The sequence below is a fragment of the Cololabis saira genome, chromosome 11 (genome assembly GCF_033807715.1).
Source record: "Cololabis saira isolate AMF1-May2022 chromosome 11, fColSai1.1, whole genome shotgun sequence".
Classification (NCBI taxonomy): domain Eukaryota; kingdom Metazoa; phylum Chordata; class Actinopteri; order Beloniformes; family Belonidae; genus Cololabis; species Cololabis saira.
The window spans coordinates 9,696,441-9,757,388 of NC_084597.1; the positions used below are offsets into that span (position 1 = coordinate 9,696,441).

Consider the following 60,948-nt stretch of genomic DNA (forward strand, 5'->3'; position numbering starts at 1 on the left):
CTTCGTGAAAGGTAGATCCATTCACAACAATATTCGCTTAATCCTTGATCTTCTAGATTATAATAATTTAATAGAAGATGATGGTTTTATTTTGTTTCTTGATTTCTATAAAGCGTTTGATTCGATTGAGCATCCATTCATTTTTCAGTGTTTAAAATTAATTGGTTTTGGTGATAAATTCAGAAACATCTTTGAATCCCTTTACGAAAATTCAAATAGCTGTATATCCTTACCAGAAGGAACATCACCTCGATTCACAATTAAACGAGGAGTAAAACAAGGTTGTCCCATTTCTCCATTTTTCTTCATAATAGCTACAGAAATGCTCTCTATCCTCATCAAAAATTCCAATATTGCACCTTTAGAGGTTCTTGGAATACCTGTAATCATTAGCCAGTTAGCAGATGACACTACCATCTTCATGAAACAATTATCTGAAACCCCTAAAATTTTGCATATTATTGATATTTTCTCCAAAGCCTCAGGGCTGAAATTAAATTTAAACAAATGTGAGCTAATGCCAATCCACCATAGTCACTTATCAGAGGCATACAACATCCCTATAAAATCCGCTGTCAAATATCTTGGCATTTTTATCTCTAAAGATTCAGCAGAAAGTGAAAATAAAAATGTCTGGAGGGTAATTAATGAATCCCAAACCAAGCTCAACTCCTGGTTATTAAGAGACATAAGTTTACTGGGTCGTATCTTCTTGACAAAAATGGAAAGCCTCTCCAGATGTATTTACCCGGCTTACTCACTATCTATTCCCAATAGTGTAATTAAAAAGATTAACCAGGTTAACTTTAACTATATCTGGAAAAAGAAAATTCATTACATCAGGAAAACCGAACTAACCAAAGAATTCAAAGATGGAGGCCTGCAAGCTATTGATTTTGATTTTATTAATGGCACTCTAAAAATGAACTGGTTGAAATCTTTTCTAAACAATAAGAGCTTTTGGTTTCATATCCCCAGAGTAATTTTTAATAAACTGGGAGGCATTGAACTGTTACTAAGATGCGACTTCGCCATTCAAAAACTTCCAATCAGATTATCCAGTTTTCACCAGCAGGTACTTTTGTATTGGAAACTATTGTATAATCATAACTTTACCCCCCACAATAGTCTAATATGGAACAATCGCTATATCACAGTCAGAAACAAGTCGTTGTACAACAAGAACTGGATGGAAAAGGATATTTGGTCTGTCCTTCACTTAGTTGACAGTGGTGGGGATTTGTTATCATATGAGAACTTTTGCCTTAAATATGACCTAGACTGCAACCGTACGACATTTAAATCTATTACCAAGGCCATCCCCAAATCTATTTTGATTTTAATAAAGGGTATTGTAACTAACCCTGCTCCTATTAGCCCTCTTTTTCCACAACTTTTGGTTGGTGGCTGTGACTTTAACGACGGTAAAATTCCAAACAAATCAATTAGAAATATGTTTAATTTCATTTCATACCCTTTGGTATCCTATAGAAACTCAATCTTACAATTTTACCCCAAACATATCATCACCATGTTACGAACAAAATATTTAAAATTTCCAATCACTCCCAAAGCAAAAGAACTCCATTTTAAAACCTTAAATGGTGTATATCCATCCAGTGATCTGTTGCGACAACGATTTGGTATTGATACTAATAACTGTATGTTCTGTGAAGGATGTGAAACTACTGATCATTTATTTTTTCATTGTATGTATTCTAAAACCCTTTGGCAGGATATACATGACTGGCTTCACCCAAAGGTTTTTGACCTGCAAGACTTTTCACGTGAAGCTATTATTTTTGGACTTTCAATGAACAATAACATCGATGATTTCCTTATCAATAATATTATAATTCTGGGTAAATTCCACATCCACAAATCTAAGTATATGAAGGTGAAACCTCGTTTTTGTATATTCCACAACGAATTCCTCCATTTTTTTAAAGCCCTTAAACTCATGACAAAAAGAAATGCAGTACAACTTTTGAACACAATTGAAGAATATAATTTATTGGATAAGCCCTAGCCCCTTAAGTTATTTTCCTTTTTTTATTTTATTTCTTTTCCTTCTGTTCTCTCTTTATGCACCTTTTCCCTGATACATGTTGAAAAAAAAAGTTATGCCTTGTTGTTTGTATATGAATATATTTTCAATAAAAAAAAAAAAAAAAAAAAAAAAAAAAAAAAAAAAATGAAAAAAAAAAAAAAAAAAAAAAAAAAAAAAAAAAAAAAAAAAAGTCCGAAGCACCGGATGTTTACAAGGTCTCGGCGAGACGCCTTCAAAATAAAAGCACTAAATATAGGTCTCCTTAATAAATAAAATAAAAGCCTGGCTTTAAATAACGTTAATGCGACATAAAAACGTAAAAACACATTTATAAAAACACTCATATTAAAGGTAATTTACAATTTCCATTATTTTATTTTATTTTTTCGAAAATCATTATTATTATTACTATAGAGAAAATACCAGTTTTTAATGCTGATCTTGTCATTTTATTTCGTTTTTATCAACTACACCTTTAGATTGGGCCATGAAAATATGGTCAGACATTAAACCGGTCCGCGGTTCAGAAAAGGTTGGGGACCACTGACTTAGAGGACAGTTTTAGGCTGACATGTAATTACATAGGTACACTGGTACCTATGTACTGGTACCTGTCAGGTGGTGTAAATAATCAGTAGTGACTTGGATTTGGGTAAAAAACTTGTATCACTGCATCTATGTTTATGTGTTTACTAGCACATCTTAACAGATGTAATGCTTTGAACCCTAAAAATGCGGATCATATGTCTTAGCATGACAATTTAGGCCTTGGTTTATTTTTCCTCTGTTTACTGCTGCTGTTGTGGCCAGGCTAGGTCTGCCTTGATGTACAGTCATGACAGGTGGAGGCAGCAGGACATAACTGTTGTCGGTTCTTTGTCTGGTTTCATGAGCAGTCAGCAAAAACTGAAGACATCTAAACAAGGACTCTAATGTATTGACTGCTTCTCTGTTTCTTGAATCTTCAACAAATCTTGACATTGACAGAAATCCAGATAAGGTTTGAAAGTGGTCACGAAGTTCTCCATACAGCCTCTCACGAACAAAAGAATCTGTAGCTTCTCTTTGCAGTCGTTCAATACATTGTAAGACGTTATTAAAAAAATTGCGAATGTCATTCTCATTGGTACTTACTCCTGAAATGCAAAACTGCACTAGATACGAAAACACAATGACTTTTATTAGCATGATTGCTATGCATGATGCTATTTAGCATCAGGTTAGGATAAGATGAGCAAGTCTTGCGCGTATTTCCTGGAATAAGAGTGACTTCCTGCTTAAGGAGGAGCTTCCTGTATCAGGGTTAGGGTGTAAATATATGTGAGAGTGAAAAGACATGTATGTGTTGAAAAGTAAAGTATATGTGTGGGTTGAACTGCTTGAACAGCTTGAACAGTGCCATGATATCTACCTATAAAACTATAGCCTAGAGGCTTTTAAATACAAAATTGTCATAGACAGAAATTTCAGACACAAGTATGCAAAAAATAAACTTAATAAGAAAACTCAAACTCTACTTTTCACTGTGTTTTCTAGTAGTTCTTCTAGTTTTCTATTGTTACTTTTAAGTTCACTGTTCCCTTTGTGGTTTGACTGGTTGTAAAGTATGTAGCTTTAATTATCATGCATGTAGCTAAAATTATCACCCAATTCTGTTTCACCTTGTTAGTCAACTTCACTCCAACTCATTACCACCAATTTTACACTTATTTTTGGAATGTATAGTCAATAGACCTCATTTATATAAAATTATACCTTTTCATTTTTGAATAAAGATAAGCAGAAATTCTGCTTAAATATGTGAAAATGAAAGGAAATCATTTCAAATGTTTGGACCACCACCCAGCAACAGCCAGTGGTTGGTGGGTCAAATTGAATATCACAGGAGGGGAGAAATTGAATAAAATATCCATAATTCAATGCAAGTAGTGATCATCAATTTTATTTGAAATGAGTGTAACAGCGGTAGTTATATGGAAGAAAATCATATTTTTGATATAAAAGAAAAAGTGAACACGGGTCAATTTGACCAAAAGGGTCAGTGTATCTTTTGGTCATTGGATTTTTCCATCATGAGTGGGAATCAAAAAACAAAAAACGATTGGTTTATTTGATTTTCCTTTTAAAACAAAAAACAAATATTGAATTACACTGCATTTTTTCTTTTTTTGTGTTAATATGATTTAACAAAGTTTCAAAATACGCTTTTATTTTCGTTTTCTATTTCATATAAGAAAAATTAAATCACTAGTCAACAGGAACGAAAAAACGAACCAAAAACAACCGTTTATTCATATTCGTGCACCGGAAGCTGGCATTTACAACCGAGTGAACTTAGTTCTGGATATTTGACAGGCATTCCTGTGACAATTCTCTCCAGGGGAAGTTGTTCTGTACCACCCCGTCCCACTCGAGCCAGCCACTCTAGGCTACTATCCCCCCCCCCCCCCCCTGTGTTTTCTGCGGTGCATTCACACTATACGCGAGGCATGTATTTTACTCGTATTTACTGACATTACGCCCCCAGATGTAGCTACAGTTGTCATAGCAACAGTAAACACCAGGTCAAAGCAGCAACGGGACTGTGGTCATTTGTTGTGGGGATAATGGGCTGACGTCAGTTCTAGAGCTTGTTAAAAGATAGAAAAATGTTCTTTACCACAGGCTGCTGCATGTTAGCATCTCAATATCATGTGAAAGTTCACTCTTCTGATGGATTTGAACTACATGCATTTGCAGCTACAACAATGTCAAGACGGTCATTCATGATTTCCACTGCAGCCTCCATGTTTCTACCGGGAGAAGGGTCGTGAAAAGCATGGAAAAATAATAATAAAAAAAAAAAAAACTAGAATAGGCTACAATATGCCGACAGTCCATTATGCCGAAGGTCGTGCTATAATTGTTACAACATTTGGGTAGGCTGTGACCTTCATCAGGTTAACTGTCAGACAGCAGAAGAGGACAGTTCATGTAGGTGGAAAAACACGTCACTCATTGTGTCATTCAATCTTCATTCATAAATTCTGGCTCAGGTCTGACACTGAGTGGCCTAAATAGTAAATGGTCACGCAGCGCGCATCAATTTCCACTTGAAACAAGAAACACACAGGAAAAACGCCGAGATAAATATCTATCCATACAAAATAAAGAACAACAGCAACAACAATAATAATACATCTATTAGACCAAAAGGTAAAATAAAATTAACTTAGGCTTTTTTACCCACAAAATGACAAGATGGTGATAAAATGAAAATAATAAACTCTATTGTCATAGAACTTTTCTAAGTTTGCAAGGCACTTCAAAAACAGATTTTTAAAAAAGCACAGATAAAAACAACACAGACAACGAAATATACAGGCCCTAATAGCTTATAAGATAATATAATAGGCTATATTAGGCTATGAATAATTTTATAAATGCACAACGACGTCTGAGTTAAGGAAGTCTGAGAGAGAGAGAGAGAGAGAGAGAGAGAGAGAGAGAGAGAAGGAGAGAGAGAGAGAGAGAGAGAGAGAGAGAGAGAGAGAGAATTAGCAGAGCCTACAGACGTTTAAAAGTCCAAACAAAAGTATTTACTCACAAGAAGTGATTGTAATCAATTACATAATTTAAAGTAGATTTTTACTAAATATGATAATACATCTAGGCCTATGCGTGGTCTAATGATCAGCTCTCAACGTAAGACTATATTAAATTCTCTGTGGATTAATGCTCCACCTGCATCAATTGGATCATCGTCAAAAGGACATGTCATGTTCGTAGCCTAATAGTAGTGAAAAGAAAAGTTGTAACACTGATTTTTTTTTTCTAATCAATGAAAGACGGCATAACTGCCTCAACTGCACACTGACAGAAAAGAGGAGGGAAGGAAAAACGCAGGTGTAATCCACAATTAGTGCACTGAAATGTCAGGAGACATACGCATCTGGATTAGCCTGTGTCATACAAATATGTGATTAGAATGCAGACAAAAGATCAAAACAAATATGAAACAGAAAAATAATGCAGTTTAATTAATCAAATAAAACATCAAAATTATTGTCCTCCATCTGTAACTTCCGGTGCACGAATATGAATAAACGGTTGTTTTTGGTTCGTTTTTCGTTCCTGTTGACTAGTGATTTAATTTTTCTTATATGAAATAGAAAACGAAAATAAAAGCGTATTTTGAAACTTTGTTAAATCATATTAACACAAAAAAAGAAAAAATGCAGTGTAATTCAATATTTGTTTTTTGTTTTAAAAGGAAAATCAAATAAACCAATCGTTTTTTGTTTTTTGATTCCCACTCATGATGGAAAAATCCAATGACCAAAAGATACACTGACCCAAAAGACCACAGAAGGGTTAACTTTTAACATTTGAACATGAAGAAAATCATATTTGTGTTATCCACCTTATTCCTGGAGCCTCTAATGTAGAAACTGCTGTGGGAGTAACTTCCGGTTAGCCGCCGGAAGTTCCGTAACGCCATTGACTAACCATGGCAGCTGAGCATGAACAGCGGTTTATTTTAAAGCAATTTGCTTTCAATCTAGCAGAGAAGTTACGGTTTTGTTTTCTGACATTTAATGTTTAACATGTTTATCAACCGTAGCATTTACTAAAATGTCCTTGCGGAGCTCGGGTACGTCGTTTTGTGGAGGAAAACCTGCATCATACTTTGTGGCTCGGATCCGACAGACTGCCGGAGGAGAGACGGGAATCCTCAGAGGATTGACAGGAATATCATGAGAATATCAGGTATGATTTCAGGTTAATGTCATGAGAATATCAGGTGTGATTTCAGGTTAATGTCATGAGAATATCAGTTATGATTTCAGGTGTATGGAGGACACAGCATTGTAGTATTTGTCCGGTAATGACAACCTTTAGTATTATTTATTATTATTTTCTGTGCAGTTAAAATACAAAGTGTGTTTATGGCACGGACTGCAGGACAGCATTAGAATAAAAATACAATAGTTTCACTACAGACATGTTGATAAGAAAAAAGTTTTTTGTTAATTAAATTTTAAATCTTAGCTGTGATCAGTACTCGAGTTGTAAAAAAGAAATCAGGGGGGATGGTGGATTTTATCATATGGGGATAGATAATTTTTGCTGATTACAAATAATATAATATATTACAAACAATAGCACTGACCAAAAAACCTGCAGAAATACTGCAGGAATGACATAGCAGCAGTTAAATGCAGCCTTCTGTAAGCTTTAAATATCCACTGGGCTTACATCAAATACATCAAAACACAACAATAAAAAACTGTTTTCTGAACTTATCAATATGACTCTGTCCTTCACAGGATAAGTAAAATGGATCACTGCAAAAACTCACAATCTTAACAAGAATATTTGTCTTATTTCTAGTTAAAATGTCTCATTTTAGTAAAAAAATCTCATTACACTTAAAACAAGACTCATCCCTGGAAAAAACATCAATTTTCACCTGTTTCAAGTAGATTTTCACTTAAAATAAGTAAAAAAAATCTGCCAGTGCAACAAGACTTTTTTTGCTTGTAATAAGAAGATAAATCTTGTCCCACTGGCAGATTTTCTTACTTATTTCAAGTGAAAATTTACCTGAAACAGGTGAAAATTGTCACATTTTTGTGGTGATGACTCTAACCAGAATGTTAAATGTAAATGTTGAAATAGCAGTAAAACCACTTTCATTGATGAACTGACATAAGGGATGTAAAGGGGGGATGGCAGTTTTACAGGGGGGATGATTTGGACCGTTTTTATTTCAGGGTGGGGATGCCATCCCCCCTCATCCCCCATCAACTCCAGTACTGGCTGTGATAATGTACCAGTATTTTCCTAAACTTCTGGAGGGCTTAGGTGATGTGGTTGCAGGTGGGGGGTTGTGGGTCTTCCCCCAGGTACATTTGATGAGGGGGCTGGGGGTGTTATAATGGTAGGGAAAACCCTAATGTATCATATCTTATCTTAATAATTGTGTACTGTATTGCTCCCTCAGATGAGCCTGACCAGATGGATCAGAAGGAGCTGTGATCAACACCAAAGCTTCCTGTGATGCCCAAACACAGTGGTCAGATCCAGGGATGGAGGACCACACCTATTCTATTATTTACGTGCTGGAGATGAGGTGATGGGTGACCGTGGTTTCAGTTAGAGACTTGCTGGAGGAGCGTAGGGTGAAGCTAATCATTCCAGCATTCACACGCAAAGGATGCCAGCTGACCAGTGAGGAGGTCACTCACACACGCCACATTGCTCATGCCCGCATTCATGTTGAAAATGGCACCTGAAGGTGTACAAGATTCTTTCTCAAACAGGACCAAATTAACTTTGTGCCCAAAATTGACAAAATGCTCAAGATTTGTGCTGGTTTAGTGAATTAAAGAGCTGAGTTTATTTCAAGTGAAAAGTGAGAAGACATTTAATATTGCACTTAAACATACTTACATATTTCATTCATTTAACATTTTCTGAAAACAATTTAGGTACCGTTACACTTACAGTATCTTTAACACACAACTCTCAACAGGTTAAGTGCTGTATGTAGTTTGTAGAGCTGCACTTACATATTTCATTCATTTAACATTTTCTGAAAACAACTGAGGTCCAGCTGCAATTGTTGTTTTTTTGAGGAGATAAAAGTCTAAATATTGTGATTTCAGTTAGTCAGGTGTGAATATTTTCTGGTTTCTTAAGTCCTCCGACAGTAAACTGAATCTCTCTCACTTAAGACACAAATGTAATGTGCTTTTGTTAAACAATATTTTTGTGTTAAAATGTTTTGATTCATGTCCCAATATTGTATGTCCTAATATGTCAGGAGGGATCTTTCAGGTTCTGTTTTTAATAAAACTGAAAACAAAAATGAAGTCTGTTGTACTGTTTTCCCCCTAGCTTTATAAAGAGGGGCAGAGCTGAATCTTCTTTGTACCAAATTCATCTACAAATGTTTGTGTGAAGTATGTGTGAAAAGTTCTGGAGGTGTTTCATGTGTGTATCTGAAGTCTTTGTCAAATGAAATTTGGAACTACAGGTGCTCAGTTGGTGTCCAGATAAGCAGCTCTGCAGCCCCAGGTACATCACTGCCAGCTGGACCTGAAAGAATAAATATAAAAGATGGCTTACAGTTTGTCTTAATGTAGGTTCACAAGTAGCCTACCTGTCACATTAGTTCATGGATTATAAGCAAAAATCAGGTGGTGGATTTTATCATATGGGGACAGATAATTTGTGCTGATTACAAATAATATAATATATTACAAACAATAGCACTGACCAAAAACACCTGCAGAAATACTGCAGGAATGACATAGCAGCAGTTAAATGCAGCCTTCTGTAAGCTTTAAATATCCACTGGGCTTACATCAAATACATCAAAACACAACAATAAAAAACAGTTTTCTGAACTTATCAATATGACTCTGTCCTTCACAGGATAAGTAAAATGGATCACTGCAAAAACTCAAAATCTTAACAAGAATATTTGTCTTATTTCTATTTAAAATGTCTCATTTTAGTAAAAAAAATCTCATTACACTTAAAACAAGACTCATCACTGGAAAAAAGAACAATTTTCACCTGTTTCAAGTAGATTTTCACTTAAAATAAGTAGAAAAATCTGCCAGTGGAACAAGATTTTTTTGCTTGTAATAAGAAGATAAATCTTGTCCCACTGGCAGATTTTCCTACTGATTTCAGGTGAAAATTTACTTGAAACAGGTGAAAATTGCCAAATGTTATTTTCTGGTGATGACTCTAAATGTTGAAATAGCAGTAAAACCACATTCATTAATGAAATTACATAAGGGATGGAAAGGGGGGATGATTTGGACCGTTTTTATTTCTCATCTCGAGTACTGATAAGTAACAATATTTACCCACCTGGAGGTAGTATCCACTTTGCCCATTGGGAAGAATGAGATACTTCTCATCTGCTAAGCATTTCTTCACTTCTTCAGGTCGTCCTCCCATCCCTCAACAGCAGGAGGCAGAGGTGAGATGATATTGTCCCGTCTGAGCTGTGACAGGTGGTGTTTCCACATGTTTTATATCCCCAACGCTCGGAGAAAGAGGGTTAACGCGTTCACTCAGCATGTAAACAAACGCCGGTTGGGGCAGCACCGGAAGTAGCTCCCACAATTCGCGCAAAGCCTCATGGGCCGTAGGAATAAGGTGGATAAAAGAAAAGTGACCACACCGAACACCGACTCCTGGCCGGCTGTTCACGAGCTGTTGACAACCAGATGAGTGACAGTGGGGACGGCCAATCACACATTAGCAGGAAACGGCAGAGCCAACCGATGAGCTCGTGGGCGGTCTGAAGGGAAACAGGCTTCTGCTTGAGCGGCCGTTTTCCGCTTGGTCCTAGTGCTTGACCTGTCTCCATTTAATATAGCGTAACATTTTTTTTTGACTGTAAAAACTGCAGGGGACCAAAACTGCCTTTTGAAAAAGTGCAGGGGACATGCCACCCCTGCCCCCCCCCCCCCCCCCCCGCAAATTACGTCCGAGTTTGTCATTGTTCTTGTTAAATAAAGTTAAAACAAAAAACGTTTCTACGTCACCGTCATTGTTTGGCTGGGTTTCGCTTTAAGTGTTGCATTGTGGGAAGTTGCCCTCAACAAACATGGCGGACGCTTTTGGAGACGGTTTGTTCAGCGTGTTTGACGAAGAGCAACAAAGTGCTGCGATCAAGAAGGCGCCCGCAGGAGTCGACACAGAAACGAGGTACGTTAATGAAGCGGTGGATTAGGATACACATGTTTAAGTGAGTATGTGTTTTTTGTCTCAGTAGCCAGAACGTGGTAACCGGTAGTGGCAACGTGGGCTCGCACACCTGGCCAATGAGCTAGCTGGGTACTATTACTACTGATTAATTCACTTAAAACTATCCGCTTTCAGCGTGACTGTGGGACTTTTAACTGGTGGTACATCGGTACACCGGATTCCTGGCTGTCAATGAATCGGTTTCAGTAAATCAGCCTAGTGTTGGTTCATAAAGCACTTGAGTGGTTCAGGGCCAAATACTTTCAGACCTTTTGGTTGGTTTTAAAACAGCCAGATCCCTCAGGTGGTCAGGATCAGGTCTGTTTTAGGCAGAGGTGTCAAAAGTATTCACATTCATTACTCAGGTAGAAGTATAGATACTAGAGTTTAAAAATACTCCTGTAGAAGTTGAAGTATCAACTCAAGTTTTTTACTCAAGTAAAAGTATAAAAGTACTAGTTTCAAAACTACTTAAAGTATAAAAGTAAAAGTAATGTAAGGGGGGAAAAGCCATTAAGGACAAAAGCCATTGAAAATGAATGTATCTTAGTATAATGCAAATATATTAAAGAACCATATATGTGTACTATTGAGCATTAACATGTGTTTCAGAGAGCAGGAGATATGATGACTAGTTGCCTATAAGTATTGTAATGGTGCAAAAAGTCAAACTTCAGAGGCATGTTATCATTTATCCTAACCTTTATTGGAATGTACATCCAAGTTTAGTTGCAGGAATCTGAGGGAACGGATGTAAGAACAAAACTGGACAAGAACATCTGAAACAACCACAACCAAATTCACTCTATCCAGATGGAGCAATTTAACTGGGTAGTTTTTATTTAAAGGCCGAAATGAAATAGAGTAACAAGGCTGTTTTTAAAATGTAAGGAGTAAAAAGTACAGATAATTGCGTGAAAATGTAAGGAGTAAAAGTAAAAAGTCGTCTGAAAAATAATTACTCCAGTGAAGTATAGATAACCAAAATTTCTACTTAAGTAAGGTAACGAAGTATTTGTACTTGGTTACTTGACACCTCTGGTTTTAGGTATTTTAAACCTGCGTGCTCGTTGATGTGAGAAAGAAGACACTGAGTTAGAAATAAAGACAAACAACTTCTTTCAGTTTCAGTTTTTCTTTATTGGAGATTCAAAGTAAATTTACACACGGACCTTTTTTGTTCGGCAGAAAACACAGACTCATAGTTTTCTACTGACAAAAATGCAAAAATTAGATAAATTAATACAATATCATCAGCTAATATTTTAAATTCAGTATTTTAAACCTGCGTTTAGCTTAAGGTTTTTCTCCCACTAGGGGAGTTTTTCCCCTGCCATTGTTTATGTAATAATTGATTGTGGATTTATGTTCTGGGTCTCTGGAAAGATCCTAGAGACAACTTCTGTTGTAATAAACGCTATATAGATAAAACTGATACCTCCATATCATGCAGGCTTTGCCTGCGTAAGGGTGTGAGCCAGGCCATAACACCCAAATGACTTTTGAGCCTTTTTAATCTATCTCCCAGTTCTCTGCAACTCCTGCAGAGGCTAAAATAAATGTATTCCTAATACTAAGGTTCCATGTCTTTGCTCTCTTTTTTTCTAACTATTTATACCCTACCTGTCCTGTGACCCCAAAACGAAGATGAATTGTATCCCTAAGATTCAAGTCAGCAAAAAATAAAACACCTTTAATTGCAGTTGAGCCGGCTTTTCAGGAACTGTCATTACCTGAGCAGGAAATAGAAAGTAGATATTTCATTATATGAGAACCTGTGGCTGTTTTTGACATCATAAACTATACTTCTGCTATGTACTGATTTTTGCCAAAATGTAGTATGCCATATGCAAACGACAACAATTTCACAATCTTTAGTCTATGAAAAGTACGGAGATGGTGTGCTGCTTCATGGAAAATATTGAGTATGCAACTGATCGGTCTAACTTGTTTATTATATACCTTCAAAACAATACAAAGTGCAAGAAACTGGTGTAAAAACAACAAAGCTTTTGGTTTCAGTGGTGTCTCCGAAATGAAGAGCATGGCCAACAAGCTAACTTCACAACCATGATTGACGAGCAAGATAAATATTCCTTCTCCCACTTCCACACGATGCAGAATTATTTGAGGTGTTATAATATAGTACCCCCTAGGGCTGGGCGATATATCGAGATTTTAATATATATCGATATATTTTCAAACGCGATATGGTACGAGACAATATCGTTTATATCGAGGGGACTTTTTTTTAAATTTTTTTTTATGATTTTGATATAGCTTATTTTGGGACAAATTTACTTGAATGTTTTATTTGAGATTTGCACAAATGTTTTGTCATTTGCACAACTGTCAACCTCAGTGGAAAAGTCTGCCTGTTACTGTCTACATTGTATAAATTGCACAGGGTATTTTAATTTAATTGTTATGCAGGAAAGGGATATTTATTTTATTCAAGAAGCATTTTTATTCTATATATGCAGGCAGTTTATTTTTATTTCATTTGTTTTATACATTTTGATATTGTGCAGACCTCTGTTAATAAAGGTACCTGTGTGACATTTGGCACGAGGCTTTGTATTAAAACTGACTGTTTTTTTAAGGGTTTGCCTCAGAAAAAATGAAGCTAACAGAGATGCTATGCTATAATGCTTTGGGGGAAACCCCAATTATGTCACAGAAAAAATATCGATATATATCGAGTATCGCCATTCAGCTAGAAAATATCAAGATATGACTTTTGGTCCATATCGCCCAGCCCTAGTTTCAGTGGTGTCTCCGAAATGAAGAGCATGGCCAACAAGCTAACTTCACAACCATGATTGACGAGCAAGATAAATATTCCTTCTTCCACACGATGCAAAATGATTTGAGTTGTTATAATATAGTCCCCCCCCTCCCCCCCCCCCCAAAAAAAAAAGGGTTGGTAATTCAAATGTTAATTAAAAAGCTGAATGAAATCTTCCTCCTCCTGTTCTGCTCTCTGCAGCTCGCGTAGACCTGCAATGACATCTTCTGAATATTTTTTTATGATAAGTTCACTTGACTGAGACTCCACATTTCAAAACAAAGATGTTGCATCATTGACTAGGGCTGGTACACACTCTCCTATAATTTTTTACAGTTGCTATAGCTGCTTGCAACACTTTCAGTTAAATGTTGTTCATATGCTGTGATTTTCTGTCTTGAAGGAAAGTCGCTGGTAAAAATGACAAGAATGCAGAGTCACCTGTCCAAGTCAAGAGGGAGGCAGGTGGCGATGAAGAAGAGGTGGTTTTTCCAAAGAAACGTCGACATGAGACCCCCGCTACTGATCTAAAGTAAGACAAACTACATATTTGTGTTGCCTGAGGAGTAAATGATTCATACCCTTGTAATCTTGATTTTTATATATATTTGGCAGTTTACTGAGTACACTAGTTTAATTTAATTTCTGTTTCATGCTGCTTCACTGTCCTTCACAATGTGTTTAAACTCTTAATTTATTATTTAATTGTAGAGGTTTGTTTATTTGTTATTGTGACATTTTTTGAACCACAACAAATGGGAAATACCAAACTGCACTTTTACTGCTAATTGCACTATCCAAAATATGCAACCTATTGTGTAATAAATCAAACAGGAAAACTTATTCAGTTTTAAATTTTGATTATGAGTAATAAGAAGAACTAAATTTTAGAACTAAAATTTCTTCATAAAACAGTCTGTAAAAGTAATCTGTAATATAACTAGACTCCTCTGAAGTATATCATGTAGTCTAAACAGCTTTTTATTTTTCTACAGTTTGCTAATTTGTGTGTTTTTGTTGTGACCAAAGTATAAGAAAAATTTTTTGGGGGTATTTTAAGTTTAAAAAAGGTATTGAAAAGTGTCATTTCACATTTTCCCACAGCCCAAAGTGATATAACTGAATGTTCAAAAGCCAAATATATTCTCTCCAATTTTCTGAAAACATAATTTACATCAGATTTCAAGCCAATTTAGATGCTAATTTATGTTTTTCCTTTTGTATCTGCAGTCTTTCAGAATTTATACCCCAAGTGAGAGTGGAGCAGGTGGACACTGTGGAGGGATGCTCCCATGAGGTAAACTGAACAAACTTGATGTATTTGATGCAAAATTGTTCCTTATTTGAGCTCTTTGATGAAGCATTATATATTACAAATCATGTCTTTCTCTAACAGGTCGCTCTGCCTGCTGGTGAGGAGTTTAAACCGCTGAAGCCAAGAGTTGGGAAAGCAGCTAAGGTATAACGCACTGTTGATTTGAACTTTCCTCTTTTATAGCCAAGTAGTTTGTCTACTACAAAACTGACACATGGGTTTTAAAGTATTGAATTTTAATTTAATTATCAAGTGTTGGCAATAATGCATTTTTGTACAGTTTTTTTTTTTTTCAAGTACAGCATATTCATATGTCTTACTTTTCTTGCAGGACTACCCTTTTGTACTTGATCCTTTCCAGCGTGAGGCCATCTTATGCATTGAAAACAACCAATCTGTTCTTGTGTCTGCACACACCTCTGCTGGCAAGACTGTTTGTGCTGAGTAAGTATACTCAATAAAACAGGGGTGGTTACAGGAATCTGTTTTACTTGATTCCTACTCTTGTTTACCACTTGGACCTCCTTTACATCATTCAGTCTTTCACAACACACTTATACAGTCTTAGTGTACACACTTTTTAAGCATATGCACTCCTTTTTTTGTATAATACACATAGGGCCTGATTTACTAAAGGTTTGCGTGCATAAAAACGTGTGCAAACTTGACATCACCCGCAAACCAATGTGCAAGCTGATCTACTAACAGCGTGCAAAGAGGACTGCGCCTCTCAAATGAGCAAAACAGCACACGCTGTTCATTTAGTACTTTTGCCCTGATGAATAATCAATATGGGGCGTACCCGCCAGAAAGCGCTAAATACTGGGAGGGGAAAATGCAAATAGGTTCATTTACCACACGCAATGAGATTTACCAAGCCTGAAAGTTTTTGCGGGGATTGTGATTGCGTCTGTATTTAATACGTTCGAAAGGAAGGTGCTAATCTGCCCAGCATTACGCAGGGATGGCTGCTGTTATTGTGACAAGGAGGCGACATCGCCAAAATCAAAGAATACGCAGAGAGAGAGTCTTTATTCTGCTGTATGCTATTTTAAAAATGGTTGCACAAGTTTTATTAAAGGCTACTTTTTCTTTGGTTCTTCGCCTTATATCTTGCCACCTTCTTTTAACCTCATCTGCCGTTCTTTTTGTCTTACCAACTGCATTTATTCTATCGCAGGTTTTCTCCCATATTGCGTTTCTTTTGGTAATGTTTAAATTTCTTTGCTGTAGTTCATGAATGTGTTTATTTGCCTCTTCCACTAATATCTCTAACTCCAACTCGTCAAATTCCATTTTGCGCCTGCAACTATCCTGTTTCCATCCAGACTCTCCATGGCGCAAACCGTAAGACACGCAACACCTCATTTAAATACTGAGGTTTGCACCTGTTATCAATTGCGCACGCAATCTTAGTTGATCACCCGCAAAACACACAACAACAGCACGTGCAAACTCTTTCAGTGCACACGCAATTTAGTACTCTTTATTTAGGATCTTAGTAAATCAGGCCCATAGAATAGAACTACATTGTCATGCAGGGGATACTTTATCATATGTACTGGGGAATCAATGGATTAAACCTCTTAACTTAGTGAACTGAAGATGAAAGCTCTACCTCCTCATTCTTAGACTTGCCCCGTTTTGCTTTTCTTCTAGGTATGCTATAGCACTGGCTCTCAGAGAGAAGCAGAGAGTCATCTTCACCAGCCCCATCAAGGCCCTCTCCAACCAGAAGTACAGAGAGATGTATGAAGAGTTCCAGGATGTGGGACTGATGACTGGGGACGTCACCATCAACCCCACTGCCTCTTGCCTCGTCATGACAACAGAGGTGGGAGAGAGATCTATGTGGAGTAGCATTATCAAAGATGGTTTTGTGAAGTGTGTGGAGCTGGTTTGATTTGATTACCTTCCCCCCCACCCCCAGATCCTGAGAAGTATGCTGTACCGAGGCTCAGAAATCATGAGGGAAGTGGCGTGGGTCGTCTTTGATGAGATCCATTACATGAGAGATTCAGGTGAGTCTACAATAATGATAATAACATCAGACAGCTTGTTGTGTAACTCGTATCGAGTGTGGTTTGACCATTGAGTTAATGTAAGAATTGGCCCTATTTTTCTTTTTGAAGAGGTAGTTTGGTCTCATTAAAGTGTAGTTTTAAGAACTGCTTTAAATCTGGTGGTGGAACATTTGTGCATGAACATTTCAACTGTTTTTGTTTAAAAAAAGAAGAAAAAAAATCAGATTTCTATGTTTTTCAGAGCGAGGTGTGGTTTGGGAGGAGACCATCATTCTCCTTCCCGACAACGTTCATTACGTATTCCTTTCTGCCACCATCCCCAACGCCAAACAGTTTGCCGAGTGGATCTGTCATCTACATAAGCAGGTGGGATGTTTTTCATGAGCCATGTTTTTAAGGAGTTGGGAAACATGTTGGCATTTCCTTTTTTTCAATCGGTATTATTATTAAGTTATTTATTAATAATAAATTATTATTTACCCGGTTCCGGATAAGCGGTGGAAAATGGATGGATTATTAATAAAGTATGTTTGTCTGCAGCCATGCCATGTGGTCTACACAGAGTACCGTCCCACTCCGCTGCAACACTACATTTTTCCAGCAGGGGGCGATGGACTCCACTTGGTGGTTGATGAGAATGTAAGATTTGTCACCTTTACTCACTAGAAACTGTCAGAATTGATAAATGACATTGGTACAAACCCTGTTTTTAATGATAATTCTGTTTTTTTTTGGTAAAGATTAGCCAAAATTACTTTTTTTTTTTTTCTCTTTCTTAGTGGATCATCTTGAGTTAGTGGTTACACAATTCAAATGTTGTATTGTATATGGGTGTCTGTTGCTTTTCTCAGGGTGACTTCAGGGAAGACAATTTCAACACAGCCATGCAAGTGCTGCGAGATGTTAAGGATAGTGGCGGCAGCAGCCAGGGCGGCAGGTGGGACCCGAGGGGACGAAAAGGAGGCACTAGAGGTCTGTGTGCAACATCTTTTTTTTTTTTTTTTTTAAATCTGTTGATTTCTTTGAAAATCAGTAATTCATTGTAATGTTCATTTTGGTGTGTTTCTGATAGGTCCATCCAGTGTTTTCAAGATAGTGAAGATGATAATGGAGAGGAACTTCCAGCCTGTTATCATTTTCAGCTTTAGCAAAAAGGAGTGTGAGGCCTACGCACTGCAGGTGGCCAAACTGGACTTCCACGGTGGTATGGACTTTTATAGAAATTCTGCTTGCAGTTGTATTTTTCTGATCTGTTCTCTTGTAACATATTCTTGGCCCGTTGCTATTCTGACATAGGCGACTGGATATAAAGCAAATCTGGTCATCTAAGTATCTGTTTGATCATCCTAGGGCTGGGCGATATGGACCAAAAGTCATATCTCGATATTTTCTAGCTGAATGGCGATACTCGATATATATCGATATTTTTTCTGTGCCATAATTGGGGTTTCCCCCAAAGCATTATAGCATAGCATCTCTGTTAGCTTCATTTTTTTCTGAGGCAAACCCTTAAAAAACCATCAGTTTTAATACAAAGCCTCGTACCAAATGTCACACAGGTTCCTTTATTAACAGAGGTCTGCACAATATCAAAATGTATAAAACAAATGAAATAAAAATAAACTGCCTGCATATATAGAATAAAAATGCTTCTTGAATAAAATAAAACAAATATCCCTTTCCTGCATAACAATTAAATTAAAATACCCTGTGCAATTAATACAATGTAGACAGTAACAGGCAGACTTTTCCACTGAGGTTGACAGTTGTGCAAATAACAAAACATTTGTGCAAATCTCAAATAAAACATTCAAGTCAATTTGTCACAAAATAAGCTATATCAAAATCCTAAAAAAAAAAATAAAATAAAATGTATATATTTTTTTTAATAATCAATAAAAACGATATTGTCTCGTACCATATCGCGTTTGAAAATATATCGATATATATTAAAATCTCGATATATCGCCCAGCCCTAGATCATCCTGTAAACAACCGTTTGATTTGAATGGGTACATGTTATATTATTGGTTGGTTTAAGGCGGTGCACATATAGTAAATGGTTTATGTTCGACCCGTAAGCCAGTACCTGAAATGATGAGTGACATATATTTGGAATGAGAAGACTTATTTTTCTTTTTCTGGTAAGTTAGACTCTCTAAAACCTAGCATTGCCAGATTCAGAATAAACCAGATCACTGGCATTTGTGTTCTGCAATGCTTAAATGATTGTTGTGGAGTTGAATCAACCATCTATTACTAGACGATAATGCGTGAAAACATTGATTAGGGACTAAAACAACATGGATCAAAGGAGTTTTGAGTAACAACAAAATATATACATTTGCAGTGTAATGGGCATTACTAAAATCTATTTTAGCCCAACAAGATTTAAAAATGTCATTCCAATGAGTGATTTTAATAGGGTCCCTTCAGACAAACTGAGGTAATTTTAACTTTGTATGTACAAAAAAGTGTACAGTTGAGTTTACCATCAAGTACCGTAATAGACCTCATATTGATGTAACTTGGGAATATTCCTTTACAATTGTATCAGTGTAAAAACACAGAATTTAAATAGTTTTTAAACCTTTGATTCTTCACATCATTGGGGTTTTGTAACCTCTCAGTTCAGATGGCAAGTTTTCTTGCTGCCACATAGTAGTGATGGATTATGTAATAAGTGACTTCTTATTTGCTGAAATTGAATCACCTTTATTTGAGAAATCTTCTAATTGGGTGTAGTTATCACACTGTTCAACATTAAAAAGCAGCAGCAGGGTTCCAGTTTGTGAGCAGAGTATCTGGCTCAGAGATTTAATTACCTCAATTCTTTGTGACAAATTGCGGATACAATCAGTTTCGAAATTGAACTCCAACTTAAATGCTAAATTGTTGGCAGGCTGAGCAATGAAATGGTTTGTGTCTGTACAGTTGGACCTGTTTGGCCCAGTTAAGTGGAGGAGTTGCTTCATAAAGATGTGTTCTGGTTGGCGATGATATTGGCTCTTAGACACTTGTTTCTGGCTTTTATCAGTGAAGTAAAACATAGTCATGAATTCCTATTAAGAAACATTTTCCTTCCTCATCTTGCTTTGTTTTTCCTGGATGGATGACATAATGATGAATGAGGTTTATTTTAATTCTGATATCTTCCAGCACTAAAACGTATCACTATTGCCAAAAAAGACTCACGAAAGAATTCTGCCAAAGTTAATTCTCATTTCCAAGAATTTCCTGTTTTCTGAGAATATTCCTGTCATTTGTAAATGTTGTCAAACCACCCTATTAACATGAGTGTTGTCAAGAAAGAATGAGCTTTCATTGCTGCATGAAAAAATGGATGAAATTGGCATTTAAAAAATGATGCAGACCAAAATTAACTGTTTATACACTTATTGTAACCAGTTTGTGTCGTGGAGCCATGTGGCTCCCTGGGTTTATTTTATTTATTTTTTGCCTGACCAGCTGCTCTCAACCCCCCTACTTCTCCTCTGTGTTTGTACTCTTCTATTTACATATACATAATCTTTTTCCATCGCTTTGAATGCTCAAAACGCTACACTTCCCTGATGACACATACTTTCTGGGCAGTGTCAATGGAATGACAGGGTTGTGCCAGAGTCAGGGGACCAGTTGGTGCCAAAAACCAAACTTATTGACCGTATCAGACAAGTTGCAGAGGCATTTTATATGAAGACAGAGGTATGGACATGAATCTGACCTGTGATGCTGCAGCATTCAAGGAGATATCTTTTGGCAGCATTACAGATGCGTTTGGGGGGGGTTTCCTGCTGCTGGCTGCGTCTGAGGTAGATGAAGTGTGTTAGTTTAACAGAATCCTCCAATATCAAATATTTCAGCAGTTGATAACCAGATCCAAAGAGGATGGATCTCCTTGATTTTGTTATTTTTTTCTGGTCGTTCATTCACAGCTGGGTATTTGTGTAACTGGTGGAAGTGAAAATTGGTAATACAGTATAGGGCTGGGTATCGATTCAAATGTCAAAATCCGATTCTTAATATTCAGAATCGATTATAATGATCCGATTCGATATTGATTTGGCTTAGTGTTATTTAAAATGTTTTTTGAGCTGTTGCCTGAATTATATGACTGTAAAATAACTAGTGAAATACTAATTTCACAATAATTATTGTGAAATAAATAACTCAAACAGGCCTTTCAATATCCATTTAAAGTGCAAAAAAGAAAGAAATTGCAACAGTTCATGCAGTAAACAAATCATTTTAGCTTATCTAATTCATTCTGTCACCACGCACACATATTGCCATGAAGCACCTGGCATTTTTCAGAAGTGTCATGACAAACTGTGTGTCCGACTACTGGGATTAAAGTTAACCTGGCGAAAATTATGAAAAAAAAAAAAATCGATCTTTAGACATAAGAATCGATTTTTAGGAATTAATATGAGAATCGATTTAGAATCGGAAAATCGTTTTTCACATTTCACGCCCCATTCACACAGTCGGTACCTTTTTCTCGATATAACCTTTTCTCCACCCCGCTTTACTGGAAATGGATAGGTGTAACGTTTTGTTCTGTGTCTTCGCTGCTTTGGGAGGTAGTAACAGTACCATAATGAGAATGAATTGAGTGAGTAGGTTTTCCAGAAAGGCGTAACGGTGTGAGGATGCCTGCAAAGCGGATGAAATCAGTCTTACCACAGGTTCAGGTCAAACCATGGCAGTCCAACCGTGGTCTTGAGGCAAAAAAAAACAAAACACTGGATGGGTTTTCAACTCTGGTGATTGGAGAGACAGAAGGCAGCTGTACAGGCTGTGAGTTTGTCACTAAATTTTGGGCACTGGCCACTAAGGGACCGCTTCTGCCATGCTTGGAAATCAGCTGAAGCCAAACGAGCATCCCTCTTCCAGCTGTGTAATGTTGCAAACTTTAGCAGCAGTGGGGAAGCTGAGGTTAACACAGCTGTTTGTGTTTTTTTGTTTTTTTTCTTCTCTTTTCTAATGCCGTGTTTTATTCAGCATTGACTGAATAAAGCAGTCAGTGACCAGATGCAACAGAGACTTGTTGCTGACTCTGGATGCAAAGTAGAGGAAAGGCACTGTCTTTAGATTGCAGAGCGTCATACTTTTCTGTGAAAGCAGACTCTGGGGAAGAAATGTAATTATTATTATTGCGCCTTACTGAGCTTACTGTGAATGCACAACGGGAGACGGTACTTGATTAAACGATAGAATAATCGGCCAAAATATTCGATAGCTGCAGCTAGGGATGGCGATATGGACCAAAAGTCATATCTCGATATTTTCTAGCCAAATGGCGATATTCGATATATATCGATATTTTTTTTTGCCATAATTGGGGTTTCCCCCAAAGCAATATAGCATAGCATCTCTGTTAGCTTCATTTTTTTCTGAGGCAAATCCTTAAAAAAACAGACAAATGTCACACAGGTGCCTTTTATTAACAGAGGTTTGCACAATATCAAAATGTATAAAACAAATGAAATAAAAATAAACTGCCTGCATATACAGAATAAAAATGCTTCTTGAATAAAATAAAACAAATATCCCTTTCCTGCATAACAATTAAATTAAAATACACTTTGTAATTAATACAATGTAGACAGTAACAGGCAGACTTTTCCACTGAGGTTGACAGTTGTGCAAATAACAAAACATTTGTGCAAATCTCAAATAAAACATTCAAGTAAATTTTTCACAAAATAAGCTATATCAAAATCATAAAAAAAAAAAAAATATATATATATATATATATATTTTTTTTTTTAAATCGATATAAACTATATTGTCTCCTACCATATCGCGTTTGTAATAAAATCATGAACAAAATCAAAATTCTATGTTGAACAATACTGATTTATTTATTTTTTTTCCCCAGAGTATTATGGTTAGAAAATCAGAAAAAAGATCTATGGACAACAAACTTTCCGAACTCATTTGCAGTCCAAGTTCCCCTGCAGGGAAAACCACCGTTAGTTCCACATGAAAAACATGCCAAGTGAAATTGAATTGACATTTAGAAATTACGCAAAATTTGACAAGGATGAGGATGTCAAAAGAAATACCTGCGTGCTAATATTTGGAGAGTTGTCTGAGCAGCCATCGAAGGATGTTAATAAATCCACAACCTGTTTTGTTCCAGAGGAAGAGAAACGTCTGGTGGAAGAGGTTTTCAACAATGCAGTGGACTGTCTTTCAGATGAGGACAAGAAGCTGCCTCAGGTGAACAGGACTTGAGTGCACCACATGCTCCAGTGTCATTTTTATCACAAGCCGTGTTTTCTTTTTTTCCTCTTTAACCTCCTAGTTTTTAAATTCAATGTTTTGCACCCTGTAAAAGCTCAAAAATAGTTTGCTCCATTCAATTTTCCTACCGTATCCAACACTTGTCCACTACAAGTTGCAGTTACACTCGATACTTCTCCAGTTTGACGGACTGTGATCATGTTAGAAAAACTGTTTGGATTCAAAGCATCACTAAGTCATTTAACAGTGATTATTGTGTGATGTCTTGCAGGTTGAGCATGTGCTGCCACTGTTGAAGAGGGGAATTGGAATCCATCATGGAGGCCTCCTGCCCATCCTGAAAGAGACTATGGAGATCCTTTTCTCTGAAGGCCTGATCAAGGTACGTTCAACTCCGCAACGTGTTGCTCTTCTAAAAGCACTGGATAAAAAGTTGGTCTATCTCAGCAGGACTTTGTCCATTTTATGAAAAAAATTAATAAAAATTGAGACACAGGATGACTTTAATGATGGGGAACTTTTGTGTATTCACTTACAGTGACACAAGCACCTTAGTTGCTTGTCAGTCATAATAACCTTTTTTAGGGTGATTAATTAAATACCGTATTTTCTGGACTATAAGCTGCTACTTTTTTCATAGGTTTTGAACCATGCGGCTTATACAAAGGTGCAGCTATTATGTGGATTTTTCTTCCAACGCTCTGGGCGCTCTAACCGGAATTAGAACCAAAACTAAGACAAATTAAATGCGAAAAAGAATACGCTACTTCTTTAGCAGATAGAAGTAGGTAGAAGCAGATTTCAAATAGATAAATAGATAAATAAATACCGGTTATTTTATCTTGGTTCTGTCGCGTTTTAATCAGCAAAGTTGCTGCCGTGTTAAAAGACACTGTTAGGAAGGATCTATTTAGGTACAAACATGTACCGGTACATCATTTACAGTTCGAAATGGTTCTGTACATGTAGTAAATATCTAATCTAACATAAATATCTGTGGCTTGCATATCTTTTTAAATAGAGCAGATGCGGCTTGTGTATCTTTTTTAATTATTTTTTTAAAATAGAGCGGATGCGGCTTATAGTCCAGAAAATATGGTACTTAAAGTTTGAACATAAGTGGAGAATATTATAGGACCCTTTTTACTTTGTAACTTTTATTTTTTTTAATTTTCATAGTATGTATGTGTACTGAAGTTACCAAAGATGGTTACTTGTCCAGTAAAGGGTTAACAAGTTATGTAACAAAGAAGTTTTATTTCAGGTACAGTTCTTTGCTACTATAAGACAAAGTCAATTGTCACCCAAAAAAATCAACTGAGCTGTGCGTTGAAACATCTTGAATGCCATTCAAATGCTAATTTAATGTCAAGGATACACATAATGTGTTTTCGTGAGAGACCAAATGTTTATTTTGGTTCAAGGAGAGAACTCTACAGGGCAGCTTTGAAAGTAATTAGAAAATTACTCTGTCCGCGTATTGACATAAGATTTTGCTCATGCCTTTTCTTGTCATTGTAGGCCTTGTTTGCCACCGAGACATTTGCCATGGGGATCAACATGCCAGCTCGCACCGTGCTCTTCACCAGTGCACGCAAGTTTGATGGGAAGAGTCACCGCTTTGTAAGAAAACTCACAGCTAAACTCACTTTATTGTTGCACATTGCCCTGTCGAGAAGACATTTGCTGATCTGCAGTTGCAGGAAGATGTGTTGTCACGGTGTAGCTTATGTAAACCAGGTTTTCCTCTTTTGAAAATTTAAACATCCAGGAAAAAAAAGGTTAGTTTCTGCACTATCAATAAGAAGTAGGTAAATAGTGAATATTTGCATAAACTCTCCTATAAACGCCACACTAAACTCTGTTTAGTGTGGAATTGGAGAGCTGCTCTGACGCCTTAATATGGTTTTCCAAGCACTGCAGCTCGCATCGCCACATAAACAGCCACGTATTGTTTATAAGAGCTGTGTGTGAAGCTGCCGTCACGCACACATTAAGGATTGAGGAGAATGAGAGGGAGAGGAAAACAGCTCTCCAAGAAGTTCATCAGAAACATCTGGAACCTCCGATGGTGCCAAAGCTCCACGCAGGCACTTGCACATCAAAACACTCTACTCCCATTCCTCAAGCGCTCTGTGTTTCAAATCAAGATCTGGTGCCATGACATATCTGAAATGAATATCAAGTTATGTCAACACAAAATTATCTTATCTACTTCTCTGTTCAGAAAAAGAAAAATCTGAGTTTTGTTTTTGGGGATGCGGTGCGTGGATGAATAGTTGCTGTTGCTCCAGATATTTGAGTCATTATTGTCTTTGGTTTATTGGTTGTGAAACAGTTATGTCTTTGGCAAGCAAACAAATACACTTTCCTCACCATCTAGATCACATCAGGTGAGTACATTCAGATGTCTGGGCGTGCTGGAAGAAGAGGAATGGATGAGCGGGGAATTGTTATTTTCATGGTGGATGAGAAGATGAATCCAGCTGTGGGCAAAGAGCTACTGAAGGTAGTTTGAGTGACTGCTACAATGTGTCAATCTCTCTCTGTAAACGTCTTCACCGTGGTGTACTCTGTGCTGCAAAAGCTTTCATATGTGTTGCTAGTTCTCTGTATTCTTGCTGAGGATCAATCAGGCCATTTAATGCCCTGATTAGGAAAAAATGTTTTTCAAACTTTTAAGTTGGGGAAAATTACATCAACTAGGGCTGGGCGATATGGACCAAAAGTCATAGCTCGATATTTTCTAGCTAAATGGCGATACTCGATATATATCGATATTTTTTCTGTGCCATAATTGGGGTTTCCCCCAAAGCATTATAGCATAGCATCTCTGTTAGCTTCATTTTTTCTGAGGCAAACCCTTAAAAAAACAGTCAGTTTTAATACAAAGCCTCGTGCCAAATGTCACACAGGAACCTTTATTAACAGAGGTCTGCGCAATATCAAAATGTATAAAACAAATGAAATAAAAATAAACTGCCTGCATATATAGAATAAAAATGCTTCTTGAATAAAATAAAACAAATATCCCTTTCCTGCATAACAATTAAATTAAAATACACTGTGCAATTAATACAATGTAGACAGTAACAGGCAGACTTTTCCACTGAGGTTGACAGTTGTGCAAATCTCAAATAAAACATTCAAGTCAATTTGTCACAAAATAAGCTATATCAAAATCATAAAAAAATAAAAAAAAAATCTTTCAAAAACAATAAATCTTTAAAAAAAAAAATCGATATAAACAATATTGTCTCGTACCATATCGCGTTTGAAAATATATCGATATATATTAAAATCTCGATATATCGCCCAGCCCTAACATCAACCTATATTAATTGAGAGATCATACATTCTTGCCACTTTTTGTAAAATGTTAATTTAAAAGCATATGATTAATAACTGCTGTATTTGTTTTGTAATTGTTGCACTGTGCAGGGCACAGCAGACCCTTTGAACAGTGCTTTCCATCTGACCTACAACATGGTGCTCAATCTGCTGCGTGTGGAGGAGATCAATCCAGAATACATGCTGGAGAAATCCTTCTACCAGTTCCAGCACTACAGGGCGTTACCCGGTGTAGTAGAGAGTAAGCACTTGTATTCATTACTTCTGCGCATGCCTGGCATGGTTATTTTAGATGTTGTGAATTCTTAGGTTGAAATTAAATGAAATTGTTGATTATTTTGTGCAGAAATTAAGAAATATGAGGAGCAGTACCAGACCATTGAAATTCCTAATGAGGAGAGCGCGATCACTTACTTTAAGATCAGGCAGCAGTTGGCCAAACTGGGTAAAGAGATACAAGAGTTCATCCACAAACCCAAATACTGCCTGCCCTTCCTGCAGCCGGGGCGACTTGTCCAGGTACGTCATTTGTGACTCAGTCTGTGGAACATTTTAAATATTTACATGTTGCCTAATGACAAAACTGTTTGTTTTGACGCTGCAGGTGAAAAATGAAGATACTGACTTTGGCTGGGGAGTTGTTATAAACTTTTTCAAGAAAACTAATGTGAAGGTAAGATAATGTAATCTCGTTAAGTGTACACAAACAGACACACTGTCCCTGTGATTAATTAGCTTTTCCCTGCTTAGGCCACCACAGAGTCAGAGCCACTGTATGTGGTGGATGTTTTGCTCTGTTGTAGTAAAGACAGCCTAAAACACTCTGCAACTGAAGCTGCAAAACCTGCTGGACCAGGGGAGACCGGAGAAATGCAGGTTGGTGGAACCAAAGCAAAATATGTGCTTTATGGCCATAAGATTGTTTAACAGAAATCAAACTATAATCACCATGATTGTGGTTAGGGCTGTTCGATTTTGCCCAAAAATAAAATCTCGATTTTTATTTTTCTCTCAAAATCCGATTTACAATTATTATGTGAATTGACAAAAGGCAAAGAAATGATTTCAAATATGCTGTTTTTTTATTGAACATTTGCCCCATTGGGCTTTAAGTGCAAACTTTGCTCTTATTAAACCAAAAATGAATGAATAAAGTGCAAAACTCTGTAAAATAAGTTGAAAAAAAGTTTTAAAAAATATAATAAAATATAAAGTTTTATCTCTGAAAAAAAAAATCAGCAAATCAGCACTTGCGAACATACAGTAAGTTATATTTCCAATTAAATTAAAACAAGACATTTTCTAATTAAACTAAACTGGGTCTTTGCATGCTAAATAATAATGCAACCCATGAAGGAGGTAGAGGTGTGTAATGTCAGTCATTACATTTGCCGATGGGGCACTTGTCGCAGGTATTGAGAGGTATTTCCATCAATCATTAATATGTATGCAGACAAGGTAAAAAAAAAAGTGAAAAATCGATTTGACGAGTTTCACGTTTTAACATTGTTCTAATTACATAATCGCGATTACGATTTAAAATCGATTAATCGAACAGCCCTAATTGTGGTCTTTTTTCTGTCCAGGTGGTTCCAGTGATGCTCCATCTTCTCACCTCCATGAGCTCAGTTCGTCTTTACATCCCTAAAGACCTGAGAACGTTTGATAACAGACAGCTCATGCTCAAGTCTATACAGGTACGAAGAGAAGCCTGCTAGACACAAAGATGTTAAAACTCTAAATACAAATCCTCAGAAAAAGAAATGTCTCTGCCCCCCCGCCCCCCAGGAGGTGCAGAAGCGTTTTCCAGATGGCGTTCCTTTACTTGACCCAATAGATGACATGGGCATCAAAGACCCTGCTCTGAAGAAGGTCATTCAGAAGGTGGAGGCCTTTGAGCATCGCATGTACACCCACACCCTGCACAGTGACCCCAACCTGGAATCCGTCTATTCTCTTTGCGAGAAGAAAGCAACTGTGAGTAACCTTATGTTTTGTCCCGTTTGTTAGTAATTTGTCAAAGCTTGGCAACCTGTTAAATGTCAGTCCTTTCTCTTAATTGTGTGTTTATTATTACAGTTGGCTGTTTTAATAGTTTAATCCTTCCTCTTTCCTTTCATATGAGGAAGTTTTGTTAGGGAACAATAAGTGGTCCTGTACAAGTAAAAACACAGGAACAAAGAAAATATGCTCTGTGGATCTGCAGTCATGGATCAAGTTAGGGCTGGGCAATTTTGGACAAAAATAAAATCCTGATTTTTTTTTTTTTTTTTTTTTTTTTTTTTTTTTTTTTTTCCCTCTGAAAACCCGATTTTCGATTTCGATTTTTTTTGGTAAAACTACAAAAGACAATGGAATAAATTGTTTCAAACATTTTATCTTTATTTTTAAAGAAAAATAGCAAACAAATTTCCCTATTGGGAATGAAGTGCAATTGAAAGATACTGTAAATCCTCCTTGAGTTTAGTAAAGTGACAACATTTACAATTTTCTTGACCAAACAAAGATGATTAGACGAGCTCTGTCTGTAATGCAGCCAGCTGCAAAAAAGGAAAATCGATTTTCCTTTTTTTAACATTGATTGTGAGTAATAAATCCGATTTTAGATTTAAAATCGATTAATTGCACAGCCCTAGATCAAATAGCAGAAAATGACCTTGTTGGATGACAAACTGAGCATCTTTTATTTCATTTTTTTTTTTAAAGGAACCATTTTGTAATTCATCATTTCACACTCGCGAGGGATGTTACATCAGTGAGTCAGCTCAGAGGAAAATGATCCAGCCTCTCTTATCGCATTTATTATACTGTGGAAGTGTATAGCACAAAGCTGTAACAAAGGGACACTTTTTAACTGACCATCATGAAAAGACGTTTCAAGCTATGATGGAAAAGTGCGTTTATGTACTGTAAACGTGCGGTATTTTGGTCAAAACATTGTTGTTGGCACTTCATGAAGACCTCGGGTATTGGATGTGTGGTGTAGGACAACAGATAAATGATGCACACGCTGTGATAGACACTAATCCTGTAGTAACCAGAAGCCGCTCCCTGCCTGGTGTTGAGAAATGCATATTCACTGGGTCTGCTATCAGATGTTTTCTCACACATACGCAGCATTTCTACTACATGCGTGCTTCGAAGAACTGTCTGCGGTTCTGACAGGTCCAGCTGTGCATGGAGCTCAATGATCAGTAGCTTCAGACAAGCTGTTTACACTTTTGTACTTGAGCTTCGAAGCACCAACACAAAATTTATGCTCACCACTTAAACTCACTTGAACACTACGCATTCCTACGTTTTCCATCTCAACTGCATTGCATAATTATACATGCAATTTACAGAAATGGCAATTTTGAGGGATCTAGCTATGGGATTTCTGTATTAAGAAAAATGTGTAAAATTAAAAGATTTACATTTTTCTGGCAGTTATTTGCACTTTCCAGCTATTTAGTTAGTATGGACTTGTAACGTACAGATTATTAAAGATTTGCTTATATGGGTTTTGTTGCATAGCATGCAATACAAATACTCAATAAAATGTCAATATAGCATGCAAAAAATGTAAAAATATGCTTAGGTGCACTTGTTCTATGGTAGGTAATAAAGGGTTAAGCAAAGAAAATCACCTGGATTAAGGTTTTTTTGTCTTCTTTCATTGTATCCATTCTTTAAAAAGCAGTTTAGTGTTTCTTTAAATTCTCTATAATTTTTCATTTGAACACTTTCGTTGGAAATCCACCCATCAATTTAACAACTCTTAAACAGGACAAATGCTGTCATAGTTCTTATGTTTATTTTCTTTACTTACGTGACCCATGAAAATGGTAAAAGATAACTTTCTAATCCTTGTTGCATGTTACTGCCCTTTACTATGGCAACAGTGACTACGTTTTACATGCAGTCAAAATTCGGGTTATTGCTAATATTCCGGTTACTGAAACAATCGGAATAATCTGTTTCCATGCGTGAGCAAACAGGGTTATCCCTGTATACATGGTGATTAATCATTCGGGATATCGGGATCAAACCAGCGATGCGCGGAGAACGTGATGACGCAATTAGCGTCATTTCCGCTTCTTCTTCCTGTATCCAAATTCAAAACAAATGCTGCTTCGGGCAACTTTTCGCTCACTTTCTTGTAAATCTCGCTATTCCGGTACTTTCTACCGTCTACAAATGCCAAAATGTTCATATCCTTCATTACATTTATGAAGTGATTAGTCTCCTCCTCACTCCAAAAGTGTGGCGTGGTCTTGTGTTTCTCCATGTTTATAAGAACTTCCTGGACTCAAAAGACCAGGATTCCTTGCGAACAGAGCATGAGCAGAAAACAAATTCCTGTTCCGTTTGATCGGGATATCCTGTTTGACGTTTACATGACTGAATATTGGGGTTTTAAAAGGAGTAACCCAGGGATCATATTCGGGTTTTAAAAAACCGGATTATGAGCAAATTTCGGGTTATTCAAAGGGGTTATTGGTGTTTACATGGCCGTGCAAATCCGGGTTATTGCCAATATTTGGGTTTTAAAAGTGTTATTGAGTGAATGTAAACACAGTCAGTGTTGCAGTGTAGTTACAGGAGGATCCACATCGTCTCTTGTAGGGTTGTTGCATCAGATATACATTCTCAATCACAAACTGACCTACAAGCTCGTACAGAGCACCGCTTGCTCCCTTCAAGGTATACGATTAAAATCAGACCCAGACCCAGGACATGTTGGAATGATTGTGTCCTGGCTGGGCTAGGAACGCCTCAGTGTCGTCCTGGAGCAGCTGAAGGAGGTAGCGGGGAGAGTGAGGTCTGGGCTTCTCTGCCGCCATGACCCGAGCCCAGATAAACAGAAGAGAAATGGACGGATGGATGTGTTGTAAAGTACACCTCCTGAGTTCAGTGTGGCAATAAGAGCATCAGTGTTACTGATGCATAACATCCTGGTTACGTTTTCCTGGTGGCCTCAAATATTTATATCTTTCTGAGGTTTTTGTGAAATGCTGGAGTAAAATGGCCCTTAATGTGTTTTGATTTGTTGAACCAGAGTTAGGCTGCCTTTCTTTAAAAAGCCCACAGCAAGTAATCATCAGTTTCTATTCTGGCTGGAATATCACCCTTCCTAAACACATTCACATCTGAAGCTAAAGGTCGTCATCAGCTTGTTATTTCCCTTTTTATACTTTGGATGCTGAAAATGTCTTTCAAGAAACCCTGCTAGAGTTTTACCAAACTGTACTAACAATTAAAATGTTCTTTTGTGTTTTAGATTGCTGCAGAAGTTCGAACAGCTAAACAGGAGCTGAAGAAAGCTCGGACTGTCCTGCAGATGGATGAGCTGAAATGCAGGAAGAGAGTTCTGCGAAGACTTGGCTTCGCCAGTCCCTCTGACGTTATTGAGATGAAAGGGCGGGTCGCCTGTGAAATCAGCAGGTAGTGAAAATAAGGGATTTTTGAAGCGTTGAGGTTTGTTTTTTTTAAGGTTTTTGTGGCACTAGTGGCTTTTATTGACAAAGTAGGTAGACGGGAAACAGGCGGAGAGAGGGGGGAAACGTTGCAGTAAAGACCAGCAGACCGGGACTTGAACCTGCGCTGCGGCATGTGAATATTAACCACTACTGGAACAATTGGAGGACAGAAATTTAACCTTTTGCCTTGAAGTTTCAGAAGAATTGTATTATTGTAAACCCATTTAACCTGGCAATTCTAATCACTGCATTCACCAAAACGGCACAAACTACGCTGTGTGGAAGCTGGGTAACCAGATTTTTGTGTTGATTCTCTGTGTTTTGGCCTGGTGTTGGCGCACTGTGTAGGTCAGGGGTGTCAAATGTGCAACCCGTTTCCAACGCAAAAAACGAAATGTTAATTTACTAAAAAGGAAGGCATAAAGAATGAATCGCAGCATATCCGATAATATATTTCTTCTACAAATCCATCGTTATTCCACAAAGAGAGCAGTTTTCAACATTTTTTTTAGTTTTCTAGAATGCATTTGCCGATTTTATTTCTTTGTAGACGGTCGTTTTATTTTTATTAACTGACTACTATTATATATTTTCGCTGGAAAAATATCACTGCTAAAAAAGATGATAGAAGATATTTATTCGGAGAATTTCAGTTTTGAATACGAGGATAGTGACAAAGTAAAACTGTTAAAAAAGAAGTGCTGACTTTTTCGGCACACTGGCGTAAATATTTGCGCCAATTTAAAAAATAAATACACTTAATTGTACTGGAAAAATCCCTAAATCACAAAGAAATACTCTCGGATGTAATAAGAAAGATTTAGCTTTTAATTAAATTTCCTAATAAAAAAGAGAACTTGTTTCTGTTTATCTTTGTAAAATGATATTAAAAGTATCTTACATAATTTGAAAAAAAAAGAGAAATTTCAAGAAAAGATCCTGAAGAAATATATTTTACATAATTACAGTGTAAACAAAGTAGATATTTCCTTTAAAATTAACTAAACTGATATTTGATTAGATAACAATAGTAAAAAAAGAATTAGAAAAAAAAAAATTCGCACCGTTTTTGTTATTTTGACCGTGCGGCCTGCGAGAAAAAAATTGGTCAAATCCGGCCCGCCAAGCAAAATGAGTTTGACACCCCTGGTGTAGGTAGTTATAAAAAATATGGGAAAAAAGAGTAGCTTGGCTTTGGGCCACTGGGTGGTGCAGTGGTTAAAGCAAGCGGCCCATGTACTGAGGCTACAGTCCTGCAGAGGCTGCAGGTCCGAGTCCCAGCCTGCAGCCCTTTGCTGCATGTCGTCCCCATTCTCCCTCTCTACCCCCTTCATGTCTGCAACTTGAATAAAGGCCACTAGAGCTACAAAATCTTCAAAAAAAAAAAGAAGAAATACCTTTTGCTTTGACTGAAATGTTAAACTTATTTTCCAAGTGTGGTTTCATCTTGGAAATGCCAACTAACCTCTAACATAATCTGAGGTTAAAGTAAATATGCTGTATGTGTGACATCACCATGTCCTCACTTACTCCAATACTCACACCACACTTTCTTAGCTTTAATAGATGAATGAGTTCTTGTACCAGATCCTGTTTAGCAGAGTAATAATGTTGTACATAAATGTTTTCCAGTGGTGATGAGCTCCTGTTAACGGAGATGATGTTTAACGGCCTCTTTAACGACCTGTCAGCGGAGCAAGCCACCTCCCTGCTGTCCTGCTTCGTCTTCCAGGAGAACGTAAGTACAAACACACACACCTTAATTCCTGTAGTTCTCCATACGAACGGTCCAGAGCACTGGCAATGTAAACAATTTATTCCCATTCCCCCACATTCAAACTTGAGTCCTGTGCACTGCAAGCAAAAAGAGAAATTTGCATTTGATGCAAGTTTGTGTTCTCTCAGACAACAACTCAGCATCTCATGTGAGCAGAACCTGCCTCTAGCTTCAAAGTCTTCTGAACAGATCAAAGTCTCAATCCCATCTCCCACTGCCTGTTCATTTTTTTTTCATTTTATTTAATTATTTATTCAAATTTGTTCTCCTCAAATGCTCCGTCAGTGAGGGAATCATGATGAGCAGCTGTCACATTTGCAATACAGGACGTGTTTGTGTGTATGCAGCTGTCATTAAAGACCACCTGCTGCTCGTTTATCTTGACATCATGGCACCACATCCAGGCGTGTTTGTCTAATAATCTGATATAGTCTCAAAATACCAAGATGAGCTCATACAGCTCCATATTACTTATTCCACGGTGGGACTGGAGTTTTTTTTGTTCTTTCTTTGCATCAACTCATGCCTTCTTCTGTGTTGATGCTTGTGAAATGAATGGAAATGTGCCCTGCATGTATCAGTTCTTGGAGTATACATTTTTTCTTTTAATATTTAAATTAGATGGATGCATATTTCGACTTGTATCTACTCCTTTTAATATGAGAATATGGATTTTTTTAAAAAAAATGTATTTTTACCTTTTTAATCAGCTAAATTACTTCTAGTTGCAGTTTTCTAATTCTGATCATTAGAGCTGGGTATCGATTCAAATGTCAAGAATCGAATCGATTTGATTCCGATTCTTAAGATTCAGAATCGATTATCACCATTTGATTCGATATTGATTTGGGTTAGTGTTGCCTGGATTATATGACTGTAAAATAACTATTGAAATAATAATTTCACAATAATTATTGTGAAATAACTAAGAAATAAATAACTCAAATAGGCATTTCAATATCCATTTAAAGTGCAAAAAAACGCTGCTCAACAGTATTTTGATTAAAAGAAATTTGATCTTTAGACCTACAAATCGATTTTTAGGAATTAATATGAGAATCGATTTAGAATCAGAAAATCGATTATTTTTTTTATTTTTTTCCCCCAACACAGGCCTACTGATAATTATGTTCCTCTGAATAGGAATATTTTAATAATCTAAGAAAAACGTTTTTATTGTACCAAGACAGTTCTCAGAAAATAAATCTTAAAAGCTGTTGATGTTGTGAACTTGGTCTAAATGGGTTCAGATCTTATAATGAAATTGCTGCAAGTAAATCTGGGTCTGTGAAGTATATTTTGTATGTCAAACGTATAGAAGGATTTGGTTTTGTTGTTTGATCATTAATAAAAACTCTTTACTCTCCAGGCCAGTGAGATGCCAAAGCTAACTGAGCAACTGGCTGCGCCGCTCAGACAAATGCAGGTGAGTCCAATGAAGCACCAGCTGTTCAGTAGTTTGTTTTTAATGATGCTGGAAACATGAACTCTGCTGCTGCTGCTGTTGCATTCAGGAGTGTGCGAAGCGTATTGCTAAAGTATCTACAGACGCCAAGCTGGAGTTGGACGAGGAGATGTACCTAAACCAGTTCAAACCTCACCTGATGGATGTGGTTTTCGCCTGGGCCAACGGGGCCACCTTTGCACAGATCTGCAAGATGACGGATGTCTTTGAAGGTTTGTTATTGATGCTAATAATCAACAGACATTTATAACCTGTGTGGTTATTTTTCTTGGAACATTCTCAACCATCGGTGTCATTTATTACAACCAGAGTATGATCACTTTTTTCCAACACTTCAAGGGTGCAGCAGCCTTGAGTTCATTTCAGTGTTTCTTCACTGTTTTATTTTCTGCCGCCAGTTGGAGACTGGTGGTGATTTGGTTTGATTATGTAAAGTTTAGTTGCCACTAGGGCTGGGCGATATATCGAGATTTTAATATATATCAATATATTTTCAAACGCGATATGGTACGAGACAATATCGTTTATATCGATTTTACATTTTTTTTTTTTTTTTTTAAATGATTTTGATATAGCTTATTTTGTGACAAATTGACTTGAATGTTTTATTTGAGATTTGCACAAATTTACAATACAATTTAATACAACATTTTTGTATTAAAACTGACTGTTTTTTTTTAAGGGTTTGCCTCAGAAAAAAATGAAGCTAACAGAGATGCTATGCTATAATGCTTTGGGGGAAACCCCAATTATGGCACAGAAAAAATATCGATATATATCGAGTATCGCCATTCAGCTGGAAAATATCGAGATATGACTTTTGGTCCATATCGCCCAGCCCTAGTTGCCACCTATCATGTTCTAAATAGTTTCTATCAACACTGACCTCATCTATTTAATGTAAAAACAAGGAAATGCATTATTGAGAAATGTTAGGTGCTGTTTAAGGTTGTGTTAATTTCATCAACCTTTCTGTTGTGCTAACTTGACTTGTAAATGACCCCGTCTTGTGTAGGAAGCATCATCCGCTGCTTTCGGCGTCTGGAGGAATTGCTGCGACAAATGTGTTCTGCAGCCAAAGCCATCGGCAACACTGAACTGGAGAACAAGTTTGCAGAAGGTAAGAAGCACATAGTTGGAACTGGCATGAAAAAGTACAATTTTTATTTTTTTCTAAGGTTAAATGTAATGTTTTCAGTAAAAAGGATAACTAAATATATAAAGTGCACATATATAATCACCAGCCACTTTACTGGCTACATATGCACTTTATAAACTGAGTGATTTGTGCAAATTATATATAAAATATAATTTTAATTAAAAAATGTAGGTTTAAACATAAGCAGTTTTCACAAATATAAACTTCAGAGTAAAATAGATTACATTACTTTGGCTATGTGCACTTTAAAGATGAACTTACATGTTATTTGAAGCTTGATAGTGTTTAATCATGGAGTACAAAAAAAAACTTCTTCAAGGTGATGCATCAATACCCAAACATGCAAAAATAAATTAAGTCAGATTTGAGCATTTTAACTTAGAAGCCTGAAATGCAGGTAATCATAACTGTTTTTCACCAATTCAGTCTGCTAAAACTAACATAGTTTGGAAATTAACTTCTCATGTGATACAGTAACAGCAAGATATGGATCTTTTACTAATTCTCTTGTTACATTTGTCTCTGCAGGAATCACGAAGATAAAGAGAGACATTGTCTTTGCTGCCAGTCTATATTTATAGACCGTCATGAGCTGCAACCACCCCCCATGTTTGAGTGACTTTCAATGGGAACACTTTGTTCTTTTTCTTTTTTTTTATTGAATATATTTAGCCTTCTCGTGTATTGTCTTAGTCATATGTTGAACATTTCAATGGGGACACTTTAAAAAAAAAAATTGAATATATTAACCCTTCTCACTGCATCGTTTTAGTCATATGTTCAACAATCATGCTTTTAATTTAGATTTTATTTCCGTGGGCAATCGATGCATAATAGTACAGTAAATACTTGCTCCATACGTGTTCATGGTCATAAGTAAAATGGCTTTATTTTTCCTCAACAACATTTGTACATATTTACTGTTATTTTTCAATACAAGTCTGTATGATCACTTGTTAAAATACAGATTATACAAAAGCATATTGTCTATTTACTTGTTTCCACTAGATGCACAGGGAGCTGTGATAGCAGCTGCAGCAGTCAAGCAAAGGCAACACGGGACTCAGACTGTCGGTCTAGTCTTCAGGACTCCAACCAAACATCATGTTGGAGAGTTGAAGAGTATGTCGGCAGCGACCTGGAGTCAGCAGTTCCAGATGTGCAGGCTGCTGCCCGCCTGATCTAGGATGAGTTTTATCCTCCAGCATACTTGCTCCATGAGACACTTTCCTGTTTCAACCAGCCCTGAGGCGGCAACGTTTAAAAGACTCACTTCTGGATGCTGGAGATGCAAAGCTCATCCTAGATCAGGTTCTCCAGGTCAGGAAAAGCACAGAGCAGGGTTACATTCACAGGTTTCCAACTCCCCCATCTTTCCCAGCAGTGGTCAGACCCTTTAGTATGTGCATGCAGGCAAGTCTTCTCACCGCCACAGTAGATCATGCTAAATGTTTCTTATACTATCCAAAATCTCTAGCCTCCATCTTTAAATTTTCTGTCAGTCACTTCAGTGGGTTTGACAGGTCGTCACCATTTTCCACCGGCACATTTGGTGGATGAGACAGCAAAGTTACCTAGTCTGAAATCTGATTAGGCCATGTGCGGTTCAGTTCAGCTTGCTTAAAGTATAATCAGGTAGTTCGCGTTGGAAGTCCATGCAGGGTATCTGATGACAAATTTGCATGAGATGAAAGGCTTGAGAGCTGGGAATCCTGGGTGTGCGTTCGGACAGAGCGGAGCTCGCCACTATTCTCTTAGCTTAATTGGGACTCTCAAAGTGGTTTCCATTAGTGGGTGTTTCCTGCAGGGTCGTGTGAGGGATGTCTTCTTCTTTACGGGCTTCTTCACATGGCTTGAAAAAGTCTGATACAAAAAAGACCTGCAGAACACAGACATTTGAGAAATAAATACCCCTGGGTTATTGATATTTAAACTACCGTATTTTCTGGACTATTATGCGCCACTTTTTTCATAGGTTTTCAACCATGCAGCTTATACAAAGGTGCGGCTATTCTGTGGATTTTTCTTCCACCGCTCGGGGCGCTCTAACTGGAATTAGAATCAAAACTAAGACAAAATAAATGCAAAGAAGAATACGCTACTTCTTCTTTAGCAGATAGAAGTACCGTATTGGCCCGAATATAAGACGGTGTTTTTTGCATTGAAATAAGACTGAAAAAGTGGGGGTCGTCTTATATTCGGGGTATAGACGTTATACCCATTCACAACACTAGATGGCGCCAGATATCTTAAAGTGAATGCTGAACTAAACTCCCCAGGCCAAAGCGAACTGTCACGAAGAAGAAAAGTAAAAATAGCACTAAGAAAGAAAAGAGAAGAAAATAACAGAAGAGATAACAGAAGATGGAGAAACGAGAAAAGTGGGTGGAAGATTGGCAGGTTAACCGGCAGCTGAGGAGAAGTTATGATGCAAACTTCAAGATAATGATTTGAATGAGGCAAAATAACATGCTTTTTCTCGAATATATTGTTATAATCATTTGTTTCAGATGTACTGTAATTATTTTCTGTATGAAAATCGAATTTGGTGTTCAAAAAGTATTTTTTCAAACTTGAGTCATGAAAAAGAGGGGGTCGTCTTATAATCAGGGTCGTCTTATATTCGGGCCAATACGGTAGGTAGAAGCAGATTTCAAACAGATAAATGGATAAATGAATACCGTTATTTTCTCTTGGTTCTGTCCCGTTTTAATCAGCAAAGTTGCTGCCGTGTTAAAAGACACTGTTAGGGAAGGTACAAACATGTACATCATTTACAGTTAAAAAATCCTTCTGTACATGTAGTAAATATCTAACAACATAAACATCTGGGGCTTGTATATCTTTTTTTTTTTAAATAGAGCGGATGCGGCTTGTATGCAGGTGCGGCTTGTATATCTTTTTTTTAATAATTATTTAAAAAAATAGAGCGGATGCGGCTTATAGTCCAGAAAATACGGTAGTCAGCAGCAGGTTGACAGCACTCACCACTAGCAGAGCCATCAGCGCTCCCTGCAGGAGTCCGGTCAGCACGTCGCTCCAGTGATGTTTGTAATCGGACACCCTCGACAGACCCGTGTACACTGAGGCGGCGACCAGGAAAAACTGAAGGGTTGGCCTCAGCAGCCGAGCCCACTGCATCTGGAGGCGAGCCTGCAGGTAGAGCTGGGACACGCAAGCAGATCAGCTGTCAGGGCTGGAAAAGCTGCACGTGACTCAAGCAACTCATTTCTCACTTCCAGTATGACGGCAGAAATTAAACAGACTGATGGAAAATGTCAGATCAGCTCTGAAGCAGGATGATTTCTAGTTGGCTTTTGAGTTTTTAACTGAGCCATTAACCTGGTATGTTTGCGTTTTAAAAACTGGGCAGAGGTGTCAAGTAACGAAGTACAAATACTTTGTTACCTTACTTAAGTAGAAATTTTGGTTATCTATACTTCACTGGAGTAATTATTTTTCAGACGACTTTTTACATTTTCATGCAATTATCTGTACTTTTTACTCCTTACATTTTAAAAACAGCCTCGTTACTCTATTTAATTTCGGCCTTTAAAAAAAACAAACTATCCAGTTAAATTGCTCCATCCGGATAGAGTGAATTTGGTTGTGGTTGTTTCAGATGTTCTTGTCCAGTTTTGTTCTTACATCCATTCCCTCAGATTCCTGCAACTAAACTTGGATGTACATTCCAATAAAGGTTAGGATAAATGATAACATGCCTCTGAAGTTTGACTTTTTGCACCATTACAATACTTATAGGCAACTAGTCATCATATCTCCTGCTCTCTGAAACACATGTTAATGCTCAATAGTACACATATATGGTTCTTTAATATATTTGCATTATACTAAGATACATTCATTTTCAATGGCTTTTGTCCTTAATGGCTTTTTCCCCCCTTACATTACTTTTACTTTTATACTTTAAGTAGTTTTGAAACCAGTACTTTTATACTTTTACTTGAGTAAAAAACTTGAGTTGATACTTCTACAGGAGTATTTTTAAACTCTAGTATCTATACTTCTACCTGAGTAATGAATGTGAATACTTCTGACACCTCTGAAACTGGGTGTGTCTTTTTTTTAATCAAGCATGTAAGAAGTTAACCTTTAGCCTGACGGGTGTTTTGTTTCTCCCTGCTGGACTTCATTTCTGACGCAAATGCTGCCATTGAAAAGGGTGTGGCTTTGTTTTTGTCTAACATCTACTGCTCATAGTGGCAGAGACACTTAGTGGCAGTGGTGCTGGGACTTTGTCCCCCTTTCCTTTTTATATCTCCTGCCGGCGAATGAATCAGCAGTCAACCCGACTGATCACAATAAAGTGCTGCTGATACCAATCAGAAAGTCAGGGAGGAGTTCTTGAATAAGTGAAGGTCAGAGGAACAAACATACAATACCCGACACATTTATATCAAACTACGGACAACACATTATAAAGGAACAATCGTGGCAGCAAGGGTGTGTTGAAATGCGACTTAAATCCACAAACTGATGTCGTAAAACTTTAAAAAGTGGAGATTAGTTTTTGGGCACTATTGGCCTTTATTCAGGGTCGTTGGACAGGTAATGGCTATGTAGAGGAGGCAGGGCTGTGCAGGAACCCAGCCTGTGCTCTCTGCCCCTCAGTCCCCAGGGAGCACTTGACTGCAGGTTCAAAGTCAAAAGTTTAATCTCGGCCCACAGTCAGCTGAACTTTCCCTGGGAGCTACAGCAATGACTTCACAGCTCTTACTTTTCATATTTACTAGGACAGACCCAACTAATAGGCCTGTGTTGAAAAGACTGATTCTCCGATTTTAAATCGATTCTCATATTAATTCCTAAAAATCGATTCATATGTCTAAAGATCGATTTAAAAAAAAAAAAAAGAAAAATGTCATCATTACATTACAACTTTTGGTACTTTTTTGTTTATGCCCAAAAAAGGAATATTTTGTTGGACACGAGAATAACTGGTGCCATGTTTTTGCCTTTAAATATGTTTAAAGGTATGAAAACATTAAAGTTTTCAGTTATAATTGCATAAATTGTCTATATTTCTTTGCTTTATATACTGTCTTGGGGTTACATTTGCATAAATGTTAAAAACCAAATTCTCATAAATGGGGAAAAAATAAAAGCGATTTCTTTCGTCCTCTGTTTCCTCCCTGGATCTGTTTGGTAATTCTGCCACACAATGTTTCTGAAAGCAGTTCTATCAGCATTCTGGGAGCTGATTGATCCTTACAGCATCATTAGCTGCCAATACTTGCTGTTGAATCTCAATATAATACTAGTAGTAATATGTTGCAGAACTACAGTCATATAATTCATGCAACAGCTGAAAAAACAGTTTTATTAACACTAACCCAAATCAATATCGGATCGAATTGGATCGAATCAAATCTTGATAATCGATTCTGAATCTTAAGAATCGGAATCGAACCGATTCTTGACATTTGAATTGATCCCCAGCCCTACCAACTAATACATTTTTTTTAAAACACGAGTGTAACTAAAAAGGTAACTTATTTACATTCCAGTAAATATTAAAGGACATGACAGCTCAGTATGGTTGGGGTACTTACAGCGAGGAACAGCATGCAGTACATGGAGAAAGACGAGTGGCCGGAGTAGAAGGACAGTCTGAGACAAAAACACAAAAGTGAATACATTTTAGTACACAAAAATACTTTTTACATAACAGGATTATTGTTCCATTCACTTTTAGGATCTGTCGGTCCTGTATTTGTTATAGGAAAGTTTTTTTTTGGCTGCATGTTTTGGGGAGGCGACACCTGAGAGGGACGCTGAGGTCAGCAGCAGCCGGGCTCTTAAACCAATTTTCCCGTGACTTAAAACAACAGAAACGGATATGTGCACATATGCGCAGTATACTGTAATATATTATTGCACACTAGGTATTCTCATGAGCCACTGAGGTCCTCTCGCACTTCACATGCTGAACAAACGGGTCCCAGTGTGGTGTAATTTACCAAAAAAACAACAGTTTCTGTTATGTGCTCCAGGACCAAAGATTAAATTCATGGATGAAAACTGGCAGAAAAATCCATAAATCGATCAACTTTGGACAAGTCAGCACCTCTGCAACAAAACCCAGCAGCAATGCTGAGCTCTTTATGTCGCGTTAAAGCTGCAGGAGTCTGTGTGACCCCCTGCTCATTAGGGCTGGGCGATATGGACCAAAAGTCATATCTCGATATTTTCTAGCTGAATGGCGATACTCGATATATATCGATATTTTTTCTGTGCCATAATTGGGGTTTCCCCCAAAGCATTATAGCATAGCATCTCTGTTAGCTTCATTTTTTTCTGAGTCAAACCCTTAAAAAAACAGTCAGTTTTAATACAATGCCTCGTGCCAAATGTCACACAGGTTCCTTTATTAACAGAGGTCTGCACAATATCAAAATGTATAAAGCAAATGAAAAATAAACTGCCTGCATATATAGAATAAAAATGCTTCTTGAATAAAATAAAACAAATATCCCTTTCTGCATAACAATTAAATTAAAATACACTGTGCAATTAATACAATGTAGACAGTAACAGGCAGACTTTTCCACTGAGGTTGACAGTTGTGCAAATAACAAAACATTTGTGCAAATCTCAAATAAAACATTCAAGTCAATTTGTCACAAAATAAGCTATATCAAAATCATAAAAAAAAAAAAAAAAAATTTAAATCGATATAAACGATATTGTCTCGTACCATATCGCGTTTGAAAATATATTGATATATATTAAAATCTCGATATATCGCCCAGCCCTACTGCTCATTAGTGCGGGGCATCTCACGGGAGGAAGATGTTTTCTCCCTAATTTTATTTAGCTTCCCCTTTCAAAGAAACGCATGCACAGCTCAGATTTCATCCCCCCCGGGGGCAAGTTAAACTAAGCTGATGTGGAGTCACGTTACTGTAAGAGGATGCAAGTCAGGCCACCACAACTGGCACTTCTCTCCTCTGCTGCTGCTGCACCTCATCAGGTCTATTAGTGTCTCAACAGACCAGCAGCTGGAAATATCACGTATCCCTACATCAACCTTAAAAAACCCTGGACATCTGCCCTCCTGTCACCAGATCCTTCTCCGAGACTGCAGAGAAAAATGTTTTGTTGCTTTATGCTGAAGACTGCAGATACATAATGGGTCCAGGAAACGTCAATGACCACGCCCTCACATTGTACAGTCAAAGAGACGGGGCCGCTGCACGTACTCAACCAGAAGAGATAAAGCTCTCTGTTAAATAAGCAAAAGAGGAGACCAGAAATCACAAAGTTGCACAGAACTAAAGTGCAGTTCAGAAAGCCGTTAACACCCTGGAACAAACTGCGGATCTGTCCGTGCTCCTCTGCAGTTGCGTCTCACGTCAGAATGAGAAGAGGAAATCCTCTCCTCCCACCGTTCTTCCCTCTCTGCTCCGGGCTGATAACAGACGCAGATCTTAATGAAAACAAGCTTTACATTCCTGCGATATTACTCAGTCCTGATGTTGGTACCTGGAACTGGTTTGCACTGAAACTTTTACTTTTAAAAACTAAACATTGAGAAAAATCAGTCTGAATCAGTTGCCATTGTTATTAAAGTTGCTTGATTTATTATTTTTTCTCAACTTGAGCGTTTGCGATAGGGAAAAAAGTGTTTCCCATACTTGATGAAACCCAGACTGCAGAGAGCAGCAGAATATAGCCTTGGGCGACTACAGGTGCAGACTGGAGCTCTGCCCAAACAGAGATTAGCAGTTGGAACACCAATGTTTTGTCTACTATAATGTATCATCTTCTACATTTCAAAATAAGTATGATTACTTTGTTTCATGGTCATTCTGGATGGAGACGCCTAATGTAAGTTCTGACCCTTTTGCCTGCAACTGTTTAATTAAATCTACTGTAATCTGGATCATCTCTCAAATAGGGCTGTTCGATTTTGCCAAAAATAAAATCTCGATTTTTTTTCTCTCAAAATCCGATTTTCGATTACGATTATTTTGTGAATTGACAAAAGGCAAAGAAATTATTTCAAATATGCTGTTTTTTTATTAAACATTTGCCCCATTGGGCTTTAAGTGCAAACTTTGCTCTTATTAAACCAAAAATGAATGAATAAAGTGCAAAACTCTTTAAAATAAGTTGAAAAAACGTTTTAAAAAATATAATAAAATATAAAGTTTTATCTCTGAAAAAAAAAAATCAGCAAATCAGCACTTGCAAACATACAGTTATAATAAGTTATATTTCCAATTAAATAAAACAAGACATTTTCTAATTAAACTAAACTGGGTCTTTGCATGCTAAATAATAATGCAACCCATGAAGGAGGTAGAGGTGTGTAATGTCAGTCATTACATTACAGACAAGGTAAAAAAAAAAAAAAAGTGAAAAATCGATTTTACGATTTTCACATTTTAACATCGTTCTAATTACATAATCGCGATTACGATTTAAAATCGATTAATCGAACAGCCCTACTCTCAAATCTTATTCTTGGTAATTTAGACACTCAGTTTTCAGTCCAGTCATTCACCTAGTTGGCAATAACCTGTTAAAGAGCATTTAATGGGTTTTTCCACAATATTTTTGGCGACCATGAAGGGACACCGTCTCGGCAACCAGACTAGCAAGGACCGGACGTTTAGGCAGACTACTGCCAACATTACCCCGTGTAGGAATTGAGGGATGTGGACCCGACGTACCGTTTCATTTATTTAATTTAAATTATTTCCTGACTGAGATGATGGATGGAGGGTTGGGTAGATTTAATGACTGTTACCTTGACTGTTTGACTGTTTAAAGAGTCCAGTGAGGAGACTGTGGAGCTTTCTAAACCAGGTTTTTGAGACTTTGAACTGAGAATTTAGTGCTCAATGTGTTGCTGTCATATTAGCTGTGTAAAGAAATGAGCATTTCTGTGCAGTTTGGTGTTGAATATTGTGGGTCTTCTTGTGCATTTTGGCAGTGTGTTGAAGGGTTGTTTGGGTATTGTATGGCACTTGTTTGACTGATTCCTCCTGCGACCTAGCAGTTGGCTGGGGTAAGGCTTAATAATAATAATAATAATAATAATGATTGGATTTATATAGCGCCCTTCTAGGCACCCAGAGCGCTTTACAGAAATCATTATTCATTCAAACACATTCTCTCTGGTGGTGGTAGCTACATTTGTAGCCACAGCTGCCCTGGGGCAGACTGACGGAAGCGTGGCTGCCATATCGCGCCAAACGGCCCCTCCGACCACCACCAACATTCATACACATTCACACACATTCACATGAGGCATCATCCGATCATTGGACGACCCGCTCTACCACCTGAGCTACTGCCGCTTAAAGGTATTGTGACATCATTTTTAACATGCTTTTAACACTATTAAAAGTCTTGGCCAACATCCCTCAAATGTGTCTAAAAGAGTGTAACAAGAAAAACTTCACTCTAGTACTCTTTTCCTGGCTTTTTATGACAGTGTTTTTTCGCCGTGAAAAACGCTTCCTTTCCCCCCTTTCCTGTCAATCATTGCTCCGCTCCTCCTCCAAACCTCCTCCTCCTCCAGCCATACGCTCACAGCGGCGTCGGAGAGTTAAACCGGGAGCGACAGGCGAAGCATGCACGTAAAAGCAGGAGGGCGAACCACAGCAAACAATCATAAAAATAAAGGCATGCAAGCAGCACTGTCTCCTTATCTTAAGTCCAGTCAGTGGCCGCGGGTCTTCTTAGCAGTTTTCCTCCGGTGATGAGAACAAAAGAGGCTCTAAACTGCTCCGTGTTAAGCCTCATTTATGGTTCCGCGTTAAATCGACGCAGAGCCTACGCCGTAGGGTTCAGCGTACGGTGCGCGTCGCCGCGTAACCTTACGCCGTAGGCTCTGCGTCGGTGTAACGCGGAACCATAAATCAACCTTTATGGTGCGCTGGAGAGGAGAGGAGGCAGGGAACTGGGTGGAGGGGGCGGTGATTTAGCGGGTCTATACGTAACGACCCCCCACCAAACCAGATGCGCCGTTTTTGCATAGTTATGCGGAAAATCCCAGAAAGCACACAATACACTGAATGTTAAAAGTTTGTTGTTTTTTGGGTGTAATTGATGTCAAGACACCCAACAAAACACAAAAAATCAAGAAAAATTTGTTTTTCATTTCACAATCCCTTTAAAAGTGGTTGACGTTAAGTAGGGCTGGGCGATATATATCGAGATTTTAATATATATCGATATATTTTCAAACGCAATATGGTATGAGATATCGTTTATATCGATTTAAAAAAAAAAAAAAACAACATTTTTAATGATTTTGATATAGCTTATTTTGTGACAAATTGACTTGAATGTTTTATTTGAGATTTGCACAAATGTTTTGTTATTTACACAACTGTCAACCTCAGTGGAAAAGTCTGCCTGTTACTGTCTACATTGTATTAATTGCAGTGTATTTTAATTTAATTGTTATGCAGGAAAGGGATATTTGTTTTATTTTATTCAAGAAGCATTTTTATTCTATATATGCAGGCAGTTTATTTTTATTTCATTTGTTTTATACATTTTGATATTGTGCAGACCTCTGTTAATAAAGAACCTGTGTGACATTTGGCACGAGGCTTTGTATTAAAACTGACTGTTTTTTTAAGGGTTTGCCTCAGAAAAAAATGAAGCTAACAGAGATGCTATGCTATAATGCTTTGGGGGAAACCCCAATTATGCAGAAAAAAGAAAAAATATCGATACATATCGAGTATCGCCATTCAGCTAGAAAAAATATTGAGATATGACTTTTGGTCCATATCGCCCAGCCCTAACGTTAAGTCAGTTTGATTAGCGTGGGCCTGGATAAATGGGAGGAGTTACGCCAAGAAGGGCATCTGATATAATAATACTAGACTTTTATGGATTTACGCCGTCCTTCTGTTGATTTACCAGTGAGCCTCGTTGCATAACAAAACCTCTCCCAACCCTCAGCTTCATGATATAATTATAAATATAATTTCATTGTTTCATCAATGTTTGCAAGACACCAAAGGCCAGAGGAAGTACACAGCTCCAGACCATGATGCTCCCTCCTCCGTGCTCGACAGCGAGGCCTCCAACACACAAACCTCCAAATTAAGATGCCCGGAAGGAATTGCACTTACTTTTATCTTCCTAGACTGTGAATGATTCTGCCATGTGTTCAATAAAGATGTGACAAGTGCAATAATCTGTGTGCTATAGGGATGGGCGGTATGGACTAAAAAATGTATCACGATAATTTCTGGCATTTATCCCGATAACAATAAAAATGGCGATTAAAAAAAATACCAATTCAACTCCACCTTTGTAACTATAAATCTATCATCACATTCAGTCTTTGGAGCCAAAACACTGCTGTAAAAGATACTAAATGCTACTAAACTACAACAATTAAATTTAATTGATAAAAAACAATTAAATGAGTTACACCTGTACTGCAAAACTGGAATGACTCAGATCTTTTCTTTCTTTTTCTTTCTTTCTTTCTTTCTTTCTTTCTTTCTTTCTTTCTTTCTTTCTTTCTTTCTTTCTTTCTTTCTTTCTTTCTTTCTTTCTTTCTTTCTTTCTTTCTTTCTTTCTTTCTTTCTTTCTTTCTTTCTTTCTTTCTTTCTTTCTTTCTTTCTTTCTTTCTTTCTTTCTTTCTTTCTTTCTTTCTTTCTTTCTTGCTCGCTCATTTCTTTCTTTCTTTCTTGCTCGCTCATTTATTTCTTTCTTTCTTGCTCGCTCATATCTTTCTTTCTTGCTCGCTCATATCTTTGTTTTTATAATTTTTACCGCGGGATGACAAATTCTTACCGTGGGGAATTTTTTGGACGGTTTATCGTGAACGGTAAGATATCGCCCATCCCTAGTGTGCTAATAGTTAAGTCAGGCTTAAATAAACCACATTCGGAAGTAATCGGTAACAAAAACACTGCTGATGGCTGAAACAAACCATGGTTTACAAAAAACTTGAAGTTGACATGAAATTAAGTGAATGGCGTAGACATATTTTGATCTGAAACACATACCTGCCCTCACCGACTGTCGTCGGGTCTCCAGTGCAGGCGAAGTTTTCGATATAAGCCCCTGCTGAGCAGTTGATGGTGGTCCAATCAGGTTTGCACACGTGCAGGAAGTGCGGCCTGAGCCGGCCGATGGAGTACTTGGCGATGTCCGTCAGAGACTGACTCATCGCGGCGCCGAAAAGGAAGGTCCCAACGGCTTTGTAAACACAGGCAACATAGCTGCCGAAGGATGACTTCGACTTGAGGCGGTTAAAATAAACTAAAAGGCACTCGCCAAAGATCATCTGCAGGGAGAGGAAAGGGTGGAGTTATGGGGCTGCACAAAAACATGAGAAAAGTTTACATATCAAATTAAATATTCATCCTAATGACGAACATACGGTGGCCGAAGACCCGCCATTGCTGAAAATTAAAGAAACGCTGCAAATAAAAAAAAAGCCCCTGCAAATAAAATAAACACTGCAAATATAAAGAAACACCGCTGCAAATTTAAAAAAAACGACGCAAATAAAAAAGCCACAACGGAAGTGAATTACTATTACTATTAACTATTTTTGCCGATGCACCGGTGTTTTTTTCGTCAAAGGAAAAGAAGAAGAAGAGGACGTAAGTGAAAAGGAAGAAATAAGAAGCGCGAGGAATAAGAACGAACGAACGAGAAAATAAGTGAAAAAGTTAGTGTTCAACGTCGCTACGTGTCATTTTTAATGTGCAACACCGGTGCATCGGCAAAAATATTCCCCGGTAATTCACTTCCGTTGTGGCTTTTTTATTTGCGTTGTTTTTTTATTTTATTTGTAGCAGGGTTTCTTTATATTTGCAGCGTTTCTTTTATTTGTAGCAGGGTTTCTTTATATTTGCAGTGTTTCTTTTATTTGCAGCAGCGTTTGTTTCTGTTTGCAGCGTTACTTTTATTTTCAGCAATGGCGGGTCTCGGCCACCGTACGAACAGGGCCAGCAATGATAAAATAACTGCCTTCTCTGGTGTTTAAGAAAGTTAATTCATTTAAAAGGAGTTTCATTGTCTTATAAATTGAGGATAAGATGCGAAAATTGATTCCCGTCTTGTGTACGAACAGTGCTATTTAACAGGAAGCAGGACGCTACCTCATTTTAACGCGTGCACTGGTTTCTCTGGCTTTAGTGGAAAGTCAGTCGGTTTCTAAATTGTAGTTTTTGTACAGATTAAACAAACTAAACTGCTTAAAAGTTGGATTTTGTGAACTTTGTACAGAGCCAGAGCAAACGGTTTCTTGCATTCGCTGCAGGCTAATTGATCTGAAACACGTTCACAGCCTCAAGTCTACCGGAAGGAAATAAGACGGAGAGGACTCGGACCCCGACCAGATAAGTGCTCTGGCCGGGATCCTGAGATCCAGAATAAAAAACAACCTTGGCCAAAAGGAGGATGTCCACTTAAGATGAAATATATTTTAATCTAAGGGTTTAGATAATTTCTTCATATGAAAAACTGACAAGTTTGTACATTTAAGTTAGATAACTTGACCCAGCATTTCTGCTGGAGTACAGATGACTAATGACTTACGAAAGTCCTGCTTTACGCCACTGCAAGTGTTTTATAAAACACTGTTAATGGGTGACAAGCCCAGAGCGTTTAGATCAGGGGTCGGCAACCCAAAATGTTGAAAGAGCCGTATTGGACCAAAAACACAAAAAACAAATATGTCTGGAGACGCAAAAAATGAAGTCTTGTATAAGCCTTAAAATGAAGGCAGCACATGCTGCATGTATCTATATTAGTTATAACTGGGGGAAGATTTTTTTTTTCATTATGCACTTCAAGAAAAAGTCGAAATGTCGAGAAAAAGTCAAAATGTTGAGAAAAAAGTCGAAATGTCGAAAGAAAATTCAAAATTTCAAGAGAAAAGTCGAAATGTTGAGAAAAAAGTCGGAATGTCGAGATTAAAAAGGAAAGGAAAAAGGAAGAAAAAAAGAGAACAAAAGGAAAAAAAAGAAGAAAAAAAGGAAAAAGAGAAAAAAAGGAAAAAAGAAAAAAATAGAAAAAAAAGGAAAAAAGAGAAAAAAGGAGAAAAAAAGGAAAAAAAAACAAAACAAAAAAAAAGGAAAAAAAAAAGGTCAAACATTTTTGAAAAAGCTCCAGGAGCCACTAGGGCGGCGCTAAAGAGCCGCATGCGGCTCTGGAGCCGCTGGTTGCCGACCCCTGGTTTAGATTATCATACCTGATCTAAGGTTAATATTAATTGTATTGTCATATTTAAAATACAGGAATAAACTCTTGAATCGAGTAAAGTATTTCATCTTTACTTCAGTTATAATAAAAGAAAAATGTACACGAGAGATACTTTTTGCAAAGTACTTTTCGGTCCGTTCTGCAGCAGAAAAGCTGAAGTTTCATCGATTCTGCGAGTTTCACGGCTGCTGTGTTTAGTGTCTGTTTTCTGCAAACTGTTGCTGCAGCTGCGTTTGGAGCCGGTATGTATCAAAGAAAATTCTAACACTGTCTCATCTGCAAATTTGAAGATGAAAACTGTCTACAAGATGCTGCCGGGATGTGAGTTGTAGTTGGTGCTGGCGGCAAACAAATGCAGTTGGGCCCAGAAGTACGAGGAAAGTGACAGAGCGTTCAGGATTTGACCTTCAGACACCAACAATGGAGTTGAAATAAAACCAACTGTGATCAAAGTGCGGACTTTCCGCTTTAGTTTAAGAGGTTTCACAAAAATCTGGCATTAAGTAAGTAGGAATTGCAGCCAGTCAGAGAAAAGTACCTCCATTTTCAATGGCTCAAACTTGTTTGGACCACTGACAACACGTCAACTGGTCAGAATTGGTCCAATTGTCGTTACTTCAGGTCAGAAGAGCAGATGAAACATCTGCTGGTGATTTTAGGTGCTGAGTTAGAATTTGGCAGATGTTTCGCTGGTAAAACAATTCCAGCTTGGTGATGTCTCAGGATGCCAGATTTCAGGTATTCAATGGAATATACTTATTTTTTTTTCAATTACACTCACGTCGCATTGAAAACTACGGAAGAGTATTAGGGCCATGGAAGAGAAAAAATATTTGAGAGGGGAAGATTTTTTTTTTATTGTGCACTTCGAGAAAAAAGTCGAAATGTCGAGATTAATGTTGAAGCACAATTTCGAGAAAAAAGTCGAAATGTTAAGGAGAATAAAGTCGAAATGTCGAGATTAATGTTGAAATACAATTTCGAGAAAAAAGTCGAAATGTCAAGATTAATGTTGAAGCACAATTTCGAGAAAAAAGTCGAAATGTTAAGGAGAATAAAGTCGAAATGTCGAGAATAATGTTGAAGTACAATTTCGAGAAAAAAGTCGAAATGTTGAGAAAAAATTCAAAATTTTGTGAATAAAGTTGAATTGTTGAGAAAAAAGGCGAAATTTTGACTTTATTCTTGAAATTGTATTTCAACATTATTCTCGACATTTCGACTTTTTTTCCTCAACATTTCGACTTTTTTCTCGAAGTGCACAATAAAAAAAAAAAAAATTTCTCCTGCCTGGCCCTAATACTCTTCCGTAGAAAACAGAGGCTCTTTGATAAATTTGCTGTAATTCCTAAATTGTAAATCCCATAATTTTGTGAAACCGCTTAATTTAAAGCCAAAAGTCTACACTTTGATCACATCTCCATTGTTTGATTTCAAATCCAATCTGGTGCCCCATGAAAGCAAAACTACAAGACATAATACAATAAAATAGTATATTTAGTAAGAACAACAACCAAAGAAAGCTGGGTGGAAGTTAAAATGTTAAAATGAAGATGAGCTGAAGACAAAATAAAAAAGAGAGAAAGAGTGCCCAGAGGGCCAGTTAGCAGAAAGATAAACCGATGCACTTACAATGAGTATTGTGAAGGGAATCATAACCCCTCCTAACAACTGATAGGAAATGGTGTCCTCTTTATAGGGGTACTTGATTGTATCATCGTTACAGAAAAAACCTCGATGAAAAGGCCTGCGCACCAAATTGAGTATTGCAAATGGGAGTCCCACTAGCGGAGAAGCAACGAGAGAGAGAGAAAATACAGGTTACAAGCGGGAATCAGACACCTCCCCACCATGCAACAGGTAGCCGGGTGAGTGGCGTTGCTCCCGCAGAGGGTTGGCTTCATCCTCGTCAGCTTTCAGGAGCATGAGAGATGGTTAAAAGTGTTGGTATGGCAGAAGAGCTGCGTGTTACTGGAGAGAAGTCAAGCTAAAAGCATAAAAATGACATGTTAAAGCAGGTTATTGGTTATTGGATGCATGTTACTTTCTTCTGTGAGCGAATCCTGAGCAGCTGGATCAGGTTTCTGGATCAGCTTCTGTTACCAGATCCCTGTTACACTTTGGGCCAAATCCACAAAGAATAGATTGCACCCGCAAATAGCGCTGCGAATTGCGCCGCATTTGCGCCCGCAATTTGCCCCGCCTTAAGGTCCTATTCACAAAAGATTTTGCTCTAATGATATGCCGGCGCAAACACGCCCATAAAGTTTTGCAGTAACTTCATTAACACCGGATCGGGATCAGATCAGGATCTGACGGTAATTCATGTTCTGTGTTTTGCTGCACACACCTACAGGTCAGCTGTTAAACACACACATTCTAGATTTCTATGTTTATATGGTGGAATTGTTTGTAATAAAGCAGCCCCTACTGTATGGATGAATCCTGAGCTCCGTCCTGTTATTTTTATTTTTAAATCCGAGATAAGTCCACAACCCCACTTGATCTGACTGTGTACAGTCATGTCTGACTGTAGATTTCACCTTTAATATCATTCAGTATCACACAGGCTTGAATGATATTGAAGAGAGAGAGAAACAGAGACAGAGAGGGAGTGAGGAGTGAGTTTGCGCGCAGTTAATACACGCTTCGAAAAGACGGTATTTGCTCCACTATTTTTGCGGGTGGCAAATAGCGCTGGCCTTTGTGAATTAGACGGTTTTTGCAATGAGGCTTATTTGCATAGAAAGGGGGCCATTTTGCGCCGAATGTATGAATATTACCTAATTTACATGCATGCAAATGGCACAGGCGCACCATGACACTATTTGCTTGGCAGCGCAGTTTGTGCTGCAATTCGTCTTTTGCGGGTGCTTTGTGAATTAGACGCTCTCTTTTTGTCTCATTTGCACCGGTTTAGCGGCCGCAGAAGCCGCGCAATCCTTTTGTGGATTTGGCCCTTTGTCTTCCTCTCAGATTAAAAAAAAGCACATCACTTTTACTTCACAATGTCGCCTCAGGGTGCTCCAGCTCCGAATTACAACATATTCTTCCACACATGCCGCAAAAAAGACCTCGAACAATGACGCGAGCTGCTGGAGATCACTACAAGATCAATCAAACCCAGTCTTGTGGCTACAATTACCCATAAAAGACAGAAGATATAAATCACAGAGAGCAACAAAGGAAGACGAGGCAAACACAGGCAGCCTGTCCTCCCTCCGTTATTCACTAGAAACAACTGCTCTGATCCAGTAGAGCATTCCTGCTATTTTAAGGAGCAGGAGGCAGAGCCTGCATGTCTGTTTTTTTTTAATTAGCAACAGCAATGGAAAGTTCACCGACTAGATCTACTTGGTCTGTTGACGTTAAAGCAGGTTGATAAGACTGATTTATGGTTTGCAATTAGTTTTATGAGTTTTATTAGACCAAGCGTTTAAAAAAAAAAAAAAGAATGATTAAGAGTGGACATCCTCCTTCGTCCTTTAGTTTCCTGTACTCCACAGTTAGCTGGGTTTTTTTGGGGTTTTGCGCACCTGTTCTTCAACTTTACACTTTTATCGGCACGCAGACTCCTCTCACAGCGCAAACTTTGACTTGCCAAAGCAGGAAAAGGACAACTTTGCTTGATAACAGAAGCTGGGGAAGCTTTCCATTTAGGCGTGGCCGTAAAAGGCAGCACACATCATACCAGAGCCAACCGACCCGGCACACCTCGTACTACACGTTTCACACACGCGTTTGACAAGTCAACATATTTGCCCTGTGATGTGGCCGCGAGCGTGTGATGAAACCCTTCGTGAGCAGCTCCTACTCACGCAGCTAATAGGCAGGCTGAAGCCCACGGTGTAGAGCACCGTGGAGGTGACGGTGCTGTGGTGGAAAGGGTACTTGATGCTGTCGTCACTACAGAAAAAGCCCCTCTGATAGGGGCGGATCTTACCCAGGTTAAAGGCCGCCAGAGGCAGACCTCCTGTTGAGGGAAGAGATCAGAATTAAGGTGAGTTGGGTTACAAAATAAACAAAAAAAATCCACCCAAAACATCAGGTCAGAACTACTCAAGCGGTGCAGGACAGCAACGCATTTCTCCATGAAACGCTGAAAGGCAAACTTACAATCCTAAAATGAGGAAGAATAAATAACCCTTCCGCTATTACAGACCCAGTTTTTTAATTTTATTTTTATTTTATTTATTTAAAGTAGGGCTGTTCGATTAATTGATTTTAAATCGTAATCACGATTATGTAATTAGAACGATGTTAAAACGTGAAACTCGTAAAATCGATTTTTCACTTTTTTTTTTTTTTACCTTGTCTGCACACATATTAATGATTGATACCATATTAATGATTGATGGAAATACCTCTCAATACCTGCGACAAGTGCCCCATCGGAGAGGCTCTTTAGCAAATGTAATGACTGACATTACACACCTCTACCTCCTTCATGGGTTGCATTATTATTTAGCATGCAAAGACCCAGTTTAGTTTAATTAGAAAATGTTTTGTTTTATTTAATTTTAAATATAACTTACTGTATGTTTGCAAGTGCTAATTTGCTGATTTTTTTTCCAGAGATCAAACTTTATATTTTATTATATTTTTTAAAACTTTTTTTCAACTTATTTTACAGAGTTTTGCGCTTTATTCATTCATTTTTGGTTTAATAAGAGCAAAGTTTGCACTTAAAGCCCAATGGGGCAAATGTTCAATAAAAAAACAGCATATTTGAAATCATTTCTTTGCCTTTTGTCAATTCACAAAATAATCGTAATCGAAAATCGGATTTTGAGAGAAAAAAATCGAGATTGTATTTTTGGGCAAAATCGAACAGCCCTAATTTAAAGGTTTAGATTACAGGGACAATGCACATTATCAACACATTTAAACCTATGTAAAATGTGCCGGAATTAGCCAAAAAGGCTATTTTGCATCCGCTGTCCCTGGACTGGTGTAAAAATAGTCAACCTAAAAGAAAGAATTATTAGATACAATCAATAAAACATTTCCGAATAAAAAGGCTATATCAGAATAGAGATTAAGAGGTAAAAACTAAGCTAAAATACATAAATACACAGGTTAACATAAGCTTAACAGACAATTGCTACACATGAAAACAGAACAACATGAAGCAGCAACAGTAACATCAGCATTAATAACACAAGACACAATAACACACTAACAGGCCAAAAACAAACAAGACAAAAGCACTAAACACAGAATAAAAAGCCATGCACAAAAAGCAACATTATAACTAGACAAACTAATAGGCAACATGACAGGTGACAAACACCGACAGGCAGGACAGCAAGCCAGGAAAATTACGCACTAAAATTCAATGTTGACAACCTTGACCACTAATACACACAGTGATAATGAATTCAGTTAAAAACCAACAACAGGTATGTATTTGTTTCCGATTTTGTGCTCAAATAAATAAATCTGCCTCGGATAAAAACTTCCCAAGCGTATTTGTTTTTAAAACTGGGTGATAGGATGGCTCCGTTGGTTGGTCGGGGCATTAAAGGGGGCGAAAAACCTCCAGTTGTTGAACTTCAACCTGAGAATTTGTCATTTTGTCATTTGCATAATTATAAACAACAGCCAGGTGGAGAACTGACACCGAACAGGAACCGTTTTAAAGCAGAAATGTTGCAGCTCATCAACGTACAAGGAACACGTTACTCAGTGTGAATCACGGAGGCGCTATCTGGAAGACATGAATAATGCATGTCAGAATTTAGGAACTACAAGTAGATGCTGCAAAAAACACAATATTAGAGACAGACTTGTGTCCATGTGGGGTTTTCTTTTCCAATATGAGAGGACTGGAAACTTTTGTCAAGAGTACTCTGGTGTGAAAGGAACTTTAGACACTCCTAGGGCTGGGCGATATATCGAGATTTTAATATATATCGATATATTTTCAAACACGATATGGTACGAGACAATATCGTTTATATCGAAAAAAAAAAAAAAAAATTTACATTTTTTTTTTAATGATTTTGATATAGCTTATTTTGTGACACATTGACTTGAATGTTTTATTTGAGATTTGCACAAATGTTTTGTTATTTGCACAACTGTCAACCTCAGTGGAAAAGTCTGCCTGTTACTGTCTACATTGTATTAATTGCACAGTGTATTTTAATTTAATTGTTATGCAGGAAAGGGATATTTGTTTTATTTTATTCAAGAAGCATTTTTATTCTATATATGCAGCCAGTTTATTTTTATTTCATTTGTTTTATACATTTTGATATTGTGCAGACCTCTGTTAATAAAGGTACCTGTGTGACATTTGGCACGAGGCTTTGTATTAAAACTGACTGTTTTTTTAAGGGTTTGCCTCAGAAAAAAATGAAGCTAACAGAGATGCTATGCTATAATGCTTTGGGGGAAACCCCAATTAAGGCACAGAAAAAATATCGAGATATATATCGAGTATCGCCATTTAGCTAGAAAATATCGAGATATGACTTTTGGTCCATATCGCCCAGCCCTAGACACTCCCATTAGATAATAATAATAATAAAAAAACAACCATAAATATATGAGCTAAAGCTAATTGGTATTGACGGTTCAAAGTCTAAATGTAATGCTGTCATCTTGCTGCCTATTTGACCCATTTACGCCATTACAAAGCAGGGACACTGTGGAAGCAGAAGTGACAGACAATTATCGAGGTGTAACGCACGCAAAACAGGCCTCAAGCAAAAGACGACAAACACAACGACACGCACAGCAGCTGAAAGTATCACAGAGTTGGGACACAAACCCTCATAGGCTGTCAAAACGACTCACAACCGTTTCTGACAGCCGTGAAAAGGAAAACTCTCTGTCCCATCTGCTGGTTATTCATTCGAGTGAATAAAACATCTCTTTAAAGTCATATCTTCACATTCCGGAGACTGATCCTCACTCCACGCATGTGCAAGTTGAACAGCAGTCCGAGTCAGGAGGAGGGTTTACAGATGCCTTGCTATGATTTAATATTTAGCTTGACTTGGAAGAATAAATCCAATCAGCAGCTGAGATCATCCTTTTGCTTGTAGTCAGTAAACCCAGCCCCTTATAATCTCATGGTGCAGTTTGGCCCCTGAAAGCTTTTTGTGGCCACCTGACGACGTAGCCAATAGTCTGAAAGCCTTTTACGATCAATAAATATGCAACTGACATGAGTGGAAGGCAACAAGCATTAACAACGGACCCATCTGAATACGTTATATCTAATCCAGCTGCTTTTTCACATATTTAGATTTCTTCCCCCGTTTTTTTAAGTGAGGCAGAAGGAGGACTTTAACTGAATAAATTAACTTTTATTGGAAAAATCTCCATCAGCTGGTGATTCAGACTAATAGAGGACATTTGCACATGTGGCAAGCATCTTTCAAAACGAATGGCGTAATGATTCTATGAGTCAAGGTACAAACATCAATCAATCATAATTAGATTTTAAAAACTCAAAAAGCCCCACGAGACAATATCTGGGCGCAAGTGACACAAAGCAGCCTTTTAAGACTTCAGTCCAAGAATAAAGACGTAATATTATGGCTGAGAAAAAGAAAAATGAACAAAAAAATGACATCTGAATCAATGATTCACTTGGACTAAACATCTGTTTTAGATGCAACATGACTGTTGAGTTAAACTTCTAATCTGCCAGATGTTGATTTGAGACCGATGATGATCAGAGTACATTGTGGTTACATGTACTGGTAAACTTATTAGAATAAATGCAGTAATTTGACTTCTAACAACCTTTAAACCTGCCCTTCAGTGGAAAAATCAGTAAATTCACATGCTTAACTTGAATTAGGCATAGCTATAAAAGCACGTGGTCTGAATGAGCCACAGCATATGAAAACAATCAACTATAATGGCATAATATCACACTCCATACGAATGATATATAATAATCATGAAATATGTGTCTGTGTTATTCTGCTGCTGGTGACTGTTTTTGTTTGTGCTGAAAAATAGTACCATAGATTCTCAAAAGCATGGGGACCGTTCACAATAAGCACACCAAAAACATTTATGACAGGTTATTTGATAAGTGCTTCACCACAGTTTAAAAATATAGTCACCGCGGTTGAATTGGTTTGATATTGGATATTCGACATTCAACACCCATAAAACTTGCAATACATAACACTGATTGTTTTATGGGTGTCGAATTCATTAAACCTCATTAAATCAGCCCATAATATGATTCTATAATAATTACTCTCTTGTGATATATAGTCTAGATGACCATGAACACATCACAAGCCTCAATACCTCAAATACCTCAAGTATTTTTGAAAATATTTGTACATTTTTTGTAAATATTATCAATTTTGTTTTGGTGTTTACTATTTTTTTTCTCTCTCTTGTACATACTCTTTTTCTACTTTTTATATTGTTCTTTTTATTATTTAACCACTTATTGGTTATTTCTATTTTACATTTTTTGTATAAAGTGTGTGTGTGTTTTGGCTGCTGCACGACTGAATTTCTCCTCTGGGAGATTAATAAAGTCTTCTATTCTATTCTATTCTATTCTATTCTATTCTAAGCAATATGACCAAAATCAGTGGTATGTATCACAAGTTTTATGGGTGTTGAATTCATTAAACCACATTAAATCAGCCCCTATATATGATTTTTAAATCAGCCCATATATATGATTTTTTATATGATTTTTTAATAATTACTGTTTTGTGATATATAGTCTAGATGACCATGAACACATCACAAGTGGTTTGACCAAAATCAGTGGTATGTATCACAAGTTTTATGGGTGTTGAATGTCGAATATCCAATATCCAATATCAAACCAATTCAACCGCGGTAATATAGTCCAAGTTTTCCTGGACACCGCTCCCTTCACGTGATATGCAAACTGCGAAATATCCCAACAACAGGATTACATCCAACTGTCAAATCGGCTTATAAATTATTCCCCACCACCAGTGAAGCAAAGACCTTTTAAACACATACCCAGGATCAGACAGGCTATGTCGAGCAGGATGAAGGGGACTCCTCTGGCCTCAAACATGTTGACTCCTCTCCGTCTCAGTCCTGATAAGTCTCTGCGCGGCGGCGGATCCTCCGCTGTAATAAATAATAGACGCTCCTCCTCGGGACGCGACGCTGCAACTGCAGCTTCCGACCGACTGAGGTCCAGAGACAAACTCGCAGCAGCAAATTGTCACTTAAAACAATTAATAAATTCAATAAACAAATAAATAAATAAATAAAAATAGAATAGGGGGAAACGCCCTGCAAGGAGACTAAAAAAAGAGCAGCGGTTCTAATCTGCGGGAGCGCAACTACACATCCAGAAGACGCGTCTCACCGCTGCGGCTGCTGTTATTGTGGGGGGGCGCACAGCGACCAGCGCACAGCCAATAACTCAGTGTGAGGCCCATGGAGACCTCACAGTTGTTCAAAACTTGAAAAATAAAGCCGTCGTCTTTCGAGGAGTGCCAGTGGACACCTGTCCCGTGTTTTCAGCCGGCCAAAACACGAGTCGGAAATCGGAGCCGGAGACGGCGTGCAGCGGCAGCAGGCCTCGGTGATGCGTTCACGGGCAGCTGGAAATGTCTCTGACGTGACGCGCTCCTGTTTCGTTCACGTAATATGGGAGAAAACAACACTACACTGCAAAATAGAATATAATCAACAATAATAATAATATAAAATAGATTTATCATAGCCTACAGCTACAGTGGGGCAATAAAGTATTTAGTCAGCCGGCAATTGTGCAAGTTCTCCCACTTAGTTTAGTTTAGTTTATTTTCGGTCATGACACAAAAAAAAAAAAAAAACAAAGAATAAAAATGACAACAAAAAAACGAATACACTGTTCAAAGAAAACATTACAAAAAAGTTTCCAATATACAAATAAACAAATAACATCTAGACCGAAAAAGGGGTAGGCTGAAGCAAAGCTTATTATTTGCCTACCCTCAAAAAGATTAATTCAATTAATGAAATAAAAGCAAGAAGTAAGAGAAAGACCGCCAGTAAAACAAATTGCCTCCATGGGGATAACAAAAATTCCTCAAGAAATAAAAAAAAAAAGATTTTTAAAATAAGGTGCAGTCTAAATGTTACCTTCATCCTTAAAAAATCAAAGCAAATCACCAATTAAATAAATACCCAAATCAACATAGCAAGCATCACCACTCATTAATTTAATACAGTATAAGGACATCATCCTTCTTTTCAATGTTTTTTTAAATAAGGTTAAGGTTTTACATAATTTCAAATCCCTATCTAATTTATTCCATACATCCACCGCTGCCACTAGTGCATCTCAGTTTGGTGTTGGTTCTGATTGT

General features: G+C 37.5%; 2 protein-coding genes across 3 annotated transcripts; one reads left to right on the plus strand and one right to left on the minus strand.

Annotated features, from left to right (window-relative positions):
* The first annotated feature begins 10,654 nt into the window (after positions 1 to 10,654).
* On the plus strand, positions 10,655 to 37,378 carry mtrex (Mtr4 exosome RNA helicase). The gene is made up of 27 exons (XM_061733672.1): positions 10,655 to 10,765; positions 13,996 to 14,124; positions 14,823 to 14,889; positions 14,989 to 15,051; positions 15,239 to 15,351; positions 16,567 to 16,741; positions 16,838 to 16,928; positions 17,173 to 17,297; positions 17,472 to 17,570; positions 17,783 to 17,903; positions 18,004 to 18,135; positions 23,080 to 23,159; positions 23,455 to 23,565; positions 24,705 to 24,806; positions 25,567 to 25,692; positions 26,625 to 26,775; positions 26,881 to 27,053; positions 27,139 to 27,207; positions 27,285 to 27,410; positions 28,121 to 28,231; positions 28,323 to 28,511; positions 31,798 to 31,961; positions 33,629 to 33,734; positions 35,143 to 35,199; positions 35,288 to 35,450; positions 36,254 to 36,358; positions 36,926 to 37,378. The coding sequence occupies exons 1-27, from the start codon at positions 10,665 to 10,667 to the stop codon at positions 36,976 to 36,978; spliced, it is 3,102 nt and encodes a 1,033-aa protein (XP_061589656.1). The 5' UTR covers positions 10,655 to 10,664; the 3' UTR covers positions 36,979 to 37,378.
* Positions 37,164 to 60,194, minus strand: plpp1a (phospholipid phosphatase 1a). 2 transcript variants are annotated; one of them, XM_061733674.1, is made up of 6 exons: positions 59,603 to 60,194; positions 52,250 to 52,401; positions 48,409 to 48,689; positions 41,971 to 42,028; positions 39,386 to 39,562; positions 37,164 to 38,276 (listed from the first exon to the last, which is right to left on the minus strand). In XM_061733674.1, exons 1-6 carry the CDS (start codon positions 59,658 to 59,660, stop codon positions 38,157 to 38,159), a joined length of 846 nt encoding a protein of 281 aa, XP_061589658.1. In that variant the 5' UTR covers positions 59,661 to 60,194; the 3' UTR covers positions 37,164 to 38,156. The 2 variants fall into 2 exon arrangements, with proteins under 2 accessions (XP_061589658.1, XP_061589657.1); XM_061733673.1 differs by lacking the exon at positions 52,250 to 52,401 and adding an exon at positions 54,436 to 54,590.
* Between the last annotated feature and the right edge of the window lie 754 nt (positions 60,195 to 60,948).

Coding starts and splice junctions, on each gene's coding strand:
- mtrex (XM_061733672.1), top strand. CDS start 10,665: ATGGCGGACGCTTTTGGAGACGGTTTGTTCAGCGTGTTTGACGAAGAG. Junction 15,052..15,238: donor GAGTTGGGAAAGCAGCTAAG/GTATAACGCACT, acceptor CTTTTCTTGCAG/GACTACCCTTTTGTACTTGA. Junction 23,160..23,454: donor AGGACAAGAAGCTGCCTCAG/GTGAACAGGACT, acceptor GATGTCTTGCAG/GTTGAGCATGTGCTGCCACT.
- plpp1a (XM_061733673.1), bottom strand. CDS start 59,660: ATGTTTGAGGCCAGAGGAGTCCCCTTCATCCTGCTCGACATAGCCTGT. Junction 48,690..54,435: donor TCAGCCTGCCTATTAGCTGC/GTGAGTAGGAGC, acceptor CTCTCCCTGCAG/ATGATCTTTGGCGAGTGCCT. Junction 39,563..41,970: donor ACTGCATGCTGTTCCTCGCT/GTAAGTACCCCA, acceptor TGCGTGTCCCAG/CTCTACCTGCAGGCTCGCCT.